Source organism: Microtus oregoni, unplaced genomic scaffold, assembly GCF_018167655.1.
Source record: "Microtus oregoni isolate MIOR12 unplaced genomic scaffold, Mior012 000044F_ref0000062, whole genome shotgun sequence".
Taxonomy (NCBI): Eukaryota; Metazoa; Chordata; class Mammalia; order Rodentia; family Cricetidae; genus Microtus; species Microtus oregoni.
The window spans coordinates 8,753,826-8,825,914 of record NW_024543218.1 but is presented as its reverse complement, the minus strand read 5'-3'; the positions used below and the strand labels follow the sequence as shown (position 1 = coordinate 8,825,914).

The 72,089-nt window shown below is 42.7% G+C and overlaps 1 protein-coding gene across 1 annotated transcript; it reads right to left on the bottom strand.

Annotated features, from left to right (window-relative positions):
• Window positions 1-42,980: 42,980 nt before the first annotated feature.
• LOC121434701 (PTTG1IP family member 2-like) lies at window positions 42,981-61,186 on the bottom strand. Its single transcript, XM_041633611.1, has 4 exons — window positions 61,042-61,186; window positions 54,745-54,791; window positions 44,460-44,553; window positions 42,981-43,141 (listed from the first exon to the last, which is right to left on the bottom strand). The coding sequence occupies exons 1-4, from the start codon at window positions 61,184-61,186 to the stop codon at window positions 42,981-42,983; spliced, it is 447 nt and encodes a 148-aa protein (XP_041489545.1).
• Between the last annotated feature and the right edge of the window lie 10,903 nt (window positions 61,187-72,089).

Sequence of the window (72,089 nt, the reverse complement as noted above, 5' to 3'; positions counted from 1 at the left end):
TTGGCGGAGCCCTGTCTCCAGCCCCTGTAGGCACGTGATTGCGAGCCTGTGGGTTGTTTGCTCTCTCTTCCCTTTGAAGAGGTTCAGTTTACAGGCCCCTTCCCCTTGAGTGGTTAGTGCTGTCTGCTTTTCTCTAGAACGTACTGACCACCGAAGCTACAAAGACCTTCCTATGGTCTCTTTCTGGGGAGGTCTTAACTTTTCTGTCCAGGTCTATCCATGGTCCTTCTCAAATCACCGCCGTGAACAGCGTGAGATCTGAGCAGAGGTCTGTCTATCGTTTTTCTCCATATGAACACTGAATTGCTTCAGCTCGGACTGATGAAAAGGTTTTGTTCTAGTTTCACTTCAGTAAATTGTGTCAAGAGACAGGAAACTTTCGAAATGTTACAAAGGGAAACCGGAGTGAAATGAGTAGGTGACTCATGCCTGAGTCATTCTTGGAACTAAGACAGCAAACGGGCTTGAGCCTTTTTTTTTTTTTTAAGCCAGCCGTTACGCATAGGGATTTCTGACAGGAAGATCAATTTTCTGAATGAACAAAACTATTTGATGTGGGGAGAGAGAGAGAGGGGGGGGGGCTCCATCTGCTGATAATTGGTTTTATGGAGGGGGCTCTATCTGCTGATAATTGGTTTTATGGAGAGGGGGCTCTATCTGCTGATAATTGGTTTTATGGAAGGAGGGCTCTATCTGCTGATAATTGGTTTTATGGGGGGTGGGCTCTATCTGTTGATAATTGGTTTTATGGAGGGAGGGCTCTATCTGCTGATAATTGGTTTTAACTTGCAGCATTTTTCTCTGTAACTGAATCCCTTTAAAGTTAAGAAAGATGTACTTAAAGAGACATGGGCTGGGTGGAAATCTCTAGGGGACGTTCAGTTATGCAAAGATCAAGCCAACTTCGTTTTAGATGGAGAGTTTTGAGCTCTTCAAAGAGTTAAGGACTAACGCTGATGCACGCTGGGCTGGCAGGCTGTGCCCACGGCTCTCAGAGGGAGAGCTAAACATTTTCAGAATTTTTCTGCTGAGATGGTTTGCGTTCTGGGTAGGCAAGAATGTGGCGGGAAGGAATAGGGTCAAAGGTGGACAGATGGGCTGCATTTTTCTAACCCATCAAGGAATAAAGACAAAGGTCAGAACCTTCTTGGAAAGCTATGGCTTTGAACTCTTTTTTTTTTGTCCACATGTCTAGTCCGTGGAACCTAAGCCTTCAGCAAGGCAGAAACAGGACTTGGTTTGCTAATTAAGAGGGACAGGGAACCATACATCTGTTTATGGTGAAACGGGAGGAATGAAGACGGCAACTTTTAAAATTTAGCCTTCAAGGTCCCGACTTCTTTGCTCATGTTCTCCCTCCTTCTGCTCCTCATTGGGACCTTGGGAGCTCAGTCCAGTGCTCCAGTGTGGGTCTCTGTCTCTATCTCCATCCATCACCAGATGAAGGTTCTATGATGATATGCAAGATATTCGTCAGTATTGCTATAGGATAGGGTCATTTCAGGTTCCCTATCCTCAGCTGCCCAAGGAACTAACTGGGGACCTCGGCTTGGGCATCTGGGAGCCACTCTAGGTTCAAGTCTCTTGCCAACTCTAAGGTGGCTCCCTTAACTAAGAATTGTGCTTCCGTGCTCCCCTATCTAACCTTCCTTTATCCCAATCCTCCTTTTTCCCCAAGTTCCCCCCATTCTCCCCTTCTCCCTTTTCTCTCCCCATCTCCTCTTACCCCCATCCCACCCCACCCCCAAGATCTCAATTTTCTCCCCGGCAATTTTGTCTACTTCCCATAGCCAAGAGGATAACTATATGTTTTTCCTTTGGTTCACCTTCTTACTTAACTTCTTTGGGATCACCAATTGTAGACTCCGTGACCCTTGTTTATGGCTAGAAACCAATTATGAGTGAGTACATCCCATATTCATCTTTTTGGGTCTGGGTTACCTCACTCAGGGTAGTGTTTTCTATTTCCATCCACTTGCATGCAAAATTTGAGAAGTCATTGTTTTTTACCGCAGCGTAGTACTCTAATGTGTAGATATTCCACACTTTCTTCATCCATTCTTCCATTTAAGGGCATCTAGGTTGTTTCCAGGTTCTGGCTATTACAAATAATACTGCTATGAACATAGTTGAACAAATGCTCTTGTCATATGATAGGGCATCTCTTGGGTATATTCCCAGGAGTGGTATTGCTGGGTCCAGGGGTAGGTTGATCCCGAATTTCCTGAGAAACCCAAACACTGATTTCCAAAGTGGTTGCACAAGATTGCATTCCCACCAGCAATGGATGAGGGAACCCCTTCCTCCACAGCCTCTCCCACTGAGACAGTGGAGCTGATCTATTGGGAGCTCACCAAGGCCAGCTGGACTGTGATTGAAAAAGCATGGGATAAAACTGGACTCTCTGAGCATGGTGAACAATGAGGGCTGATGAGAAGACAAGGACAATGGCACGGGGTTTTGAACCTACGTAATGTGCTGGCTTTGTGGGAGCCTAGCCAGTTTGGATGTTCACCTTCCTAGAAATGGACGGAGAGGGGAGGACCTAGGACTTACCACAGGGCAGGGAACCCTGACTGCTCTTTGGACTGGAGAGGGAGGGGGAGAGGAGTTGGGGGAGGAGGAGAAGGGTGGGAGGAGGGGGAGGGAAATGGGAGGCTGGGAGGAGGTGGAAACTTGTTTTTTTTTCTCCTTTTCTCAATTAAAAAAAATGGAAAAAAAATTTAAAAAAAAAATTTAGCCTTCAAAAGCTTAAACAATAAACTGGAAAAACTGCAAGCAAAATGCATGACAGAGAATATCAATGTGTTTAAAGGTTATGATCTGATTTATGGGAAGCATTATGTATTTATTAGGATTTCCGTTTCCAAGAAGCTTAGGCTCCAAGACATGATTTGACTCTTTCAAAAACCGTCTTGAAGCACAGAAGCTAAAAATAAATGCACCAATTGTTTTATAGAAGAAAAAAAAAGCTGTATGAATGAGGGGAATATGGGCTTGCCAGACTGCTAAAGAAATCATTTCAGTATTCCTCAGACTTTAATGCTCACCCGAATACACAGAAGAATTTGTTAAAATGTAGATTCTGTTCTGTTAAATGAGGTGGGCCCAAGTTCTCTCTCTCTCTCCATATATATTATATATGGGTACATGTGGTATAGTGAGAGAGAGAGAGAGAGAGAGAGAGAGAGAGAGAGAGAGATATTAACTTGTGCCTATGGAAGCCATAGCTCTCTACTGTATTTGTTTGTTTTTGAGACAGGGCTTCACCATGCAGTCCTGGCTGACTCAGAACTCAGTGTATAGACCAGGCTAGCCTTGAATCCAATGAGATCCACTTGCCTCTGCCTCCGAGTTCTGGGACTCAAGGTGTGTGCTAACATACATGGCTCTCTACCCTTCATTCTTTGAGACAGGATCTTTCACCAAGCCTGAAGCTCATCCATTTGACTCGGCTGGCTGACCCAGGAATTGGAAGGGTTCACTGTCCTCATTCCCCACACTGGAGTTATGGGCACACATCACCACATCGAGCTGTGCAACCGGCTTCTGGGATCCAAACTGAGGTACTCAAGCTTGAGCAGTGAACACTGTACCCCTGGAGTCGTTTCCCCAATCCGTGCTATTAAGTAGACCAGAGCAGTAGCTCTCAGAGTGTGGTCCCTCAACAAGCACCATCTCATCCCACTCGGAACACGTTAGAGCGCAAATCCCGACTCTACTGGAGAAGTGCCATATTGGAAACCCCACAAGGAAAGGGGAAGCCTTAGCAATCTGTGGCTTGGGCCCTTTTGGTCATTCTGATGTAATATGAAAGCCCCTGCTCAAGATCTGTGTGTCAAAGGCCCTAATCACAGGTGTCATTTACTTTAAATCTGTGTAAGTTAACACATATAGAAATCCATTTCTACACTAGTCACATTTATTTTTCCTTCTCAGCTTTTATTGATTCTCTGTGGATTTTACACCAATCATCCTGTATCTCCCCACCCCCTCACTTCTACCCTCTGCCCATGCAACCCCACCAAAACAAAACAAAATATAAAAGAAAAACCAAAAACCAACCCCCCCCCCAAAAAAAAGGATCTCATCGTGGATGCTGTAGTGTGGCCCATTGAGTCACACAGTTTACCCTTTACTCCATTCATCTTTACTTGGAAGAGTTTATTGCCAAGGTCATCGGTCTGGTTCAAGGCCTCTGCTTTCTGCTTAGCCACTGAATGGGCTCTCTTGCATATCCTGCTGTCCTGTGTCACGGAAATCCCGCAGTTTTGGATCTGCAGGTTTGTTCCCTTCACATGCTCCAATAGTTCACAGATGCAGTGGATGTAGGGGCAGGCAAACTCATACCCTGGTCTGGGCCTGGGTGGTAGCTGGGTTGGTCAGCCTGCCAGCTTTCCCTCCTCATCGCTACCTAGACAAGCTCTCCAGCGCCACCTCAGCTAAGTCACTCAGCCTGCAGCAAGGAGCAGGGCCCTCAGATCCAGGTCACCCACATTCACATCGCCAGGGCCAGCTCTACTGTTCTCGTGCCCTCGGGTCTGGCATACCTGTACCCCCAACACACAACAGACTCAGCTCTAGTGTGCTGCCCAGAAGTGGCACAGAGTCCACTCTCCTTTGCACAGCAGCTGGTGAGGGGCGGGGCTGGTTCTCCCACATTTATGACCCCAGGACCAGCTCTACAAGTGGCAGTAGGTGAGCAAGGGAGGGGGCATCTTTCTCTCTCCCATGCCGCCACATGGCAGATGAGGGGACACTGGGTCAGCTCTCTTCTCAGGCCCTCAGAGTGGGCTCACCTGCATCCTGGAACACAGGGTCAGCTCAAATGTGCTGAGTTGCACACCTGCAGAGGTGATGATGGGACCATTTTTTCCCAAGTGCAGGTGGTGGGGCAGGCAGCTCTCTCCCAAGAGGTGGGGCCAGCTCTCCTGCCTCAGTACCCATCCATCCCAGGGCCAGCGAAGGTTGGGACTGGCTCAGTGCAGTTCTCAGATTTCCCAAGGTGGTTCCTATGACCCACTTTGCTAACACCAGATATGAACATCATTGCATACCCCAGCTGCAATAGGGCCACGGACCCACACATGACCTTCAGTGGCAGCCAATAGAAAAGATGGTGGAAGGGAATGGGTGATAAAGGGATAGGGAGGGAAGGTTAACCAAAATGAGGGGTCTATGAAAAAGCCATAAGGAACCCTACTATTTTGCAAGCCAACTGACACATGTTAAGAGGCTGGTTAGATGACTCAGTTGCTGTGGGACAATGCCCTTGTACACTGTAAAGATTTGTCACTTTGTTTAATAAAACACTGATTGACTAGTAGCCAGACAAGAAGTCTAGGCAGGGCAACCAGACTAAGAGATTCCTGGGAAGAAGAAAGGTAGATATGCAGTCATCAGCCAGACATAGAGGAAGCAAGATGAAAATGTCTTAGTGAGAAAAGGTATCAAGCCATGTGGCTAAACGTAGATACAAATTTTGGGTTAATTTAAGTTTTAAGAGCTAGTTAATAATAAGCCTGAGCTAATAGGCCAAACAGTTTATAAGTAATATAAGCCTCTGTGTTTTTCTTTGGAGCTCAATGGTTGTGGGACTGGGCAGGACAGAAACTTCTATCTACAGGATAACATTTATTTAGAGAGATGGGAGTCAAATTTGCTACTTTCATAGTTTTGGCAAAAATGTCTATGTACCAGGGTCTTTGACAATGATAGAAAGAATAAAAAAGACAGAAAGATGAAGAGAGCAACTAATGATGAAATAGGTTCTATATTTTGCTGAAAAGAATGGTTGGATGCTTGTGTCTACAGCTTGGGAAGCGGTTCAAGCTACCAATATGAGATCCATTAGGAAGTGAGTTTATCCAGGTGCAGTGTAGCTTTCCTAAATGGCAAGGTGTCCATGCAGTAGAGCCGAGTCGCTGTGGTGACTAGAGAGCAAGGTGGCTGTGGTAAGGGCAATGAACTAAAGAGCACACTACAGTGGAGTGAGCTGCAGGTGAACGGGATGAAGGAGAGATGTTCGGTGCAGACAACCCAACTGTGGCTCTAGAGACGTGGGGGTGGGGGGAGATGCATAGCAGGAGAATTGATGGAGGAAGGTCATTGGCTAATAAAGGAACTGCCCTGGCCCATTTTATTGGTTAGAAGATAGGTGGGAGGAGTAATCAGAACAGAACGCTGGGAGGAACAGGAAGTGAGGTCAGAGACTCCACAGCGCTCTCGGGAGCAGACGCCTGAGAGAGATGCCATGCCCTGCTCCCGGGATGAAGCTCCGACCCAGGATGGACATAGGCTAGAATCTTCCTGGTAAGCGCACCTTGGGGTGCCATACACAGATGATTAGAGATGGGCTAAATTAATATGTGAAGAGAATGGGCCAAGCAGTATTTAAATGAATACAGTTTGTGTGTTGTTATTTCGGGCATAAGCTAGCCGGGCAGGCGGCTGGGGTGCTGGGAATGCAGCCCCGCTGCTCCTATTACTACAGTTGGCGCCCAATTTCCCCTTTTTCGGTTTAAACAAAAAAAAGGCTTTAACATAGCAAAATTACATATAACAAAACAGTTATCAAGTAAAAGTTACAATAATCTTTATCATAACTAAGGAAAACTATAACTATAACTAACTATTCTTAACTCCATCAAAGACTCCAGAAAGATATAATATTACCTAAGTAAACAAAAACTAAGAAACTTCAAACTCTAGAAATGACAAAGACATCTCGCTGCCTGGACAGTCACCCAAAGTTCCTCTGTACCGTTGGGGCATCCATCTTCAGCCTTCAGGCCCATGGTATCCAGCAGACATTTCCATAAAGCAGTAAAATTCAAAGTCAGTTCAGTCACTATCTGTTGTGTCCTGCAGAATGTCTCGCAGACTCTTTGTGAATCAGGAACCCCAAAAGATCATCTCACCTTAGGCAAGTTCAGTAGTCCTCTCTCTGCAGGTTCTTTGTGTCCAGTTGATGCAACAGTCCAGGCAAGAGCAGTTTCTTGCCCAAATGGCTATCAAACTCCATAAGGATCCTCTTCGATGCCCATCTTCTTCTTGAAGTAGATTGGTGCTGCCAGGAGCAGAGTGTCTCATTGTACATGAAAAGTCCTAAGTTATTAAAACATTAAATGTCCTATTCTGTAATCTTTGAAAAATATGAAGAATGCCTATCTAAAATATATCTACACACATCTAGAAAATATTAACTAACATGACTACAAACTTGACTATTATTTATGATTATCCATCAACAACCTATATTTCCTAATTATACATTACATTTTAATAATGAACTACACAATCACAACACCTTAATCAATATCAGAAATACATATAACAGAATTGACCGTAAATCTCTATCAATAAAGCAAAATCTATACTAATGCAAATTATTCATACCTATATCATGTCCCCCTTTAAATGTAAAAGAACGTTTATAAACCATATTTGGGAACATGGGCGCAGTTTTTTCTCTCCAAACTGCTTCCTGCTGAATGGGGGTGTCGTTAATTAGGTCTTTCATGGTATAACCTGTGTGCTAGTTTCATCTCAGTTGGCAGTTGAGCGAAGCAATTTTCTGAAGGTGTTCACACCAACCCTTCAGGAGGGCGTGGTCCATCATACCAAATCGGAGTAGACGAAATGAACAGCGTCTCATCCTCTGTGAAAACAAAATAAGAAACTCTTTTCCAAAGTATCATATCCTTAGATCCAAATTCAAGATATTTATGTTGGATTAGTTCAGCAGCATTTATAAACAAATATCTTTTAGCATCTGTTGCTCCTTCCTCAGCATTTAAATAATTTAAAGAGAGCATAATAGCATACAGTATCAAAATTCTCTGTGTATTTTCCATCTTTGTGCAGCTTTGTTTTAACCTCTATTTTGTTTATTTTTACTTAACTCTTTGCTTTTTGAGACAGGTTCTCTGTATCTTTGACCTGAAGTAACTCTGTAGACCAGGCTGTCTTTGAACTCTCAGAGATCCGCCTGTCTCTGCCTCCCAGGCATTGGGATTAAAGGTGTAAGCTACTACACCTTGATCTGTTTGTCTCTGCCTTCTAGGCACTGGGATTAAAGGCGTGTGCTACCACACACAACAACTTTCTTCCTTTTTTTTTTGTTACTTTAAGAACTTTAAATTTTAGTCTGCATATATTTTTAACACACTTCAAACCATTTAGAAATTTTCTCTGTCTTTGAATCTCTCTTTACTGTATATCTCTCTTTTTCTGACCACACGAGCCTTTAATTTACCAAGCAATATGGGTAGGATTAAAGGCGTGGCTTTGCCGGCTGGATCCAGCCCATTCCTTAGCTTTCCAGCCTCATGGCTGAGGTACTGGCTATAGCCAGCAAGCGAGCTTCAGCAGCCTGTGCTTGCAAACCGCACAAACCGCCTGCGTAAAAGAGTCAGAGTTTGTCCTGGCAGGACAGCCCAGAAAGCTGGCATTTTTAAACGGCGCAGCTTTTTTCCTGCTATGGCTGAAAACCGAAAAGCATGTGTTCAGCTTTTCGTCAACACCGTTTAAGTGTTTCGTGGCAGGACCTCTTAATGAGCTGCAGGCTTTGCAGCTAAAGCTGAGTCAGGAAGCCTCTCTTTGATGAAAGCGCATGCTTGCCTCTAACAAGCAGAGCAGACCCGAGAACACAGCGAGTCTAGTTGCCATCAAACAAATCGTAGCACTTTACTCCAAATGCTGTATTCTAGAGTTTTAAAAGTTGCTTTTTTCTTGTTTGCTTAGGTAGTATTGTATCTTTCTGGAGTCTTTGATGGAGTTAAGAATAGTTAGTTATAGTTATAGTTTTCCTTAGTTATGATAAAGATTATTGTAACTTTTACTTGATAACTGTTTTGTTATATGTAATTTTGCTATGTTAAAGCCTTTTTTTTTTTTTTGTTTAAACCGAAAAAGGGGAAATGATGGAGGAAGGTCATTGGCTAATAAAGGAACTGCCCTGGCCCATTTTATTGGTTAGAGGATCAGTGGGAGGAGAAAACAGGACAGAACACTGGGAGGAAGAGGAAGTGAGATCAGAGACTCCACAGCTCTCTAAGGAGCAGACGCCTCAGTGAGAGACGCCATGCCCCGCTCCCGGGATGAAGCTCAGACCCAGCATGGACTAGGCTAGAATCTTCCCGGTAAGACCGGTTCTCACAGATTATTAGAGATGGGTTGATCGGGATGTGAGAATTAGCCTGTAAGTGCTAGAGCTAAAGGGCCAAACAGTGCTTAAAAGAATACAGTGTCCGTGTAATTATTTCGGGGCATAGGCTAGCCGAGCAGGCGGCTGGGGTGCTGGGAACTCAGCCCCGCCGCCCCTAATTACTACAGAGAATGAAGGTTTGGAGGAGTCTCCTCTTGTAAGCATTCGCACCCCCATGTTACAAGTGAGTAGAAAAGGACTGGTGGTGTATAAACGAGAAGGGGGTAAAAAGGGTTCAGAGCATGATGAAGTCTGCATTAGCATTTACAGCTTCATAAGAAACAGCCCAACATTTAGCTGCATAAAATGCCAAACGTAGCTGGACATGGCAGTGCATGCCTTTAGACAGGTAGATTCCTGTGGATTCGAGGTCAACCTAGTAGCCAGAGCAAATTAGGGAGACTCTGTCTCAAAAATTAGATAAAATAAATAACACACATTATCTCACATCTTTTAGGGTTCAGAAGTCAGTGTCCAGCTTAGGTAGGTGTGCCTCCCACATGGAAGGCTTTAGACCTCTGCTCTTAGAAAGGAGGGGGGAGAGTTGGGGCTGGTTTCGAGTAGTGTTGTATGACTGCAGTAGAAGGAGGGAATGCCGTTCAGATAGGTTCTCTTCTCTACGTACACTGCAATCCTTCTGAAAGGGAAGGAGGCCTGGAGTTGTATGAGGTTTGATTGGAGAGAATGGACACCTGTGTGAAAAGGGGGACACTGGATAAATCATGGCTGAGGTCGAGAGAAAGCAGTGAGCTGGGAATGGGTCAGTGGGGACTCTGCAGCTACACGTAGACCCACAGTGAGAACCTTCCACACTGCGGTGTGACCCTTTTGCCAGGAGCAGTTAGCAAGGGGGCCTTCCATGGCTACATCTGGATCACTGCCCACCTGCCTTGGGGGACACAGAAAGAATGAAAAGTTGACCCAGCTGAAACCCAGATCCGTGTGATCACAAGAACTGAACAAAATAGCTCTCCCAGGTAAGAGTCTGAAAAGGAGACTTGACATATAATGTTGCATTTGCTGCAAGGATCCCCAGAGAGTCAGGGAAAAGAAGCCGGGTCCACACCCCCAGGTTTTCTCTTTAGTGGCCTTCCCTGGAATTCATGCTTGCTAATGAAATCAACACCAATCAGAAGAACATAAACGTTTTTCATTGATTATACTGGAATATATCTTATGAAACATTCACAACATAGAATTTTAAGAAATAGATACACCTTTCTGTTGCGGGAGGTCCTTCCACTCCTCCAGCCAATAGCCGCTGAGATACCAGCCCATTGGGGCATGGTCTCTCTCTTTAAAAAAGTGGCCACTTCCCTCCTCACTCTCTCTTTGCTTCCTGCTCCGTTTCTGGCGACTAGACTCCTTCCTGATTGCGCAGAGGGCTGTTGTCTGGGTCGGTGATCTGTAAGTTTTTCCCCTTTAAATAAATACCACCCTATTAATCATAATTCCAAACTGGTGTGGGATTGTTTATGACTTACGCCTTCACCTTTCCTCTTCCTCTTGAAAAAGTATAATTAATACCCACTTTGATTGTTTTACATCCCATACATAAATCTTTGTCTCATCTCAGAGGGAATAAGAGCTTGCCCAGACTGGAGGCCTGACTACTGGGAGAATGTTGATAACGTTTTCTGCTGCTCTGTCCTGTGAGCTAATTGCTGCCTCTGGTGCCTGATGATGCTGGCCTCCTGCAGCAGGAAAAGGCCCCATGCATGCACGCAAATGCATACACCTTACCTTGTGTATACTTGTTGTCTTTCCCAGCCGCTGAAACAGGAAAACGTTGTAACCTGCCTTCACTCAGCCTTACCTCCTCAAGGGGCTCTCAATGACTGTAACTAACAGGGGAACAAGGAGATAAAAGTTTCCCATAATCCATATAGTCCCAAACCAGGGCATGCATGTGGAGAAAACAGGCAGATAAATCTCTCTATGGTGTACAGGTTTTCTTAGGCTCTGAAGGACAGAAAACAATTACTCACTGCGAGTAGCTGGCACGTTAGTCACCATGGGATAGGATACGAAGGCAGGAGCAGCTGCAAGATGTGGGAGGGACAGAGCTGTCACCAGGAGTGGTGTGTGTGTGTGTCTCTATGTGTATGTGTGCCTGTGTGTCTATGTGTCTGTGTGTGTCTCTGTGTGTATGTGTATGGCTGTGTGTCTGTCTGTGTATGTGTGCCTGTGTGTGTCTCTATGTGTATGTGTGTGTGTATGGCTGTGTGTCTGTGTATGTGAGTCTGTATGTGTATGTGTATGTGTGCCTGTGTGTCTATGTGTCTGTGTGTCTGTGTGTGTGTTTGTGTATATGTCTGTGTGTGTGTATATATATATATGTGTGTGTGTATGTATCTGTGTCTGTGTGTCTTTATCTCTATGTGTATATGTGTGTCTCTGTGTGTGTATGCGTTTCTCTATTTGTATGTGTGTCTGTGTGTATATCTGTGTATGTGTTTGTGTCTGTGTGTATGCATGTGTTTGTGTGTATGTCTCTGTGTGTCTGTGTATGTGTATCTCTGTGTGTGTCTGACTGTCTCTGTGTGTGTCTCTGTATGCGTAGTGTATGTGTCTGTGTGTGTCTTTATGTGTATGTGTTATATGTGTGTGTGTCTCTGTGTGTGCCTGTGTGTGTTTGTGTATATGTCCGTGTGTGTATATGGCTGTGTGTATGTGTGTCTGTGTGTCTCTATGTGTATGTGTGTATGTCTCTGTGTGTGTATGCGTTTCTCTACTTGTATGTATCTCTGTGTGTATGTCTGTGTATGTGCATGTCTGTATGTCTGTGTGTGTCTGTGTGTGTATGCATGTGTTTGTGTGTATGTCTGTGTATGTCTGTGTCTGTGTATGTGTGTCTGTGTGTGTCTTTATGTGTATGTGTCTGTGTGTGTATGCATGTGTTTGTGTGTATGTCTGTGTGTGTCTGTGTATGTCTCTGTGTATGTGTCTCTGTGTGTGTCTCTGTATGCGTATGTGTGTCTGTGTGTGTCTTTATGTGTATGTGTATATGTGTGTGTCTGTGTGTGTATGTATTATAGACAAGCAGACCAGAAAGCTGAGAGTGCCAGAACAACTAAGGTCAGAGCGGAGGGTTTTTTTTTTTTTTGGACTAAAATGGCTTAATCTCACAGTGCTCCAGTGTTTTAAGGCTTTTCATGGCGCCGCATGCATAACTACTGTACACAGGATGACTAATGAGGGAGCGTTCATTCCAGCTATGGGTCTTCAGTAGTAGAGACCTCGTTAGATAGCGCAAGAGGAGCAAGGCAGTGAAAATAGTCTGCAGTATTGGCTGGGAGATACGACACCAGGAGGCTTGGTTACAACAGCGGGCACAGATTGCTCCTCCAGCGGCACACCCATGCCACACACTTACCCTGATTCTAAGGGGAAGCACTCATTTTAGAAAACTAAAAGATGGGACCCTGTATACACTAAAGGGACACACACACACACACACACATTATGGGAAACAATAAATCAAAAGTCTTGCCTTAGTAGGCCCTGCTTCTTAGAAAGGCTAAGCAAACAGCACAATCACATAAAGAAGGAGACCAGGACCACACAATGGAGAATGACTGCTGGGTAGGGAGGAAGCTGCCACCCTAGATTTGATGCTCAAGTGACCCATAAAGAAAGACAACAGCTGAGGTTGGACAGGTGGCCCAGCCGCTACAAGTGCTTGCTGCTCTTGCAGAAGCCCGAGTCTGGCTCCCAGCACCCACACCTCACAACCACTTGCAGCTCCACCTCCAGAGAATCTGGTGCCCTCTCCTGCTCCATGGGTGCCCTCTCCTTCTTCCATGGGCACTGTACTCATATTTGCATACCACACACACACACACACACGCACGCACACGCACACATACACATACATAATGAATAAAACAAACCTTTAAAAAAACAAAAAGAAAGTGGCAGTTGATGTGTGATTTGAATCACAGCATCTGAAGAGGATTACGGGAGAGACCTGAGCCTGTGCCAGGAACTGACCAAAGCCCAGCAAGGCTGCAGCTGGGCAAGGCAAGCAATGAGCTGAGAGATGGCTAGCGTCAGCAGCAGAAGCGAGTAGTACAGGCTGTGGGAGCGTTTGCACTGCTCCAAGTACAGTAGAAAACTCTACTGGCATTTCTGCCATGTAGCTGATACATGTAACTCGACCCACACTTTTTAAAGGTAGCGCTGGGGAAATGAATAAGGTAAGGCATATGTATAAAAGATACATCTATGGATATTTCCAAAACTGTAATCCTAATGAGTACTGTTTTGTATATACTTTTAAAAAGTCTGTGTTGCAAGGACTGCATGTCCCTGAAGGTCATTTCACAGGATAAACAGGGTGGTGCATATAATCCAGCTACGTGTGAAATGGAGGCAGGAGACTCAACGGAAGGTCACCGAAGGTCACCGTAAGCAAGCTCAAGGCCATCATGGGCTTCTTGAGACCCTGCCTCAAAAACCCTTCACTGTTCTCAAAAAGGAACTTGTTATAGAAAGAGCAAGAAATGTATTCCTTTATGAATCCATTCACTCAGTAAAAACAGAGCAGCCTTGGAGTCCTTGTGAAGTCATCTGGGGTAATTTTTAAGATTCATACCTTGTCTGTATTACCTCAACTTCCCTCACCATTCTTATACTGTTGGGAAATTGGGTTATCTCTAATTTTATCTATTTTAATTATGCCAATTATATAGTTGTATTTTTCAGTGTGTGTGTGTGTGTATGTATGTGTGCATGTGTACTGGCTAGTTTTATGGCAGCTTAACGTAAGCTAGAGTCATCTGAAAGAAGGTAGCTTCAATTGAGAAAATCCTTCTATAAAATCCACCTATAAGGAATTTGCTTATTTAGTATTTGTTGGAGGGGGGGGCAGCCCATTGTGAATGGCGCCATCCTAGGTTCTGTAAGAAAGCAGTCTGAGCAAGCCATGAAGAGCTAGCCAGTTAGTAGCATCCTTCCATGGCCTCTGCACTGGCTTCTGCATCCAGGCTCCTGACCTGTTTGAGTTCCTGTCCAGGCTTTTTTCAATGATGGAGGAAGTGTAAGCCAACTTGCTTATTGGTCATGGTGTTTCCTTGCAGTAATAGACACCCTAAGTGTGTGTGTGTGTGTGTGTGTGTGTGTGTGTGTGTGTGTACACGCGCATATGGGTACAAGAGAAGACCAGAAGAGGGTATCAGATCCCCTAGAGCTGTGATTACAGGTGATTGTGAGCCATCTGATGTGAAAACTGGAAACTGAAGTCTATTTCCCCATTAAAGCTGTATATATTATTACAATCTGTCTGCATTCATTTACGCCGATACAGTCCTGGTTTGATTTGGTTTTGAAATCTTTGGCTACATGTGATGCTTTATCAGACGTCATCCCAGTTATGAAATGAGACCCCAGGATCAAAAGATAAGAGGTCTACATCATTCTATTGCCAGCTTGATAAGTCTGGAGCTCTTTCCCACAATCCTCTCCTTATAGCTTAGAGATGCAGTTGCCCTGGGAGATTAGTCCAGTGGAAGCGGGCAGTGGGCTCCTCATCTCTCTGACGTCCTGACTGCCAGAAGAGAGCAGGATGCATGTTGTCATCCCTTTCTCTTTCTCTGCTGGTAAACAGTGCCCCACATCAGCCTCTGGTTGCCGGTCTCCAGCTCTCTAGCCTTCCAGAGGCTTCACAGTGTCTCCCTGATGGGGAATTCCACAGTGAGCACTCGGATTTCCCTGTCTGCTCACCACAAAGGTCCATGGTTAATGACTCTCTGATTCAAAGTCCTCTGGGCTTTCACTTCTCCAGCTTTCCCCACAATTGTGTGATGTCTACTCATATCCTACATTGCTTCTTTGGTCACACCTCCTCCCTGTTGGTGCAGTGAAGTTTGATGGTCTAGTTACACATTGCCAGGCTGCTTTTCTGAAAACTCATAGCAGCTCCACACTGACCTGAAGTTTACAGAAATGCTCATCTCTCCATCATTGTGCCAGTATCATGTTGTAAGGAACCTCAATTTTATGATGAAAAGTCAACATGTAGTTTTGTGTCTCTTATACCACTGATAAAATTAAACTTTCTTAAGATTCTAATAATTGCTTTTGTTTAAACATAATTTTTAATTCTTTGGGAATGTCACGTTATACACCCAATCCCATTCATTTCCTAGTCTTTCTGCCCTCCATCCTTAGAATCTCCCCCCAAAAGAAATACATAAAAAAAATGAAGATAAAAACCACGTCTCACTGACCCCTGTGCACAATGGCCTGCTCCTCCACCCTTGGCAGCCTTCTTTGTGCTTGTACACTCTGCTCCTCCTCTTTCCTGCCTCTCCATCACATGTTCACCTGTCATAGTAGCCTTGGGTGCCGCATTGTGTCACACAGTATACCTTTTCCAAACAGCTTTCATTGCAATGAGTCATTGGTTTGATTCAGAGCCTCTGGCTTCTGCTACACCATCTATACTGGACCTTCACCAGGAATCCTCTCAGGTATCCTGCTGTTGCCCAGAGTCCTGGAGCTCCTGTGGCTCTGGTTGCGCAGGACCATCCCTTTCACACACTCCAGCAGGTCATAGATAGGGTAGGAATTAGGGTGGGCCAACTCAGGACCCTGGGTCTGGGTTAGCGTAGGGCAGATGGAGGGGGTGGGGCCAGCTCACCAGCGCCCTCACCACTGCACAACAACTTATAAGGGGCTGGGCCAGCTGTCCTGCTTGGATATCCTTGGTGCTTGGATAGCAACATGGCCTCAGGTGGCAACACAGACCGCAGACATCCATGTGGCTTTTGATAGAAACCCAGATTTCAGACATTACAGACTCCGACATGGCACCCAGTGGCAGCCCAAACCAGGACACTCAGACCAGTTTCACCCTTTTCAGCAGGACAACCCAGGACATCAACACAGACTCAGGCAGCAGCCCAGACCATAGACATCTGAATGGTTTTAGGTGGTAACACGAGCTACAGAAAACACAGATCCCAGCTGCCATAGGGTCACGGGCCCAGACGTCCCAGATATCACGACGGCTTCTGGCGGTTGTGCAGGCTCCTCTATCCACCAGGGCCTAGCCACTGTTGTGTCTCCAGATCCACCTCTGTCCATGGTGCGCAAACCCCTCTGCTTCACTTTCTCTCCAGATCGCCACCAAGTACCCATCTTTCCCATCTCTCCATCATGTGTTCATTCACTCACCATGGTAGCGCCCACCATGGGCCCAGGGCGGGCACTTGGGTGACCTCTGGCCTTGCTGCGGGCCAGGGGTCCCACTTTGTCTTTCTTTTGGGGAACAATTACCATACTTATGGGGAGTTTTTTGGAAATTGGGAAACTTTTGTAACAGCTTTTTCCAGGAATCCTTTTTGTAATTTTCATTGGTGGTTCCTGCCTAAATTCCATTGTTGTTATTGTTTAAAATGGTCAAGTTACAAATCAGTTGGTAGACAGTCAATCAGATAGGGCTTTTGGGTTGGAATACAATGGAGACCAAATATTGTGGACTTATGAAAGATGTGGTGGTGGTGGTAGCGATGATGATGATGATGACGACAATAACCACAATGATTTTGAAATAAGCTCAGTGAGAGAGCACCAGAGTAGAAATAAATTCTGACAAACTGTGTTTCTTTTTCACTAAATTTAAATCCTCAGAAGTAAGACTGGTTAATGAGTCCAGCGCTGCCCTTCAGTGTTTGGTCAGAAGTGTCACCTCAGCTCCTTGACACCCCTTTATACAAAAAGTCTGGAATATTAAGCTCCCTCCCCTAGGAGTTGCCTCAGTCCAAACTCCACCTCCGACAAAGCCCACCAAATGGTGACCCCTCCCCAGGGAAGGTCAAGACCACTCCCACAGGCTATTTAAACTGCCCACAGAGAATGAACACGTGGTCTCCGGTTACCCATAGTCTCCCCTTCTCTCTCTCTCTCTCTCTCTCTCTCTCTCTCTCTCTCTCTCTCCATGTTTGAGGTTTCAAAAGCCCACACCATTTCCAGTTGGCTCTTTTTTCTCACACTTGTGGATCAAGATGTGAGTTCCCAGCCACTGCTTCAGTCCCATGTCTGTCTGCCTGCTGCCATGCTCCCCACTGTGATGACCTTGGATTCTAATCCCCAAGAGCCCAAAGTGAAATGCTTCCTTTCATACGTTGCCTTGATCGTGGGGTTTTGTCACAGCAATGGGAAAGTAATGGAGATACAAGTCTAAAGTATTTTTGGGAAAGAAAAAAATATTTTTTTCTCATGCAAAATATTTACACTAGGAATCATTTTCATATGAGTCCATTGAAACGAAGTAAGTTGCTCACTATTGTTATGTGTGCTGATAATTTCTGTCAATGTGGACTTGCACAATTGGTTACAAATCTAATTTTCCTGAGAAACAAAGGAGAACTCAAAAATCTCAAGGTCATTGCAAACTGCACCATTCATGTTACCCACAGTCAAAAGAACTCCTTCAAACAGAACTTTCTTTTATCCTTTTTAAATAGAACTTTCTTGCCGGGTGGTGGTGGCGCATGCCTTTAATCCCAGCACTTGGGAGGTAGAGGCAGGCAGATCTCTGTGAGTTCGAGGCCAGCCTGGTCTACAAGAGCTAGTTCCAGGACAGGAACCAAAAAGCTATGACGGAGAAACCCTGTCTCAAAAAAAAAAAAAAAAAAAAACTTTCTTATGTAGCATAAAAACAAATTCTTGTTCGAGTGATAATAATGGTAGACTCTGGGCATCCTCAGATCACTCCCCCCACCAAATTTTGTTTGTTTGTTTTTCAAGGCAGGGTTTCTCTGTGTAACAGTTCTAACTGTCCTGGAAGTAGCTCTTGTAGACCAGATTGGCCATGAACTCACAGAGATCGGCCTACCTCTGCCTCCCCAGTGCTGGGATTAAAGACGGCAAGCACCACTACCATCACCACCAGATCAAAAGAGTTACTCTTAAGGTTTGTCTTGAAGCTTAATGAGCTAAAATCCATGAATACACAAGTTAGGAGAGTAACTTTTTAAATTAATTATTTCTAGACCAATGACAGTGTCCCCTCCCTCCCTTCCTCCATTCCTCTTCTCCTCCCTGTCCCTGCCCTCAGCCGCCCCTCTTCCCCTCAACCACTCCTCTTCCTTCCTAGAAGAACAACTTTTTAAAAGTCCGTGTTCTTGTTGATAGTTTCCACTGAAGATAGCAAAATTCAGGTTGAGCCTGACAAAAGAGGACAAGCATCATACTGTGCTGGGAAGTCAGTGAAGATACAATAGAGGAAATAGATTCATCAGTCAAAGAAAATGTTAAATCTAAAAAATGTTTAACACAAAATATCCAGGAAATATGGAACACCATGAAAAGACCAAACCTAAGAATAATAGAGATAGAAAAAGGAGAAGTAGTCCAACTCAAAAGCACAGAAAATATATTCAACAAAATCACAGAAGAAAACTTTCCCAACCTAAAAAAAGATATGCCTATAAAGATAAAAGAAGCTTACAGAACACCAAATAGAATGGATTAAAAAAATCCCCTCCACATAATAATCAAAACGCTAAACATACCTAATAAATAAAGAATAATAAGAGCTGCAAAGGAAAAAGGCCAAGTAACATATAAAGGAACAACTATCAGAATTATACCTGATTTCTCAATGGACACAATGAAAGCCAGAAGGTCCTGGTCAAGCATAATGCAGACATTAAGAGATGGATGCCAGCCCAGACTACTATCCTAGCAAGACTTTCAATCACCACGGACACAAAACAAGACATTCCATAACAGTACCAGATTTAAACAATACCTAGCCACAAACCCAACCCTACACAAAGTGCTAGAAGGAAAACTCCAACCCAAGAAGTTAGCAATATCCACAAAAACACAGACAATAGCACCAAATTTCAAATAGGGGGAAAACACAAAACAACATCACCAACAATGAAAACTAAAATAACAGAAACTAGCAACCATTGGTCATTAATATTCCTTAATATAAATGGACTTGGCTCACCTATAAAAAGACACAGGCTAACAGATTGGATACAAAAACAGAATCCATCCTTCTGCTGCATACAAGAAAGATACCTCAACCTCAAAGACAGACTAAAGGGCTGGGAAAAAAATTTCGAATCAAATGGACCTAAGAAACAAACTGGTGTAGCTGTCCTCTTATCTAACCAAATAGAGTTCAAACTAAAATCAATCAAAAGAGACAAAGAAGGACATTTCATATTTGTCACAGGAAAAATACATCAGGAGGAAATCTCAGTATCGAACATATATGACCTAAATACAAGGGCACCCTCATGTGTAAAAGAAATACTACTAAAGCTTAAATCACACATTAAACCACACATACTCTCGCCAATGGACAGGTCAACCAGACAAAAAAATTAACAGAGGAATAAAGGAACTAACAGATGTTGTGGCTCAAATGGACTTAACAGATATCTATAGAACATTCCATCCAAACAAAAAATAATATACTTCTTCTTAGCATTTCACGGAACCTTCTCAAAAATTGATCACATACTAGGTAACAAAGCAAACCTCAACAAATACAAAAAAAGTTAGAATAACCCCATGTATCTTATTGGATCACCATGGTTTAAATTCAACAGCAACACTAATTTCAGAAAGCCATGCACACATGGAAATTAAGCAATACTCACCTGAGTCACCAATGGATCAAGGATAAAGAAATTAAAGACTTCCTAAAATTAAATGAAATGACCACACAATATATCCAAATATATGGGACACAATGAAAGTAGTGTTAAGAGGAAAGTTTATAGCACAAATGCCTACATAAAGAAGCTAAAAACAAAAAACCTTACTAATGAACTAACATAACACCTAAAAACTCTAAGAACAAAACAAAGAAAACTCACTCAGGATGACTAGACAGCAGGAAATGATCAAACTGAGAGCTGAAATCAGTAAAATAGAAACAAAGAAAAGAATACAAAGAATCAATGAGACAAAGAGTTGGTTCTTGAAGAAAATCAAAAAATTATCCAAACTGACCAAAACGCAGAAAAAGAACATCCAAATTAACAAAATCAGAAATGAAAAGGGGGACATAACAACAGACAGGGAGAAAATCTAGAAAACCATCAAGTAACACTTCGAAAACCTGTAGTCCACAAAATTGGAAAACTTAAAGGAAATGGACAACTTTCTCAATAAATATCACTTACCAAAATTAAATCAAGAACAGATAAGCAAATTAAATAGACCTATAACTGAGAAAGAAATATAAACAGTCATCAAAAGTCTTCCAACCAAAAGAAACCCAGGACCAGATGGTTTCAATGCAGAATTCTACAAGATTTTCAAAGAACTAATACCAATACTCCTCAAATTGTTCCACACAATAGAAACAGAAGGAACATTGCCAAACTCCTTTTATGAAGACACAATTACCCTTATACCCAAACCACACAAAGACATTACTAAGAAAGAGGGCTGGAGAGATGGCTCAGAGGTTAAGAGCATTGTCTGCTCTTCCAAAGGTCCTGAGTTCAATTCCCAGCAACCACATGGTGGCTCTCAACCATCTGTAATGAGGTCTGGTGCCCTCTTCTGGCCTGCAGGCATACACACAGACAGAATATTGTATACATAATAAATAAATAAAATAAATTATTTAAAAAAATCTCACTCATCAACATTGATGCAAAAGTACTCAATAAAATGCTGGCAAATCCAAGAACACATCAGAAAAACCATCCACCATGATCAAGTAGGCTTTATCCTAGAGACGCAAGGCAAGGATGGTTCAATGCACAAAAATCTGTCAATGTAACTGAAAAAAAACCCCACATGATCATCTCATCGACAAAATGCAGTATGATAAAAGTTTTAGAGAGAGCAAGGACACAAGGAACATACCTAAACATAATACAGCAAGCCAACAGTCAACATCAAACTAAATGGAGAGACACTCAAGGCAATCCCACTTGAAATCAGGAACAAGACAAGGTTGTCATTCTCTCCATATCTATTCAATATAGTACTTGAGGTTCTAGCTAGAGCAATAAGACAACAAAAGGAGATCCCAAGTACTGGGATTAAAGGCTTGTGCCCCATGTCTGGCTCCATTTCCTATTCTTTATGGCAATTTGAAATGTTACAGTATATCTTTACCAACATTTTTGCCACATCCCTACCAACAATTGATACAGTCAGTGTTTTCAGTATTCGCTTTCTGGTGAATATAGTAGTTTGGCTATGGGTTCCATTTCCTAATGAGTAATAGTGGTGAAGATGCATTGACTTGTAACTGTGGCTTTACCTATCAACAAGCATAAACTGAGATATTCTTGGGCAAAGCAGAATAAAAGAGAGTGAAGGGAGGGTAAGGGATGGGGACAGGGAAGAGCTTGTCTTACTGGGTTAGAATGCTGTGTGTGACATTTTGTTAACATGAGGTTACATAATATCTTTTCCTTGCTACTGTATAAACTAAAAACTCTAATGTAAATTGACTTGTTTTACCCTCAGAAGGAAAAAAAAAATAGCAAAAGGATCTGAGGGTAAACATTTTTGTAAAAGGTGGCAGAATACATTTAAAATTAATATATGTGAGATACATTTGTCTTTAAAATGGTGTATACTACAAAGCTTCAAAAAGTATACGTGAAAGAGTACAACGCTGTAACTGTTTGATAACGTATTCAATATGTCTCAGTTTTAGAGAAATTGAAAGTGGTTCCACTCTCTAGGCAACCCCAGCCTTCATTTTTCTCTCACTGCACAGATGAGAACCATATAAGGTCACAGACTGCTGTGGGCTCTTTTGGAGACGCTCTGCCAGGCCTGTGAGGAGACAGAGGATGAGACACCTGACTGAGCATTGGGAACCACAGATGTTTGTCCTTCTGCTCTGTTTTCATAAAAGGAGACCCTGTCAATCAGAGATGTTTATAGGGAGCCCGTGGGTCCTTTTCTATCTTCACTGTCTTTTAAAGTCAGACAGCGCCAGTCTGCTTCCTGCAGGCTAGAGCAGCAGCAACTCTGCCTTTTCTGAGTCAGTCTCAGTATCCACAGAGCATGATGTCCACTGGAACGTTATAACATTTTATATGCAATATATATTGCAATTGATCTCATTAGCACAACGTTTTATACACAATTTAGTCGTTTTTAGGATTAAACATCAGACACAAAGTCTCCTACAAGCGGAACTGGCATTTCCAGGGCTTCAGCACCTGACTAGATAACCTTTAAAATAATCAACTAGGCTCACTGGGTTTTCTGTGATGAACAATATAAACATTTGCTCTGCAGACCACTGGAAGAATTTGAGATCAACAAAAGACTGATATCAGATAAAAAGTCTCCTTAACTTTCATAACAAGCATAGATTTTTTTCCTGTTAACCAGACACAGTTGTGGAAGCAAATGGTTTTGTTTTTTTTTCCACTTTTTTTCAGTTTTGTTTCACTGACATGGGAGCCTTTTCTATCAGGATAACCTTTTCTAGAATGATTCTTTTTCAAATTTAAAAGAAATTTTGGGCACTTATCTCACAAAGTAACAGGGGAAAAGAAAACTGTGTGTTTCAGATCCTTGCTCCGCATCTTACTATATGACCTTGGGCAATTCATATTGTCTTCACCGGCTTGAGTCTTTAAAATTCTGTGCAGAACGGAAGCTCTGAATGATTCATTTAGGAAATGAGAAAGCCACCATTTTCTCAAAGTCGTTTGTCAAGATCACCAATAAATTTGTCATTGCTGAACCAGGGTGAAGCCTAATATGTCAGCCCCTTGATTTTCTATTCCAAGAACAGCAGTCAGCCTCTTGGGTTGAGCCATGAAACGTGGAGTTGGTATGTAGCTTCAGCCAGCAGCCGGGATTAAATGGGCAGTTTTGATCCCTCACCAGACTGTATCTTCCTACCATGAGAACTGTCCAGACTTCCAGTTGATCTGAAGCTGATCGCCATCTTGGTGGAGTATTATCTATGTAGCACAGGAATACACAACAGGTCAACAAAGCCATGCTGCCTCCCCTCACAGAATCAGCAAATTGAGGCCGACCCTTTGGGAGAAACCGGAGCTAGGCGGATGGCAGGGGCTTAGGAAGAACTAATCAGATTCAGGTTTAATTTACCCTAAGTCCCAATGTGGATTCGTTTACTGGACGTGGAAACAGAATGAACGTTTATAAAATCTCAGTGTTTGGTGGGCTGTCAGGAGATAACTGCCTCTGTAAAATCCTCACATTTCCCACAGTTGCTGAGGCCATTCGGATTTCTTTTTGCCAGTTGCTGTCATAGAACTCTCTTCCGTTTCCTCCTCACCACTCATTCCAATTTTCTTCTCACAAACACGTGACTTAGCCCAACTCAACCAAAAATGGATTATCTGAAACCACAGGTTTACCTGTTCATGTTTTATGTTCTAAATGCCTTTCCACACGCTTCAAAAACAAACCCTTCGCCCTTGTTTCTCAGCCATGCATGCGATTGATGACCCACACTGCGGAATAGTTATAGACTGTGAATGTCCCACAGGTTGCTAAGGGCATTCCAAAGGGAGCTAGCTGAAGACATTTCAAAGATCAGTAGCAATGAAATAAGTGGAGAATTCCCAACAGTGAGTGCTCTCAGGGGAGAACATCACTTGGATACTTCCTCTTACAATGTGTGTTAAATGGTGAGTCAGGTTAAGCTAGATAGCTGTCTTTCGGATGTGCAGATGCTCAGTGTATATGCTTGGGCGTTTACAGTCTCAAGGTCTCTTGTACATCTTAAAAGGAAAACTCAAATTAAAAGAGAAAGGCAGATAAAAATAGCATGTAAAATGCTATTGGAAGAAGCACTTGCTGGGAAAATATAGAGAAATTTGACAGGTTTCCTAACACAGAAACATCAATTTCCAGTAAAGAAAATGTTGTGAAAAGGTGGTTATATTTCAGTGTTTCTAAAGCATGAAAAGGCACAGCGAGAAGTCACATGTCAGGAATCTGATCACTTTAAAAGGTCTTTTGTCTTATAATCTCAAAAGATATTTTATAATAATTTTAGTTTGCAGAATATTTAGGGTTCAGTTTCAACTTTATCAACTTTAAGCTTTATGTCTTGTGAAATAGGCCTAAAACTACACTTATGCCTCATCTGGACGCTTTATATGGCACTAAAAATTCAGGAATCATAAATGCACCAGCCTTTTGTCCTGCAGCGTAAGTGCAGGACTCTTTAATAATTCAGTGGCCTTCTGGAATGATGAAGTCATACTGATGAGCTCAACAGAAAACATTCAAACACCAAGCAAAACCTAAAGAGACTAGTAAGCATAATAGAGCAATAAAAATAAATTCTAACTGCTCAAAATGTTTTGCTTTTTCTTACATTTATGCATATTTCTTAAATCATAGTGACAGCTTTTCGTTTCTTTGTTGCAATACATGACAGCTAGTCATATTCTGGAGCAGGTGCAAGACATAAATGCTTTCGTATTCAAGTCAAGACTATCAGTATTCCGTGTACGGTGATGGGCAGGCCTCCATCATTTTGCATAAGTTATCTCCTGTGACAGCTATCACCATATCCTGTTACTGCACTATCAATTTATCCTCACCTCAAGCAGTTACTCTTCAAAGGCCATGGTAAAAGGCACTTTACTCTTTAGATAAGGAATAAAAGAAAAAGGTCCAACATAACAGAGAACAAAGTCACTAGTAAGCTTAACGTAAAAAATAAAATCTAATACTTTTGAAATGGTATTTTGTACTTTTGAATAATGATAAATTGATAAATATGACTATGTAGAATAACTCATTTGAAAGCTGGAGAGAGAGAGTAACAAGTGCTTTTCACAAATTAATAGGTATGGCAGATTATAAACTGAATTACGATGAGGCATAAAGAGGTTCATTCAAAAACCTATACTATAATCAGAATAAAATAAAAGTTCCCACTGTGGTTTCATATCATTTATTTCTTTTGCTGTTTTGTTTCTCAGATAATAATGAATCAAAGTCATGTTCATGATGCATAATTAGAGAATAATTTTGACAGTTTATTGACAGTGGCATGAATTACAGCACAGTGGTTTTGAACTGAGATACTTGGAATTTTTTTTTTAAATGAAAGGACAAAAACCATTAAATTTCTCCAAAGACATCAATTGCTGAGATTTTCAAAGGAATGGGAAATGGCCATTATGTAGAGAATCACTTAGCAATTGACTGTTAGCATTCTCACCGCTAACAGAGTTTGTGATAAGAGTTCTTTAAAAACAACATATTTAAACCTGGCAATTACAATCGTATAAGTGGTCAAAGCCGAATATCCTTTCAGTTATTCTTAAGTTTTCTACATTAAATAATCTTGCCATTGCCTAGAATTTTGAGAATAAAGCATTCATTTGTGGCAAATTGTATGATTTACTGGATTCCAGTTATGATATTTCCTAATGAGGAATGAGGCCAATTGATTTATACAGCTGGTGTAAACCCCCAAGAGAATTCCTACTAAGAGAATCCCCCCACCGAAACTAAAAAAGACTAACCAAGAACCCTCTAACATCCTTCTCTGCTGGTGGGGTTTGGGACTCACTCTGTGACTTCAGACACCAGAACACGACTCAAGTCTGAGAAAATGAGGCAATAGAGAAATGGCTTCAGCTGACTAGATAGATGGCTTCCTCCTCAAAAGGACAGAGAAAGTCCCAGGATTCTGGTTGAACAAACAAGATGACTAATTTCCAAATGACTGTTTCAGTCCATCAACTAATGTTCAAGTTTCTGCCTGTGAGCACTATAATTTGGATCTTGAATATTTCCCAAAGGCACTTGTTGTGTAAAATTATTTAAAGATGTGTTACATTCCCTTTATGCTGTAGAATATTTGTTCAATGATGCAAAGATGTGTTGTGTTCTTTTATGTTGTGTTTATTTAACTCTGTGAAGCTTTGATTCTCTGCCTATCTAAAACACCTGATTGGTCTAATAAAGAGTTGAACGGCCAATAGCTAGTTAGGAAAGGGAATAGGCAGGGCTGCCAGGCAGAAACAATAAATAGAAGGAGAAAAAGAGAAGAGGAAAGAGAGAGATAAGGAAGATGCCAGAGGCCAGTCACCCAGTCACACAGTCAGACATGGAGTAAGAGGGAAAGAAGAGACATTTATAAAAAGAGAAAGGTAAAAAGCCCAGAGGATAATATAAGAAAAGCTGGCTAGAAACAAGCCAAGCTAAGGCCGAGTAAGAATAAGTCTCCGTGTATTTATCTGGGAACTAGGTGGCAGGCCCCCAAAGAGCAAGAGTTAAAAACAACCAACTCCGGACATTAGTGTGTTCAAAGGTGAGGGTCACCAGACTGTATAGCAACTGGGAGGCGGTGGAATCTGCAGAAGGTGGTCTTTATAGGACTCTGTAGAAGTATCTTCTGAGCTATTGGGACATCGCACCTTATCCAGTGGGATGTGAGCAGCTTTCCTCTGACACAAATTTCCACCTTGATGTCCCAAAAGCAAAAGAGTCAAGTGACCATTGGCTAATGGCTTCAAACTGTGCACTAAAATAAACCCTTTCTACATTTAAGTCAGTTTGTATTTGAGGTAACTCGCGACAGCAACAGAATGTTGATGATGCAAAAGGAAGTTGGTAAAGCCATGCTGGTGGCACACACCTTTATTCCCAGCCCCTGGGAGGCAGAGACAGGTGGATCTCTGAGTTCAAGACCAGTCTGGTCTACGCAGTGAGTTCCAGGACAGCCAGGGCTACTTAGAAAAACCCTGCTTCTAAAAAACAAACAGACAAACAAAAACCAACCAAACAAGCAAAAAAAAAAAAAGACAAAAGGAAAAGAAATTCCTAAAAGAATGACGCATGATAAAAAGATCAGTTTTGATCCAATGCGAGACACGTCCTGTTTCGCACGCACATATCCAGGTTTCCCTAGCTTAAAAGGTCTGGCTTTGTCACGTTGGATAAAACTTTAAATATATACAGAATCAAGCTTCATTTAGTTTTTCAATTCTTGATACTGCATTCTCTTGATCCTGGAGCTGAAGACTGTAAATTTTATATTGAAACAATACTGCCAGCAGAAAGAATTTTAAATCTTTGCACATTTTGCCTAACAAGTGGAAAATTTTAAAAACCACAAGAACAGTTGTTGCTTTTAGTCACAGATTTGCTCTTCTTGTCACAGGCATCCAGGGCCCGAAGGATAATCTGTCATAGGGGCCATGGAAATTTTGGCAGCAGAATGTTGGCTATCAGGGTATGAGTATATGGGGTGCTGTGAAGACTGGAAGCTACACTTTCCTCAGTAATGTCCGTGTCATTGTTACCTTGCACTTTTGCTGACAATATGGTGTGTGTCAGCATCTATCTGCCAAGAGGAAGGCCCTGAGGACAACGAGAGGACCTCCGGAAGCAGCTTATCAAGACATGAGAGCTTCATGTAGATAACAGGGCCTCCATGACTAGCGGTAGTTGTGGGAACAGCTGTGTTCTTTGAGGGACTCACTGCCCAGCTGGGATCCGGGAGGCTCGAGCCACACACAGTGACAAAGGGTGGGTGGCCATGCAGATGAAAGGGATGTACCATGTGGTCAGCTACATCTCAGATTCTCTGCCCAGAGGGATTCAGGGGAGGATTCAGGGAAGTTGCTCAATCAACCGTTACTTCACAAAACTCAGTGCATTTCCTGGAAACCATCATGTCAAATATCACCAGCCAATGGGGAACAGTTCATAAAACAACTGTGAATAGATTTAACCGATTATTATCAAATGTTAATGAAGAAACTATTTAGCATTGACACTAATGTGGTTTGTTTTTATTATATTAAAATCATCTAATATGCTGAACTGTAAGAGCCTTCATATTTTGTATTTTGGAAAAAGAAATATGTACATGTATTTTAAACCTATCATTGATTTGATCAAAATTTCATCAAATTCTAATAATATTAATCATTTCAAATTTAATACTGGAGCAAAACTTTGAATAATAGAGCTCTTTTATAAAAATGAATGTGAACAAAATTATGAATAAAATATTTATTGTCATTGCCACAATGAGAAAATAGTATCTGACATGATCATAAGGTAAGCCAATAAAGCTGAGTATGGAAATTGATGTGTCAGATGCATCAATATGTAATATCTATAACACTTTGTGCCCAAAAGCAAGAGTAAAAAGGTTATCAAAGTAGTTAGGATGAATATTACTCAAAATTTAAAAACAAATGAAAAAGAAAACCCAAATCTTAACTAATAACAAAATCTTTTTCAACCCCTACAATCTCAAATTAGTAGACAAGGCTAAGTAATAAAATACTCTACAAAAATGTTCAATAGAATTAAAAACTTTTAACTTAAAGGAATTTTGATGTTCAATCAATCTCAAAGAGTCCGTAGACATCAATAAAATCCCAATGGAAGCCTGAAAGAAAAAGGATATGATAATTACTGGATGTTAACTCTTACACTGCATGTTCTGACTAGAAGTCTTAAAAGTTCAAGGCAACACATCACTCGTAGTGTTTGTAGAAAGGCAATATTTTCCAAGCCAGAGGTCATTACTTGAAAACCTTGTATATGGTCACGATGATTATAAACTCAAATAGTCCTTCACCCTGGAGTGAACTGAATGGAAGGTTCTACAACTACCCAAGTGAACATCAGTGATTTGTCTTCCTTCTGCTGACAGGAAAGGGAACAAGCTGAGCGATCCTGAGGATGGCGTTTCCCAAGCCCGCACTGAAGTCTGAGTGCACACCCACTATAAAGAATCTGGAGAAAAGCTGAACATGGCAGAAGAGAAACCTTGTACTCTGAGTGGATGCGATGAGAAAATTCAGGAATGGGCAGGCAACAGTGAAGCAGCCATGGTGGCCACTGAGCACAGAGTCTCCCTTTCCTGGTGCAGCTCCTCAGCCTCATCAACCCATTCCTCAGCTCCCTGGCACTGCTCTAAACCACAACCCTCTGACTTTGCTTTTCCACCCGAAATGTCTGCTTCCAAATAGTCCTCAGTGCAAGTCCAGCTGAAAAAAATCACTCCCCCTGTAATGTGTAGGGCAACCTTTGTTTTTTTATTATTATTTAATTAATGCTTTTTCATTTATTTTATATACTGGCCACATTTTCCCCTCCCTCCTCTCCTCCAGTTCCCTCCCCTTCACTTCCCCCCTTCCAGCCTCCCATCTACCCACTTCCCCATCCACCACCCTCAGTCTCCACTCAGAAAGAGACAGGCCTCCCATGGACTTGAACAAAGCCAGGCACATCAAGTTGCGGGAGGAACAAGACCCGGCAAGGTAATCCAGATGAAGAACACACCTTTGTTTATCATAGTGACCTGTAAACCCCTACACATTCAGATGGCTGTCTGTCCGGGGTACACACCCTCTAGGCATCCTCTCTTGAGAACCTCATCGTCTTCCCAACTCCTCTCCTGGATGACTCTCATATCACAGTTAGGGGTATTTTTATTGTTGTTATACATAACAATACATTTAGTTATGAGATTTTCATACACATATCCAACACCCTTGGATCACATTTTCCCCATTCTTTGTCCTCTCCTGTCTTCCACTGTTCCCCAAGCAGTCCCATTTCTACTCTGATACCTTTCTAAAAGTCTAGACTCTGCACCTGTGAGGAAATGCAAGGGGTGTGGTATTTTGGGCTCTGATTAAGTTTCACCCCTTTAGGGATGCCTTTCTACTTATCCCAACCAGGCCACCTTCCCGGAGCCCCTGCTTTCTGTTCCCTTTGATCTTCCAGTGGGGCTGCAGTTCTCAGGTATATCTCTTTGCACCTTCCTCTTTTTGTAGCCACGCTAGAAAATATCTGCTCCCTACGGGTAGAGAGCTCTGCCTGTCTTGTCTAAGTTGCATTCCCAGTGCTTGGCATACAGAAAAAAAATCAATAAAATATTCAATCAATTCCCTCCCACTCTGATCTAGCCCACTCCAGCTCCCTTTAGTCTTATCAATTCCACAGTGATAGAAACTCACTATCTACTCAGTGTTCTCATTGTCAATCCAATCGATACGCAGAGCCCACAGGGCAGGGTTTGTGAGGTGCTGTGTCATGGCTACTGTGTGCTCTGAGCCTCTGGTGTGCGCGGTAGTTATCAGACTACCGCCTCAACCATGTGGGCATGGAACTATCCTAATCCTGATCTCACAGGCAAGGTTAATACTGTCTCCAAGACATCACAAGCGGTGAGGATTCCACACTCCACAGGGTAAAGTGAAGTATCTGCCCTACGGTAAGTACGAGGAGAGAGAAGACAATAACATGAGCTGGGTATTCAAGAGGGAAAAAATACATACATACATACTTACATACATATGTACATGGGTTAGGTCAGGGGTTAAGGTTAGGATTAGGGTGTGTATGTATGCATGTATGTTTGTTTGTATGTATGTATGTTTCAGGGAGGCCAGGATCATCGTATGAAGATGAAAATTGAGTAAAACTTTGAGGGTAAAAAGATTGGGGTTTTTAATGAATGAACACCAAGAACCAGTGTAAGGGCCCTTATCAGAAAGTGAATAGCGAGAATGAACCTACAGAGGAAGAAATACTAAAAGAGAACAAGAAATTTAAAAAAAAAAGAAAGAAAATTGAATAAAAATTGAATTAAGATTTGAAGATTATTGTGATGGTTACTGTAGGCCCTTTTTCTAGTAATACTATTGGCTTTATTATCTGCTTCTGGTGACTACTTCAGCGATTTTAGATCTTCTGATGATAGGCATGACCAAAGTCTTACACTGTCATTGGCAACACTGTGAAAGAGAACTCTGACTATGTCAGCAGGCAGGAAAAAAGAGCAGCCAAGGAGACACAGAGAGGCCAGGCGGGGACCAGTCCAAGCCAATGGAGATAGAACACGACCCCTTGCCCTGCAAGGGGCTTATAACCAGACACAGAGATGATGGCCACTGTACACTCCTGCAGTGGAGTAAATACAAAAGCTTACAGCTCCCAAATTCTACAAAACAGAGTTATTTTAAAAAGATATTACTGGGGCTACAAAGATGGTTCGGCTGGCTATATTGCTTGCTGTTCATGAATGAAGAACGGGTGCTGGTGGTGGAGGGGCATGGAGATAGATCTCAAGGCTCCAAAGGCCAACACTCCAGCTGAAATGGTGAGCTCCAGGGTCACTGGGAATCCCTGTGCAAAGCTAATGTAGTAAACAACAGAAGAAGTCACCCAGCTGATGTGGGAGTCCCCTCTGTATGCCGTGGTTACCATTAATGAATAAAGACACTGCTTTGGACCTATAGCAGGACAGAACTTAATTAGGTGGGGAAAACTAAACTGAATGCTGGGAGAAAGGAGGCAGAGTCAGGGAGAAGCCATGGAGCCGCCACCGGAGACAGATGTGCTGAAACTTTGCTGGTAGGCCACGACCTCGTGATTAATGAAGCTGGGTTAAATTAAGATGTAAGAGTTAGCCAATAAGAAGCTAGAGCTAATGGGCCAAGCAGTGATTTAAATAATATAGTTTCCGTGTGATTATTTTGGGAGTCTGGGCAGCCGGGAAACAAGCAAGTGGCCTCCTTACTACAACACCCAACATTGACCTCTACATATGACAACAGGCAAGTACACACATGTTCACACAGCACACACAAGCACACGCAAACACACATACACAGAGTGTTTAAAATAAAAATTAATTCCAGGACTGGAAAGATGGCTCAGCCATTAAAGGGTAGACTCAATTAGTTTCAATAGTTATTTAATTCACAAGTATTTATGCAGAAATGTCGATACTAAAACAGGTACATTCTATGATAGATGAAAATAAAATAAAAAATAAAAGCTGCACATACTTATTTATAACATCTCCTTCTGAACCTGTTCCCTCAGCAAATCTTCTAACTCTGCTTTCACTTTCTCTGGCCCCTGCCTGCGGTTGATTAATGAATTTTCTTGAGCTGAAACACTTCTCCTCCTCTTTCAGTAGGAAGCAATTACCTTAATTCTCCTTCCACATCCCTACCATCTTCCCGTAGAGTATTTCCCTCACTTCTGAAATAACTAAAGCCGCGCAGAGAGAGGAGAGAGAGAGAGAGAGATTCAGAAAAGACCTCAGTGTGCACCGTTTTCCTGTGTTTACCCAGCCAGACACAACGGTTTTCCCCGGTACTTTAGGGAGCTTGCCATCACCCTGTTTATGGGAAATGAGACCTGGAAAACTTCGCTCCTGTGAAATTAGGGAGACTTGTCTGCTGTTCTCCCTCTGTCTCCCTGTGTGGCTGTCTGTCCCCCCCTCTCTAATAATCATACAACTGTGGAGAGCTAACAGTGCCGTGGGAAACATCAAAGGGTGGAGCGGGCGTGATTTGGTGGAGGGTTCCCCTTTCTACCACCCTTGGGCAGAAGGTGCCAGATCACAGTATTCTTTCCCGTAGAGCCTAGGCATTGCTTAGAATCCCTCACTCTCTGCCCGATGCTCACATAGCCAATGTCTTTTTAGATAAAACATTTATTGTGTATGACTGACCATTCTCTTAGTACACAGAATGCATCCTGTAACGCAAGACACTCCAGGAGAAACTACAGTCTATTTTCCGCTGCCGTAGAACCTATTATTTGGCAAAGTGCTTCTTAGTAGCTTGAAACACTAATAGTTTAAAAGCATTATTGTAGTTTACAGAAAAGAGTGTATAAACAGCTTTCACCTGTGCCATCCACTCCCTTGCTCTTCAGGGCTGTGCTCACTCACTCTAGGATCCCCCCTCCCAAGCCCTCAGAGAACTTCACAGCCTCTCTCTGCGCTTGTAGATTGGGGACCCTGAACCATGCGCTCCCATCCTCTGTTCTCTCTGTAGCCCGCAAGCATCCCTACCTCCATCCAGGGCTTCATGCACTGTTTCCTCACTTTGGGCCACAGACCAAACATCACCGGTTCCAGCCCCACCCCTCTAGCTCCTCATTGGTGCTCTTCGTTCTGTTACCACAACTTCAATGTAAGAATTTTATTCTTTTGTCTTTTTCACCGGGACCGCCAACACGGGCGGGGGACTGTGAAGAAAACAGTTTGGGCCACTCTCCAGAAGTAGTACAGTCGCGCGGAGGGGGACAGAGGGGTGTGCCGGGGTAGCAGGCTACATCACGACTGAGGACACAGACCTAGGGAGATCCTGCCGCTGGTATTTCTTTCAGATTGCAGAAAGAGGAAAGAGGAGAGGTAATTATGTCCCTGAGGTCTGAGTCCCAGCTCCCTGAGGTAGACCCGACGCAGCATAGGAAATGCTGAGGCCTCTGGACTAACACAGTCTCTCCAACCTACATGTCACTCAGCTGGGATGGATTTCAAACCACCAGCTGCAGCCTTTTGAATCTGTCCTATTGTATTTTTAATAAACCTGGGGACAATTCAGAAAATTCTTTCTTTTCATGGAAACGTCCTCATCGTCCCTGACTTTTCTTCATACCCACAGCATCCTCATCTTCCAGCAGGCAAGCTAGAAACGTTTCTCCATAGCTCCCTTCAACCCTTGCTACTTCATGACTGATCAGTGTGCTTGCCTCTTCTGACCTCAAACGTGATCACATCTTTCTTATTTGGGCTTTATTTCTTATTCACACCCTTATTTGGGCTTTCTCTGGTGCTCATTTTAACATGTGGCAGGCTCCTTTTAATAATTCTTTCTGCCTCGACCTCTCCTCTTTACTCACAACCTAAAACCCCTAGCCCTTCAGTACCACCCTCAAAGTGCACTCACTTACAAATGTGGTTGCTTCCTCTTACTCATTGAGACTTCACATTCCTTCACATTCAAGATTGTGTATGGCCATCACCTATGAAACAATGCTTAAGTCCCTAGGTGAAGATTTTGAGGTTTATTGCAGATCAGGACCAAGTGCCTTTCTCAAAGCACAGTACCGTGAATGACAGCTCAGGTCCCGGAAGCAATGCGTGTGGCAATGAGCAGGGCCCCGTGCCCACAGGTATTGGCTGAGGTGTCCTTTCTGCCTGAGAGGTAGGCATCTAGAAGCAGGTCCCTGAACCATGCCCATGCTGAATCCCGATTAGCTGGGTTGCCATGGTTACCTGCTCTAAGCGGTACCCAACCCCACTTGCGTACTTTCTCTACCCTTTAACTTAACCCCTGGGCACCTATAAACCTCGTCATGGAACTTTGCCAGAATGCAGTTCGTTTTGTATGAGCTTGTCTTAAAGTTTTATGTTCCTTGAGGATTTTAAGTGTCTTTTAATGTTTCTTCTAAATGTTCTTACAGAATTACAGTGGCATAATAGGCTCAAATAGCTAAAATAGCGTCATTTATAGAGTACCCGACGTATCAGTTCCAAACGGTAGTTTACATATAGTATTTATTTCTCAGACAACTTTCTCAACATTTTCTCCTCTAATTCAGGGAGAATTCAGTGGTGTGCTAAATTCTCCTAAACTGCAAAACAGAGGGGAAAAAGCCAACTGAAGCAAAGAGTTCTTCCCGAGTTCTTCCCAGCTCAGACCACGTCCTTCCCCTGACCAGAGCCACCCTTTACTGCTTGTGAGTTACAGTCGAGGGCTGTTTCCTTTAACGTTACTCCCCACTTTCCTAGCGAAGTTGTTCTTCTACCTTCCCTGCAGGTAAGAACTCAAGATCCAGCAATCGGAACAATCGCTTTAGATGTCTCAGAATTAGCGAATTCCACGTAACACTAAGAAACCTGATTCTAGAGCTGCGCCATCCACCCCTCACCCCTCCCTCCTCAGACAGCACTTGTCACTCATAGTTATTCGTAAGTTCTGCCTATGTGATTTCATTTCATTCACTTAAGAGCTGTTTCTACAGGACTAATATTTACATTTATATAAAAATTTATTCCTATCCAATATTTGATTAACTTTGGTCTTTATATGGAATAAGATAAGGTCTTTATATGGAATAAAATAAGGATTCCAATTACTTCAATATAAATAATGTGGCCAGTTGCTGTTTCTCACAAGAATTTGATGCGGGCTTGGAGAGATGGCTCAGAGGTTAAGAATGCTTATTGCTCTTGCAGAGAACCAAGTGGTTTCCAACACCAGCACACACACACACACACACACACACACACACACTAAATATATAAATAAATAAAAATAAATCCAAAATATGCATCTCTTTCAGGAAAGAAAAAAATTTGAAGGACTTTTACATGAAAATAAGCTAACATTAATGTTTATATAAATAAGTTATTATATAAACAATTGATCAAGAACATATGAGGGATTTGTAGTTAATGTTTATCATTATTAACTTCATTAAATCATTAAGTTTTATTTTATACTCTATTGTATTCAAATGACTTGGAAGAGTCAGGACAAAATGCAACCCACAGAAATAAGTAGGCACCAGTCTGATCCCCAAAAAGAATTTTGAACTAAACATTATTCACAAAGAACAGAGGGGAGAAAGGAAGCTACAGAGTCAGAACTAACCACCAGGTTTTAATTTAGTATAAGAATATAATTTCAGGGACTGGAGAGATGGCTCAGAGGTTAAGATCATCGCCTGCTTTTCCAAAGGTCCTGAGTTCAATTCCCAGCAATCACATGGTTGCTCACAACCATCTGTAATGGAGTCTGGTGCCCTCTTCTGGCCTATAGACATACACACAGACAGAATATTGTGTACATAATAAATACATAAATATTAAAAAGGTTTTTTTAAAAAAAAAAGAATATAATTTCAGAAAAGTGAAAAACGGGGGAAAGTTTTAACAAAAATGAGTATGGCTAACATATATGCACCTAACTGAGACGTAAGGAGCTACGGGGGCAATGAAGAAGTCCTTAAAATACACATCATTTTACCTGACCTGACTTGAACAAAACTGCTATTCAGTTTTGCCAGTGTCTATTACTTGATTAGATAAGTTCTACTGCTTTTTAAGATTGTGTGTGTGTGTGTATACAAAAGAATTCCAAATAAATTACCCCAAAAATCGCACTGCTGGTTATGACAGTGCTAGTTTCCAGAGCTCCCCAGTGAGGAGAGCCAGCCTGCGATGCATCATAAATGGGTAACTAACATCCACGTGGAGGAAGAACGCTGGGGAGAGAAGGAAGGGCAAACCATTTCATCACAGCTACCATAATGCCAGCATTTCAGACAATAATAATCGAATTTACAGAGTCCTGTTAACGAAACTATTGTCATTCTGCCATTCACCCCGTGTCTTTAACTGGTACCAACTAGCAGAGAAAACAATAGCTTGGGTCTCTCTTCGTGATTTCCAATCACAGTGTGTTCATTAGGCTTAGGCATACTCAGTGTACAATTTCATAGCATCCGTTTATCTACAGACAGCCAAGGCCGGGACAAGTTTCTCTTTAATTCTACTTTTAAGTGAAAATATTGTTATAAGATTACATTTAAATGATCATTTTTGATCATCTGAACAATGTGTCCACAAATTATGGCTCATGTACCAAAAGCATGCACTTGTTAGTTTGGAACACAGACACGTATCTCCATCTCTGGTTGTGTGGGGGTGCTTTCTCAGTACGAGAGCGCTGCAGACATGTGGGAGATCAGAAAGCTCCCACAGGCTGATGCAAAGTTTGCCGATTCTCTCTTATTTTTCTAGGTGAAAACTTCACCTTCTGGGCTTCGTCTTCTCTTCCCCATTCCGAGCCACCACATCCACTTTCAATCTTTTCCCAAAATATCCCAGCTGAAAATTTTTGCTTCTTGGTAAATCTCCCACCTTATATTGCTGCATAGTTACCTTTCAGTAACTATAACTCCGTTCTAAAATTTATTAAACTTCAATATTACAAAGGCCAAATGTGGCCCAGCTTTTGAATGGAATCAATTCAAAGAAAAATCAACTTAATAATGACAAAAAAATAATTGGAAGAAATTTAAAGCTTTACTTAGTATCTTAGCTAGGGTTTCTATACTGGGATGAAACACCATGACCAAAGCAACTTGGGAAGAAAGGGTTTATTCAGCTCACACTGCCACAGCAGTGTTCTTCACTGAAGGATGTCTGGGCAGGAACTTGGGGCACACGCTTAGCCACAGGTAATGGAGGAGTACTGCTCATTGGCTTGCTCCCCTTGCCTTGCTCAGCATGCTTTCTTAAAAAATCCGGGATCACCAGCCCAGGGTGGCCCACCCACAATGCACTGGGCCCTCCCCCATCAATCACCAAGTAAGTGATTTATGGGATATTTTCTCAATTGAGAGTCCCTCCTCTCAAGTGACTTCAGCTTGCGCCAAGCTGATAAAAAACTAGTCAGCACACTTAGGCTTTAAAGAAAATACTAAAAGGGGAAGGAAGAGTATGCTTTCATGGATGGCACAAAAGCAATACCATCACCCAGAGTCATTGTCCTCCACATTCTCCTAGACCAGTGGTCCTCACCCTTCCTAATGCTGTGACCCTTCAATACAGTTCCTTATGTGGTGGTGACCCCCAACCACAAAATTATTTTTGTTGCTACTTCATAACTCTAATTTTGCTATTGTTGTGAATCGTAATGTAAATCTCTGTGTTTTCTGATGGTCCTTGGCCACCCTGGAAAGGGGTAGCGACCTACAGGATGAGGACCACTGGCCTAGTTCAATGCCAGCTGCTGTGGTGTGGACCCCGGCACACCACTCCTGTGTCTTCCTTCTCCAGGGACAAGGCATTCATTCTTCCAGACGCCAGGTCCTTTTTGCAAACTGACCTCATTTGTGGTTTGCATCCTGCATCTAATGATTGACACCACTGTCCCTCCATGGGTCAGGTCAGTCCCCGAAGGCCTGGCTGGTTCCAGAGCTCCTTCTACGATTTGCAGTGTTCTCTCTCCGGCGTCCCTATGTCAGTTCGACTCTTCCCTCCGCCCAAGACTGTTTCTGTCTGCCCCTTACACGCGGGACTCCTGCCAACACCCCTGCTGAAATCCAGCAGGCCTGTGGGCCTCTTTCAGGGAGCGGCACCCCACGTGGCTGTTTTCCTTCTGTTTTCCTGTTCCTCTGGGCCTGGACTCTTTACCTCCCTGCTTCCTCTTTCCAATCCTGTTTCTGCCATTGCTAGATCAATGCTTTGTTTTTCCTCAATAGAGTTTATTGTCTTTCTTTTAAATTTATCAACAAATATAAAAAGAGACTCGCACAGCCCCATCTTTCCCTTGCCTTCGGGTTTAACGCCCTTCAATTCGGGGATTGAAATTCGTCTATGGAATTCACAGATTCAGTGTTCCTTTCTCAATAATTCTAATGATGTATTCCTGAAAAGCTGTTTCCTACAAATGGGCCAGGGTAAAGAAATTCTCTGCAGTGTTTCTAAGAAGCTTACCTTTGAAGAACGTTCGCCTTCTCTCTCCGAAAGAGCTGTCTGTTCAGTTATTTATTCATAATATGCTATGGAAAAGGAAATAAATTTACCTTCTCAAAGACTTTTAACAAAATCCAGTAACAGCATTACAGTTTTAATCTTTAAATACATCAGTCATAAAATGTCCACGGATGCCATAAATACACTACTGTGATCATAATACTCCTGCTATTGAATATTTAGGAGTCAAGGAACACAGGGTAGCATTAGCCTGGTGAGAATCTGACAAAGGGGAAAAGGCCAAGTCTTTGAGGAAACCACCAGACTCGTTGTCCTCAGTGACAGAAAATCAGCTGCCATCAGTGACTCCCTAAGCCAGGAAATCATCCAGATACATTTTCCAAGAACTCAGTGTGGGCCAGCACTGCTCTTTCTCCCCCACGCTTTGTTAAATAACAATGTATAAACCCCATGTTTTCCTACTCCTCATACCTGAAGCCTGTTTATTCTCTGCCTTGTGTAGAGATGAAGGTGACCAGCCAGAGGAAGCCACAAGTGAGGGGGGAACTAAGGGAAGTTTGAAGAACTCAGAAAAGAGTTGCACAATGGGTAACCTGGAGGGCTGGGTGAGACGAAGGGGGAAATCCCCAAGAATTCCTGAAGACAAAGGTCTCCTTCAGTTTCCTCAGTTAAGTGGTAAAAGAAGGGAAAGGGGAAGTAATTAAATCCCCAAACAGTTTAAAATTTTTAGCACTCCCCTGCCAGTACTCCGATGATCATTTCTGTTACTATTTTGCAAATCCTAGTCTAACTATTGAATTATTAATGTGTTTTGCAAAATGAGGATAATGACATCTGTTGTCACGTTTCCCACATGGACCTTAGCTCTGTGGGTCTACAAAGAGCCTGACTTCTGGCTGTCAGCCACTGAAAAAGTCTGGGGTAGCCTGTCAAATGGAAGAAAGCACTTGCCGGTAGCATTCCAGTCGCGGTAACCAGGAACTGGTCCATTTCTTGCATAATAAAAGGCCTGCCGCCTGTTCAAAATGGTGGTGAATTTAAAGTTTAAGATTGGTTACAGTTGAAATTATCTTAATTCTTGGTATAGAGTATAGTAGAGTTGCTTTCTTAACATGAAATATTGTCTTATCTACTCATCAGGAGAGCCAGTGCATTTTAAGAAAAATACAAGAAAATCAATTGACAATAAAACCAACAATTGCTTCTTTCCACCTCTCTGTCCCACATGCAGGCAAGGTATTAATCTTTCCCTCTCAATATCTCTAGTGACATGGATACTGAGTGCGTATCACATCATAACTACTTTGATAAAGAACAAGCATTTGAGAAAACGAGTATATCAAATATCTATGTGTTATTAACATTTAAAACTTTAATTTTTTGTTTTATTTTTTGAGAGAGGGTTTTTCTGTAGCTTTGGAGCCTGTCCTGGAACTCGCTTTGTAAGCCAAGCTGGCCTTGAACTCACAGAGAGGCAACGGTCTCTGCCACCCTAGTGTTGGGATTAAAGGCGTGAGCCACCACCACCCAGCATTTTTTTATTTTTTTTTAATTCAAAACAAGGTTTCTCTGTGTAACAGTCCTAACTGTCCTGGAACTCACTTTGTAGACCAGGCTGGCCTCGAACTCACTGAGATCAGCCTTACTCTGCCTTTTAAGTGATGAGAGGAAGGGTGTGACTTGAACCCAGGGCCCTCTGCATGCTAGCCAAGCGCTCTGCTGCTGAGCCGCATCGCCTCTAGAATCCAGCTGGGGATGACTAGATGATCAAGAACAACTTCTTTATAGAACACTCTCATGAATGCTGTGCCCACTCAATTAGCAAAGGTAGAGAATGTCTGTAAAAGAAATTTAAACTGGGGATGGACAGCAAAGCTAAACCAGAACCAAATCGGTTGTCAGATTGCATTTCCAAATCATCTTTTAAAAGGGAAATAGAAGAAGCTTCAGCAATGGGCGCTTGCTATGGCCTCTGTTCCTATGCTTGTCGTCTGTTATTGTGTTCGTAAGCACTACAAAAAGGTAATGATATAATACACCATAATCTTTGTTTGTTTGTTTGTTTGTTTTTGTTTTTTTTTTTGAGACAGGGTTTCTCTGTAGCTTTGGTGCCTGTCCTGGAACTAGGTCTTGTAGACCAGGCTGGCCTCGAACTCCCAGAGATCCGCCTGCCTCTGCCTCCCGAGTGCTGGGATTAAAGGCGTGCGCCACCACCGCCCGGCACACCATAATCTTTTAAAGAAAATACAAAAAAAGAGCCTCTTGCCACGCATGTACTGTGTCCCATCAGTTCTCTGCACAATTATTGTTTTGCTTTTGAGAGGAAAGGGATATGGCCATCTTACTTTGTCTTCTACTGACAAAGTGTTATATGTTAATAAGGGAAGGACACAAACCCCGACATCAGGAAAATATAATTTCCTAGACAAAATGAGGGTGCTGAACAAACAAACTGTATTTTGGGCAACCTTTTATATGTGTGTGTGTGTGTACACAGATAGACACATAAATCGCTTTACATGCAGATAAGCCTATTTGTATGCATCTATTTTTAGTTGTTTCTACCTGTCTTATCTTCCTATCTTATCTTATAAAAGGCATATAATCTGACAAAAAAAAAACATGTCAAGCTATAAAAGAGTGGAAAAAGAGAAATTGGGAAAGAACTATGAGCTGTATGAATATTTTCCAGCTCTGCAAAGCCACTTTGGAAAAAGACACTCTATTCTCCAGGAGAAGAAACAAAGGAAAAGACTCGAAACAGAGGAAGACAGGGAACCAAAATATTCTACTTTAGTTGTGAAAAGAAAGTAGTTTTTGTGAATTAGAACAGAATGTTCTTGCAAACACAGTGGAGGTCTATTGGATGGGTGGGGGAGGGGGAGAAAGAGCCAGGTAAGGGAAATAGAGGAAGACACTGGGGGAGAGTAAGGACAAAGTATAATAACATATACTTATGAAAAATGTCATAGGAACATTATTATTGTGTATGCCAACTTAATTAAAAACTCACTCAGGAGAGCTTCAGAAGAATAACTATAGGAAAAATATTTTGTCAAATGTAAAGATAAGTGATTATTATTAGAATAAATATTATTATTATTATTATTATTATTAGACTAAGGATATTTTCTTGTTTGTTAGTTGATTCCTTGAGATAGAGTCAGTCTCTCTCCTGGCTATCCTGGAGCTTGCTCTGCAGATCAGGCCGACCCTAATACACTAATACGCCTGCACCTCCCGAGTGCCAGGATCAAAGGCATGTTGGCACCAGGCCTGGCTTCATGTTTGATCACAAGAAATAGTGAAGCTATCTCAAAACTCCACGGGAAAAAAGTAAAACTCCTAGAAAAACAGGGGCAAACTAAGAAAGATACAGAACATATATGAAGTGAGGTGTGGTTTTAAGATGGAGTGTAATTTTAAGAAAGAAAATTTAAGAAAGAGAATTCCATCGGCTTGGACATTGTTGCTTCTCCCTCAAGCGATGTGGATTGGTGGTATAGAACTGTACTTGCTCTTCTGTTTTGAGTTTGCACTCTATGTTTACTCACTCGAGTGTGAATTATCCAATCGCTTGAACAGTTTAAATTTCAGACTTGAAATGTGAGCCTTCTGAGGGGGAATTACAGTCGCAAAATGGAAAGTAACTTCTCCATAAAGTCAAAAGAGTGTGAAGGCTTACAGAACCGGGGCTCAAGGGAAGAGAGGATAAACGATAAGGAAAATGGGGAATCCAAAAATACGTTTTTGAGACAAGGTCTAACAATGTAGGCCAGGCTGGATTCTAATTCAGAGAAGCAAGCCCTGCCTGTCTTCCTCAGTACTAAGAATAAAGGAGAATTGCAGGACACGGTAACGCACACTTTTAATCCCAGCACTTGGGAGGTAGAGGCCAGCCTGGTCTACAGAGCTAGTTCCAGGACAGCCAGGGCTACAGAGAAACTAAACTCTTCCTTGGCAAACAACAATAAAAGATTAAAGGAGAACATTACCACTCCTGGCCCTCAAATTTTCTAATCTTAATATAAAATTTTCTTATCTTATTATAAAAACAGAGGATTAAATGGACTAAGTAAATTCTAAAAGATAAGCAATATATAAACACTGGTAACCTTTAGGTTACTAAAAACAAGAAAAAATGGCTAAAAATCTCAAAATAACACATAAAATAGCAAAATAATAACAGTGATTATCAGGACAGCACAAGATGAAATATTCAGTTTTCCGGATGGGGCGCTAAGTGTAATAGTATGTGACGTTAGTGCAGTATGAAACATTCAGCCATGTAATTCAGCTGCATGAAGGTAATCAGCAGGACCACAAACAGCCAAGCTGCAGCATGGCTTCAGCAGAGGCATGCTGGCTTCAGCAGAGGCATGCTGGCTTCAGCAGAGGCATGCTGGCTTCAGCAGAGGCATGCTGGAGGTGGAGGTGGGACAGGAAACTTGGTTAGTCTTTCTTTTTACCTTATAACAGTGTATGTACCTTTCAGTATTTTCATTAAGCATTTAGCTAAACACTTCCTGTTAACTATCTTAGTATTTTTTTCAGTGCTACCATCCCAAAGCGGACTCTTAGGAAGGGTAAAATGACATACTCCTGCATGTATAAGTGGTAGGCGAGGCAATACCACAAGAATCCTACTGCTAGTAATGCAACCAGTATCAGCATCGTGATTCCAAACAGGTCAACTGAAATTGATGAAAAGAGACATATTTTAAAAACAGATCAAAAAATTCTTATGTTTTTAACTCTTCTAGTATCATGCAATCTGAATTCCTGACATACATTCTCAGATCTCTGTTGGAATGAGGCTACAAGAGCATGCACTGCCCTGCGTGTTCTAAGGCCACCATTAATACGACAGTCACTGCTGAACCCCGCATTGGAAAGAGCTTAGCAGCCTACTGCACCAGTTCCCCTGTATTTGGCCTCTGTTTCATTTCTGGTATTTTCTCAGCAGGTAAGACAGTAAATGCCCAGACTGCCATTTCTGGGAAGGTGCCTGTAGACACCAGAGGCTGGGCTGTTGCCGAAGCACCAGTGTTCTGTTATCAGAGACAGCCCACACTGGCTGGAGGAGCAGATGTCTACTCTGGTGAACTTTCCCCTCCTTCAGACCACACAGCTTATTAGCCTGAGAGGCAGTGAGATGAACTAGAAGGGAAAACACAAAATAGGAGACCAGAGTTTCTCTTCCTAGTGAATGCAAGGTGTTTGTCTTTATAAGGTCCAAATACAGTTGATTTAAAATACCCATAGAACCTGAAGCAAGCAGAGATTTAGGCAGAATTATATATTTTCATTTCAGTTAAGAAAAACATCAGACAACTTGTTGATAGATGGGCTTTTCTTACCAAAGTCGTGCTCACTTGGAAAATCACCTGTTTTAGCTTTTCTAGAAATTTCATTGAAAAATATTAGTACTTTTTTTTCCTGCTTTGGTAACTACCATATAGCATGTCCAAATTTGACATTACAAATAGAAAGATACTTTTTTGGTAAATGAGATTTGCTATCTGAAGGAGTCACCATTCTTAATAGTAATTCTCCAGACAGACTCCATTTGCCGAGGAAGTGTGTTACAGTAAAACCACTCGGCTCAGAACATCTGCAGAACTAACATGTACATATGTACATACATACACATACATACAATCACATGTGCACACCACACACTCACACACACACACACACACACACACACAGTCAAGAGTTTCTACAGCATCACAACACAAACATCCCTTAACTAGGTTATGAACATCCCACAATAGAGATTTTTACAAATGAAATCTAACTGCTGAGTATTACGGCAAGGGTCCCATCTGACTCACTTTGAATCAATTCCACCCAGAACAACCCACGAGGGCAGCACTGAAGAGAAGCCCTGGACTAGAAAATTTTGCTAATGCAAATGCAATAATTTTGAATCCCTCAAATGCAGCAAATCTCTCCTATGCGCAAGTCAGATGCAATGAAGTCACAAAAATTGAAATGAGGACCACTTACCTCTACAGTTCGCCCAGAAGATGGAGTTGAATTTGCAGTCGGAATATGGGAAACAGTACTTTTTGCAGACTTTTTCTTCTCGGCACCAAATGCACTGTGTGGGGAAGGGGGAGATAAAGCGGTGTCAGAGTAGGTAACATTGGCAGCAGGTTTGCAGAACTAGTACAAGGGAGTGGTGGCACACACCTTTAATCTCAGGATCTTTGTGAGTTCAAGGCTACCCTGGGCCCCACGAGGTCGATCAAGAAACAGATCCAGGGTGGTGGTGGCTCACACCTTTAACCCCTGTGTTTAGGAGCTACACATCTTTAATACCAGCACTAGGGAGGTGCAGACAGGAGTGATGTGACTGGGTGGAGAGAGGAATATAAAGAGGAAGAGACTGAGTGTGGAGTCTGAGGATTTGTGGAGAGAGGATCTTGCCCTTTCGGTAGAGGTAAAAGGTCTCCGTAGTGGTGGCTGGTTTGTTTTTCTGATCTTCATTTTTTGAATCCCAACATATTTTTTTAAAATAAATCCGAACCGTTCTCAACACTGTTAAGGTATTAGTAGTAGAAATCATTGGAGGCCGTGAAGGGCTTTTTTTTCTTTTTCTTTTTTCTTTTTTTTCTTCCAGACCTGAGTTCTCAAACAACAGAAGCAGTGCATATGGCTGCCTGGGGTTCACAAGTTCCCTTTGGGAATATCTACCCTTGGGGACCACCTTGCCTTTGAGATTCCTATCCGCATTGACTGACTGATACAGAGCTCCAAACAGTGTCCCAGTGAACATCTTTGCTTTTAGCTAAACGACTACTCTGCTATGTGCTTTTCTTTTCGTTTTTTAAACCACAGGTGATCCATAGGTCGGAGCAAATGCACATGCTGAGCTCTTCTCTTTTCTTGACTCTCGTCCCTTCTCTTAGGATCCTGGGAATCCTTCGTGGAATTTTCACTACTACTCAGTCACACAGATGTCACGCACACTTAAATCCCTTTCTCAGATGCTGCATTTTTGAGGATTCAACCCAAAACCTGTGTCAGGAAGCGGTGTTGAGAAGCGCAAGAGGTAGTGTTTGAAATGTCCTGAAGTCCCTATTCTGCGGCATCTACTCTCCTGGGGGGGGGGGGGGGGGGGGAGGGGGGAGAGCCTGTCTCTCTTACGATGGTATTGGTCATGCTGGCTGTCAATCAGCCTCGCGTCAGTTCCCGCCACCGTCTGCTCAGTGATGATCAGACGGTCCCATGGAAACAGGAAGTCTGAACGCAAACCCTTGTCAGCATCAGGTGCAGAAAAGGCCAGTGATGTGAGCAAAGACCAGACCCTGGAAGAAGACAAAAATGCCAGGAGTGGAGCTGAAGAGATTGCTCGACCGTTAAAGGGACTTGCTACTCTTTCAGAAGATCTGGGTTTCAGTTCCCAGTACTCAGCTGGCTTACAACAACCTGTAACTGCAGGTCTAGGGGATCTAACTCCCTCTTCTGGCCTATGAGGGCTTCAGGCAAGCATGTGGTACATACGCGTGAGCAGACGAACACAGAAGATAAACATAAATCCTTTCTGCAGATGTTCAGACTGATAAACGGCTGCCACGCAGGACTTAGCCCGTGACGGGCACTGTTCTAAGTCTTCCATATGAACTAATTCATTTCACTCTCATAACACTCCTGTAAGCTAGCTTCTACACAGACGGGGACAATAAAGCACAGAACGGGCCAATGACTTGCATAATAGGACTGCACAGCCAGTAAAAATGGCAGCCCGGTTCTGAACTTGTAAACCGTTGTGAGAGACTGAGTCTAGATATACTCACATCACTCCTTGCTGCAGAACCCCAAAACTATGGAGGTGAAGAATCACAGAGAAGCTTTACTTCCATACTTGCCAAGATCAAAGGTCAGATCAAGTTGTTAAAGGAAACCCGAGAATGGGGTCACTTGGGTAGACAGACCTGTTACCTTAGGCTATGGCACTGCAAAGGCACTCAATGCTAAGGGCCTGCAGCTAGCCTTAGCTCTTAGTTCTCAGAGCTCCTAAGAGTCAAGCTCATGGCGTACGGCAGTTTGAGGAGAAATTGCCTCATGAATGTGAACCTAACAGAGATGAACTTGTTATTTAAGTGCTATGCTGGTTGACAGGACCCAGTAGCCATCACAAGTCCACAGTATCCTCTAAAGTATCTCCCTCTGGAAAATGGAGATCTTTAGGATGCGTTACTTGGATGTACCTGTTGGCCAAAGAGCTCACTGCTCGGCCTGGGAAACTCAAGATGAGCACATAGCACAGACTCTGGTACAATACCACTAACGACTGTCCTCTTTTCTGAATGGCCACTTTTACTATTGTTACCTTGATTTTCCTTTCCTGTTGATTCTGGGGAGTTGTTTAATTCATTGTGTAGCTGACGTGATGGAGCGTGGCCCATGGTTACTCATTTCCAAACACAGGATTTGTTTGTGTCTGTGTGAGACTCTAGACTCAACTGGGAGCAGAACTCACAGTGACTGTGATTAAATGTCACTTTTAATGAGGACGGAGAGCATTATTTTGCCTGAGGCATTTTTAAAATGACATGTATGTCCTCAACAGGCAGAGGCTGAAATGGGGCAAAGGGAAGCAGTTCGATTTGTCTAGTGTTGACCCATCTTGTGTTTCCACTTCTGATAATTATATCCTCTGTCCTTGTGGGTGTCTTCACTCAATGCTGTGTGGCTCTGAAGCTGTCAATCAGCTCTTCTCTGTTCCTTTCTTGCATATAGAGCAGTTGCAGTTATTTGACCCGGGCAGTGACACTCAAGGTAGTTCATCCCTCTGGCCAGTCTATTGTGCTGGTTTGACCTGAAGAAGAGCAATTAGAACTCTCTTTGGATCCACAGACGTTGTGCGAGCTGTAGCAGTGATCATTCTTCTTGCTGGTTTGGAGAAGACCCAGATTGTGTGGGAGAAAGTGAGGTCACTCTACAGGGCAGAAGAGAAACGGGAGTGTGACAGCCTTTGAGAGTGTGACAGCTGAACATGAGGCCACGCCCACTCGGTTTTATGAAGGCGTGAATTCTCTCTTCTATTAAATCAGCTTGAGATGAGTTTCTACCACTTAACCACAAAAAGATACCTTAACTACTGTAACTATGTCCAAAAAGTCTTCAAAGCACAGAACTTCATATTCATTGCCCAGGGTAACAGTATAATATATTGAGTGTCCCAAATTGGTAATGTATAATTTAAAACTAATATAACATGAGATTTTCCTTGTAGCTAAGGAGGGTGAACCGTGTAACTAGGAGAGCTTTACAACCTCAACTTCTTATATGACAGCTAAGAGTCTAGCTAAGGGCTTTGGAGTGATGGTTACTATTGCTCCATGGGACAGCTGGAATATTCATTTTGGAGTAGAACCTATTCTAACAACTTTATGCACATATAGAAATTGCTATTTTATATGGAAACATTATTAAAATGTAAAATACAGGAAGGGCAAAGGTACATAATGATGATAAGTGGTGGGTTGATATTGTGCTTAAAAGGGTGTAATATTATACTACAAACAGAAAATGAGTGTTAGGATGCAAAGAACAAAAGAAAGTTTACAGCCAGGTGCAGCAGAGATTGGACAGATGAACAAAGCATTGTTTCTGCTTCCTGGAAGGTGGAGTGTGCACACTTTAGAGAAACAAAGTCACATCTCTGAATACAAGAATATTATAATTTCAAGATAGTCAACATTTAAAATGTGATAACAGGAAAAAGTATCCCTTCTATTCAGAATGACCAGACAAGGTTTCTTTCGAGCAATATGAGGAATGTAGCACAAGTCTTGAGGAACAAGCAGATGTGTACAGGGAAGGGGAGAGATGCAGGAGACACGGCAGAACACTAATAAAAGGACTGTGATGGCAAAGTGAAAATCTGTACTGGTGAGTCTTTGTAAAGTCATTCAGAAAGATAGATGTCTCTTGCATTGTGATGGGCTTTGACTGTCCAACTAAGGGGTTCATATATTGTGTTTTACTTAACAATAGAGACTGAATTGGATTATTTGGGAGGTAAAGGTGACTTAATTCAAAATCTAATTATAATGACTAAGGCTTGAGAAGAGACTGGAAGGTCAGGGGTATGCAAATGAGGGATTGAGTAGCAGTTTACAATGTCTAGGATTGCTCCATTGGAAAGAAAAGAATAGACACTTTTTCTGGAAGGCAGAGAAGTCAAAGATTTTTAAAATTAGAATTCTTGAGGGATGATGCCAGGAATAAAGAAGACAAAATGATCAACTTAGTTAAAGGCATTTTAAGTTTGAAGTGAGAAAAACAAATACCAAGAAAGAAATGTTAATCTAGCAGCCGTGAGCATCGCTCTTAGAGATCTGGTAGGCGTAAGGGTCTCCGGTAAGAGAGCACAGGATGAGCATCCATCGTAACAATGTTCTCCTTGCAGTGGATGGTAATAAACACAGAGACTCACAACAGGACAATGGGGGGGGGGCCCTTTAGAGTGCTCAGTCCTGAATGGGATGTAATTACCAAATCCCTCCCTCAAGCCTCAGAGGTCTATGCAGAAAAGGAAGCCGAGAGTGTAAGGTCCAGAGGTGCTGGGTGATGCCAAGGAGACAGTGCTTTCCAGCTCCACCAAGACTGATGTGCATACGAACTCATAGCAGGACAGCAAGCACAGGACCTGCACAGGTGCAAACCAGATAGCATTCTGGGAAGTTATTTGCCATTGATGGATGCTGGGAGAGGGAAAAAAAAATCAGTTTTCTTCAGTTAAACACATTCTTCAATATCACCCATATTCAAGGGCAAGCCTCAGGGGTTCAGGAAGAGTTGGTCCACACAAAATGGACTCCAAGTTTTATTTTCATTCTTTTAGCTTTTATTTTTAAATGTGTTTTTTGTTTGTTTGTTTTGCTCTGTTTGGGTGGGTCTTTTTTGTTTTTTAAGAGAGAGAGAGAGAGCATTAAGTTGCGTGGGAAGGGGAGGATCTATACAGAATTGAGGGAGGGGAAAGAATGATCAAAGTATGTTGTATAAAAAAGTTTCAGTGAAAATACATTCAAAATACTTCATGTTACAAAACCAAAGACGAGTATATTAACTTAGGGATGCTCTCATGAGAAAGATGAAACGAGATAAGGGAAGGAGAGGTGGGTGAGTGAAGAGGCCCCTGGAAAGGGCAAGATGACCAAAGAAAGAGCTAACATCTGGAAGAGCAAGTGGATGGTTTGAGATGCCATGGCATTTGGTTACGGGGAGGCTTTAGCAACCTGTAAGTAAGTTTGCTAAAGACGACATGACACTATGTGGCAAGCAGTAGTAAAATACATACATTGCCTACGAAAAAGAACAAAAAGGATTTTTCATTTTATCTGAACCAAAGGAAGACGACAAGGCAGAGAAACAGACGGCAGCTCTAAGCAATCAATGAGATGACAGCACCTCTGAGTCTTTAAAGGTGTGCATATACTTATGTGCTTTTTAAAACTGTGTTTATTTCCTTATCATGTATGTGTGCACACGTGTACAATACACAGCTGTGGCGTGCACGAAGACACGCTTACAGGAACCAGTTCTCTCCTTCCGTCTTGTGGGTTCTAGGAATCAACCTTGGGCCAACAGACTCTGCGGTAAGAACTTCTACCCACCGAGCCCTCTCACTGGCCTGCTTCTGAGGCTGACGCAAGAACAGAGGCATGACTACAGAGACGCACCTTGAAGGTTTCTAAAAGAACGTGTAAGAGAGAAAGCTCTGACATCATTCAGCAGAAAAGAGAGAACACAAGGCCTACCAGATGGCCTTAAACACGTCAAAGAAAAGCATCCTCCACAAGAAGGGTCATGCCAAGAGCATGCACTGTGTCAGGAATACTTGCCCTGGAAAATAATGCATATTTCTGGCTCTTGTTTGTTTTCAGTTGGAGGACTTTACAAAGGTGATACATAGAAGTTCAATGCCATGTCTGGATCTGAACCCATCATCTCCTAGTATATACGCCCTACACACTTTTGTATGTGTTCACTATCCGAAAAACAAGTGTTAAAATGGATCTCTTGGTGCAATTTGGTTTCCAGCATTTATAAATGCATCTGATAATCACATAACAAACAGCCTTCCCACGTGAACTAGTCAACACATAAGTTAGGCCATGAGAGGTTTACAAGTCTTATAGCTTTCTATATGTCATTCCTTTCCATCCTGAACAGTAATCCATATCAGGAAGGGATGAATGGGAAAGACTTGTTTGTAGAGACAACCCAGGATCGACTCTGAGGCACTGCTTTAACTCACTGGAGAATTCAGCCTTGTTACTCCTATTAGTCAAGAACAAAACTTACCGAAGACAATCTCACCACTGTGACCTCAGGACTGAGAACCATCATTTCAGAGACTCAACATGGATACACAAAACTCTAAACAGCAGCAAAAGACCCGCAAAAATTGCTTAGCCTATTTTAGTTGGCATGGTCTTCTTAAAGGTTTACTTTTAATGGAACAAATACATCAACGTTTTGGTGGTGCGTGAGGGCATGAGTGTGTGTGTTCAAAGTATGAGTGTGTGTATGCGTGTGAAAGCCAGGAATCAACTTTAGGTGTTGATCTCAGGAGGCACCCTCTTTATTTTCCACACAGGGTCTCTCCCAGGCCCCAGGTTGGCCAGTTTGGCTAGGTTAGCTGGCCAGAAAGTTCCAGGGATTTGTCTGACTTGGCTTCCCCAGCCCTGGCTTTTCTCATGGGTCCCAGGGATCCTAACTCAGTTCCGTGTGCTCATAGCGAGCTTTTCACTCACTTAGCCAGCTCCCCAGCCCCCACATTTTCTTTCTCATATGCTGTGTTTATGAGCAAGTTAAGGATGGGGTTTTAAATAAGTTTTTTTTATGGATTTTTTTTTTTGGCCAGAACATTTTCTAATTCTAGAAAGGATGGCCTTTGCTATCAGACTACAAGGAAAATATTCAAACAGAATCTAAAGATTCTCTTTCACCTAAGAACATACATTATATGAACTCAAACTATAATGTTTGGGGGAAATTAGGTGCTGGTGTGATAATTCTCTTGAGTTAAGTGAAACAATGAACACAAAGTAGGGCTTTCCAAGATACGCCAAACATCTGTCCCTCCTGTGTAGCTCCAAGGAGAACGCAAATACTTGGTTGCTGTAGGAATTGCTGCCTGTAAAACAGATCTTTGGAGCAGTGTGGGAAATAATAAAATCTGCGAGTGGAAGTCACTGTCCCATTTCCAGATGTGTCATAATGGCTTGTGTGTAGAAATGTTTCAAGATAAAACTCTCTACCTTGTTACATTAGCGAGTGTACTGAATGCAGTGTAGGCTTCTTCGAATAGCTCAATAGTTATTGAATGCTTTCCACTCGATCACTGCAAGTGTGTGCTGGGAAATGTGTGAGGTGTGTTGACGCAAAGGTGGTGAAAACCCTGCCTTTGTCCTAGGGAACTGAGAACAGGAAATATGACAGCAAAAGACCAACACAATATATATCGTATGAAAGAAAATGGAACGATGCATAGGTGTAAGTCCTACGAAGTATAGCAGGACTGCAGGAGGTATTAATCCTTTAAGGAAAAATGATAAGGATATGTAAATCTGAATAAAAATGACAGTCATCCTAAAATTCAGTGATTGAAGCTAATACCCAGAGTCTCTGTTTTTGTCTTTAAAATTAAAAGATCAAGTCACCTTTTGAGATTGAGATGTGAGGGGTGTGAATGATATTGGCATTCTAAGGATGGTTACAATGTTCTAGAACATTCTTAGGAAATGTTGCTAACCAAAAGAGCAAAGAATAATTAGCACCTGGGATCAGGTGGCCTTAGCAGCTGTACTAACGAGGGCTGTGTTGTAGTGTGTCTGTGCAGTAATTCGCTAATAATGCCTCGCACTGGAGCATAGGAGGATCAGAGACCAACCAGAGCTGGGCAATGTGAGTGGCCAACAGGAAGGCAAGTTTGTTAACACTATAGGAGAACATCATTTACTGCTGGCATCACTAAAGGCTAGACCACAGTCCTATCTGTCTTCTAATGTGTCTTCAGCATTGGTGTTACCACTAAAAGCCCCTACAGAATGTGTTCAGTCCTTTCTGTCTAGTTACTAACCTTATAAAAACAGGGAAAGGGAAATAATAACAATAAAGTCATCTTAGTAATGTGGATGTGATCAGCAAAATCCAGCCTAGAGGAAGCTCAGCAGGACAACAATCTGTTCTGTAATGAATAATTTGCAATAAAAGAAAAGGAGAATAGAAAGAATACATAGACTCAGAGAGACTTAAGGTATGTCTCAACCAATTACAGCATGTGGATCTGATTAAAGAATGCATAGACTCAGAGAGACTTAAAGTATGTCTCCACCAATTACAGCATGTGGATCTGATTTAAACAAACAAATATGAAACAAAAAAAGTAACTGGGTACTTAGTTGTTAATTTTTAGATATGATTATATATGTAATACTTCAATTTTTGTTGAAGACATATATAGAGGGTCAAATATTTACAAATAAGATGATATTCGTGTCATTATTGACTTCAAAATAATCTACTTGGAAAGAGGGACGTTCATGAGATAAAGTTACCCAAGATGACCCTTAGTGCTATAAAGTTTTATTATACTGTCTCCTATATTATTTTTTAAATACGGGGTTTCTTTTAGTTGCCTAGGCTAGCCTTCAACTCCTGGACTCAAGTGATGCACCTACCTCAGTTTCCTAGCGAAGGACAAGGAGCTCATGCCATAGTTCACAGGTATGCTTCCTCTACTTTTATATGCTTGAAATTTTGCATGGCAAAACAATGAAAAACAAAAAGGTGGGGGGATTAATCTACGTGAATGATTAAAATTCACAAGGGAGCCTGGTGAGGTCAGGGGCAAGCACCTGAAGGAAACTGAGGGGACTAAAGGGCTGAGTGGGAGGGTGGGTAGATAGACTTATCTTGTTGAGGCATAAGCATAGGTACAGTGCCAGGAAAGGAGAAAATGACGGGCACCATAGGCAGTTCAGGGCTCAGAGAGTTTTCCCTGTTATCCGAACCACAGAGTTAAGGAAGTGGACATGGAGACAGCGTGTGTCTGAGCCAGGGTTATCTGAGGAACATGGAGACAGTGTGTGTCTGAGCCAGGGTTATCTGAGGAACATGGAGACAGCGTGTGTCTGAGCCAGGGTTATCTAAGGAAAGCTGGTAACGTGGTGGGAACAGAGTGGAGAATTCAATGAGCCAGAAACTCATGTCCTCACTAAAGCACAAGAGTGACCTGGAAGAAGAGCAGAGGCCAATGATACTTATCTAGATCACGATGGCAGAAACCCTCACCAGAGTGTGTGGTCAGTTCTCCAAGAGAGTAGACCTGAATGACTTTTCAAGAGTTACGACACAGCTGTGTGGTGTGGGACGTCCTTCTGTCTACATATTGTTGCCTTTATTGGTTAATGAATGAAGAATTTGTCTTGGCCTGTGGTAGGGTAGAATAGAGCTAGACAGTGGAACTAAACTGAATGCTTGGAGAAAGAAGGCAGAGTCAAGGAGATGCCATGGAGCCAGCAGAGGAGAAAGACACAAGTCACCAGTTAGAACATTGCCGGTAGGCCACCAGTCTTGTGGTAAAATATAAAATAATGGAAATGGGTTAAATTAAGATATAAGAGCTAGCCAATAAGAAGCTAGACCTAAGAGGCCAAGCAGTGATTTAATTAATACAGTTTCTGTGTGATTATTTCTGGAGTCTGGGCAGCTGGGACATGAACAATCATCTCCTATTGGACACTATCTGTACACTATTGGACACTATCTGCTTCATCGTTGTTGGGATTTTGTTTTTTACTTATTTGTTGTTTTCTTCAAAGCTGGAAATAAAAAATAATTATACAAAAAAAGACATTTAATCATCTGAGAAGGGGACCTTAGTTACGCTGAGGTTATGGATCATGTGCCATTCTTTCTAGCCTTTAGAGGTTATAATGAAAATATTGCCATATTTCAAAAGCTATAGCTTTGTTTACAAAAATTCTTCCAACATTTTGGTGTGATTTCATTTTTCAAGCAAAAACTTGCTTTCTTTTTGATGTATTATTTTCCAGATGGAAGTACAAGTCTATACTGAAGTATTTCCATTATTTTTTTAGACCCACAAAGGATGGTTTACAGTAAAGGGACATATATTCATAGCTGTCATTATTTGTTTCAGCTGTCAAAGTGTAGGAAACAAAACTTAGCACATCTTCCAGGTGACAACTGTAAGCATGTAAATTCATAACATTCCCAGGACAATTTATTCATAAGAAAATTAACTTACTCTCTTGTCTCGGGTACACGATGGACAAGTTTGCTTTTGAGCACAGTCTACAAAAAAATAAAAAGCATAAAAATTAAAACCAAAGCCAATTTATTGCTCAATTTATTCCTGTTTCAAGCTCTATTCATCCATATTCAAACAGCCTGCTTTTTTATTTACATACACCTAGACGCAGTCCTCACATGGTGGTTTGCATACTATCGGCCCTACAGGCTCATATGTTTGGAGGCTTGGTCCCTAGTTAGCAGAACTGTTTTGGGGAAGGATTAAGAGTGGTGGCCTTGTTGGAGCAGGTGTGGCTTTGAAGTTTAGAAGCCCACACCAGGCCCATTGTTTCTCTTTCTATAAGCCTCCTGCTTGTAGATCAGCTGCTTGGAGAGCCTCCCCTACTGCTCCAGCGCCATGTCTGCCTGCCTGTTGTCATGCTTGTCACCATGACGGTCATAGACTCGCCCTCTGAAACCATAAGCAAGGCCCCTAACTAAATATTTTCTTGTATAAGTTGCCTTGGTCATGTTGTCTCTTTACAGCAATAGAAAACTAATGAAGACACACTACCATTACAATTTAATCCCCAACTCATTTCCCCTAGTTTCTGGGGAAAAAAAAATATGAGATGGCATTATTGAGTGTTGATTAGCCAACTTCTACAAAACAACTGACAAGATAATCAAAATTAGCAAATTGTCAATTGCACCACACAGTTTTAATATATCATATCATACCTTAGAAATAGTTTAGTAACTCCTTTGTTGTCAGAACAGTTTTACAAAGACATTCCTGGCTAATTAATTAATCCCTTATTTAAAAAAGAAACCTGAGCCATGCAGTGGTGGCACACACCTTTAATCCCAGCACTTGGGAGGCAGAGGCAGACAGATCCCTGTGAGTTCAAGACCAGCCTGGTCTACAAGAGCTAGTTCCAGGACAGCCAGGGCTATTACACAGAAAAACCATGTTTTGAAAAAACAAAATAATAATAATAATAATAATAATATAAATAAAAATTAAAAAGAAACTTGCAATTCTCCAACCTGCTTTGCCACAAAACTTAAAAAGCTCCTTCCAGATGAAGATATTTTTCCTTTGTAGAAAAGTGATAGCATAATAACTTTCACTTATCTGTGAAAGTTCTATAATGAAAACTGAGTTCAAATTCAAAAACCCATTTTGACGGCTCATGTTATTACTCTGAAGGCTTCTGAAAAAACGAAGTTTATATCTGATATCTGGTGCTCATGTTTTATAACACAAGAATAATCAAGTTATTCTACCCATTATTTGGTGGCAGAACTCACAGGCTTTGTAAGAACAGTCTATTTAGTTTCAGATTGTTTAATTAGATGCAGAGCTCACCCGGCTGGGAAAAAAAAATACAGTTCAGTTCTTGAATTAAATCTTATTGATCATTAGTTCTTTTCCTACCCTTGAAGAATGTTAAAATTCCTACAGTAACATTAGACAATGAAAAGACAAAGTAAATAGAAAAGATTCTAAGGCTTCGAGAGTGTCCAAGATGCTGCTCCAGGTTTATTTCAGGAGAAATGACCTGGTCACCATTATCTGAACTCTAAAACCAGGGCCAGCAAGCTGGGCTCAGCCAGCAAATGCAAAGGTCTTGCAAGCCTAAATGCCTGAGTTCAGGGCCACAAAAAGGGGGAGGAGAGAGCAGACTGCACAGAGTTGATCTCCAACTTCCACAGGCATGTGTGGATCTGAGATACACGCCACCTTCAAAATAATAATGAATAAAGTTCAGCTTCAAAAAGAAGAAACCAAAAATGTATTGCTTTGCACTAAACTCCAGATTTTCTCAGGATTTCATTCGATTTTTACACCAGTGTCTTGTTTGTGTTTCAAGGTCTTGTGGGATTCCATATTGCCTTCAGACATCTTGTATCCTCCATCTGCAACAGATGTCTGTCCTGGTTTGTCATGACCTGGGAGTTTCTGATAAATGTGGATCAGCATTTTATGGGATGCCTCTCAGTTTGTATTTGTATTTGTAACTGTGTGTGCACGCATGTGTGTGCACATATGTGTATGCATGCATGTGTGTGTGCATGCGTGCAGGTTTACATACACCAAGGACATGTGTGCATGTCAGAGTATAGCCTCCAGTATTGGGTCTCACCTTCTACATTGTTTTGAAGCAAGTCTCTTGTTTATCATTGCATATCCAAGTTAAGCTGGTCATGAACTTCTAGGAAAAAACATGTCTGTCTTCCCTCTTGCCGCAGATGGGGATCACGGATCTGACTTTATATCATTTCTGGGGGTATGATCCTAGTCTTCACGCTTAGGCTCAGCTTTAACCACTGCACTATCTTCCAAGCCCCAGCCTGGTTTTTTTGTTTTTTTGTTTTTCGAGACAGGGTTTCTCTGTGGTTTTGGAGCCTGTCCTGGAACTAGCTCTTGTAGACCAGGCTGGTCTCGAACTCATAGAGATCCGCCTGCATCTGCCTCCCAAGTGCTGGGATTAAAGGCGTGCGCCACCACCGCCCGGCCCCAGCCTGGTTTTTATGTTTGTCTCCAGTGTTTATTTCCTTCCATGCAATCACCTTTTTCATGACTGCTAGAACATGGCTCTTTGCTAGTTTTTGTGGAATTATTGCTAGTCACTCTCTCTATAATATCCAGAATGTTGCTGATCCAGAGAATCACATCTTCTTCCTTGAGGAATATAATTACAAATGTCTAGCTGGTGGCATCAATATTTATAGCCAACTTGTCTTAGGGTTTCTATTGCTGTGAAGATACACCATGACCACAACAACTCTTTGTTTGTTTTAGTTTTGTTTTGTTTTTTGAGACAGGATTTCTGTATGTTGCTTTGGAACCTGTCCTGGAACTAGCTCTTGTAGACCACGCTGGCCTCAAACTCACAGAGATCCGCCTGCCTCTGCCTCCCAAGTGCTGAGATTAAAGGCATGTGTCACCACTGCCCGGCCACAGCAACTCTTATAAAGGGAAATATTTAACTGGGTGGCTCACTCACAGTTCAGAGGTTCAGTCCATTAGCATCATGGTGGGACATGGTGGCATGCCTTCAGACCTGGTGTTGGAGAAATAGCTGAGATTCTTACATCTTGCAGCAGGAAGTGGTATGGCTCACTGGGTGGCATCTTGAGCATATATGAAACATCAAAGCCTGCCCCTACAGTGACACACTTGCTCCAATAAGCCACACCGACTCCAACAAAGCCACACCTCCTAATACTGCCACTCCCATTGAACTTATGGGGGCCACTTACATTCAAACTACCACAAACTTCCTTTTATTGCCATTATAGTAAATAAATTAACAAAGATACTTAGGGAAGAATTCTTTTTTCAAGGACAGCTAAGAGAAAAAAGATAAACGAGATTCTATTTACTGAATTTTTAGTTGCTAAGAACCTAAGCTGACATCCTCACTTAGAAGCTCAGCAGCTTTCCTGATGTACAGCTCCTTTGGCTGCCACTCTGGAACTCGTGAGCATCTAGAATGCTTCTGAGCAGCAGCGCCTGTCACAGTGCTGATAGGTGAGCCTTATCTAGACTATAAACATCTTCAATTGTCTGGTAACACCTTCTCAGGATAGAGAAAGGCCTTTCCTGCCCAGACCTAAGAGACTCAAGAAGTTTCTGTCTATAATAATCCCTTATCCTCTCTCCAGATCTTGAAGACAAGGCTGCTTAGACTTGTGAACTATTAAGACTTAAATTTTTCTTCAATGATTATGGTCATAACTTACAACCTCATATTGTTCTGCTTTTAATATATTCCAAGAATGAATTCCTTCATAGAAACCTTTTATATTTTCCCCCTTACTGTTTTTTATAACACGATGTGGGATCTTATTCCTAAAACTGGACAACTGTATCATAACACCTGATGGCTCCAGACATGCAGACAGCAGCCCAAGGAACTTGCCAAAGGCTCACAGAAAGAAAAAAAAAAACTTGTATTTTCTAGATCACAGAAGTTTCAGACTAAGATTTTTGAAATGCAGAGATTCTAGTTAACCACCGGATATACAGAGTATTCTGAGGGGATGCTATTGATGAACTAGCCTGCCTCCATTCTAGGCTTAAAAGCCATCTTATAGTAAAGACAAACTGTGTTCATTCATATTTACGATTAAATCTTTGTTTCTCAAGGATTGGACTGTGTCCTACCTTGTAACCTTAACTACAAATGGTTCTGTACTGCCTTTTCCAGGATGGCAACCATACTTTTGTTTCTAAAGGTTATTATGACCACCAGTTGTTATGACAACCTTGTTATGCCCACCTTGCAACCATGTCTTTCAGTAGGTTGTTATGACTAACTTGTTATTCTTATGTTCTGCTTCTATAGCCCCCCTATTTGGCCACTAAACTATCCATTTGGGAACCCCCCCACCCCTGAGCTCCAACCTTATCTTCCTCACATCCAATGCTGACCTCTTGAACCCCACCTTAGAGGGAAGCCATCCACATACACCAATAAAAGGCTTGCTTTAATTAATTGCTTGCTTTAATTAATTTGGCCTTGATGATTTGAGTCGGTGATCTTTCTCCTCGCATCTTTGGAAGCAACAGTTCTGTCCTGCATAGGCAGGGATCATGTAGAATATATAGAAATAATTTAAAACACAAGTCATTTTCTGCTCCCCCAAAAAGAACTTTGAGACCCTGGCCCTGAGGGCACATTTGAGGCAAGAGAATGGGGCAGGCAATGAGATTGGGAGGCCTCCACAGAGGCTGCAAAATTAGCCTATGAAAAGAGCAAGTTGGCAAAAATGAAGGCCAGAACAGCCTCCCACTGGCACTCAACCTCACCCACACCCCAGAGACTAGGGCCAACTAGAGCGCAGAGGTGGCCCTCCAGGGCGTCTTAGTTCCTCACAACAGAGAACCTAGTCCCTGGGTGGGACTTAAGAAGCCAATGCGACAGGAAGCACAAGAGGTGGGGCCCAGAGCTGCATCATGCCATGCGCCTGACACCCAAACATGTGCAGGCTGGCATAAACACCAGCTGTTTGGAGCTCTAAGTGCATCTTGCCTTAATAAACTAACTGTCCCTGCTTCTGCTGGAGAAAACTCTCCTCAACTCCAATTCTCTCTACTTTACCTGTTGATTTCTCACACAAACATAATTTGTTGAATATTCTTTTTTTTAGAAATATATCTTTTACTGTACAGTTTAAAATATATATTTTAGGCAAATAAAAATTTATTAAGATGTCATCGTTGTTTATTTACTGTGTGTAAAAATAAAACGGCACCAGCTCCTCTGTTTGATTTTTAATTTGAAATTTCTCTTATTTAATATTAATACTGGTACATTTGCCTTCTTTAATAACATTTGCAAAGAATTTTTGTTTAGGCTCAAGAACTATTTTATTCATGTTTAAAAGGAAAAGAGAAAATAAAGCGAAATTCAAGGCAGGCAAGCTATAAATTTCAGTAGTTATCAAAAGGGCAATGAAGAACAGAACAACAACAACAAAGGAAAAAATAACCCATGCTGTGTGAGGCAGCCTGGAGGTCAGATACACGGAGAATAAACAGCTTCACGGTGAGAAAGAGCCCGAGATGTTGGAGGGAACCCACAGTGTTAGAGCAAGCGTGTTCAGAAAAGAGAAAACGGAGACCAAGTTAAATAGGTGCTCAGACTTGAGCTTCATGGTCGCAGCTGGGTGAGCTCCTGCGCTGGGGGCACGGATTCTGGAGGGGCGAACACATCATCAACTCCGGAAAAGACTAAGCAATCCACCTGTCTCTAGCTCATCTTCCTAGGGCTGGCCCCTTGGCATGGTGGTTGATCCCTTCAGATGGACTGCTAGCCCCGCACCCAAGCCCGGAATTCCAGTCTCTTGACCAGAAGGAGTTTTATCTTAGCTCGTCATCCCTGCTTCTCTGACATGTCTCCCTCGGAAGAGCTAACCCTAAAATCATGTAAGAGCCAGATCAGGCATGAGAGCCCCCACGAGAGTCTGCTTCCGGCCTCTCTGGCCCCTGGCAATGAGGGGACTGCCAAGAAACAGAAACTGGCCACTTTTCTTTGGCGTCTTTCTACACTAAACTGCATAGCCGGTTTCTCCTGGTTCTCATCAATAGAATTTAGGCAGTGGGGACAATCGGAGTTCAGTTTTCACTAGATTCCCTCACAACATAAAGAACCTTCTTAAAAAAATGTCTCCCCACCACCCCACCACCACCACCACATGACCAGTATTGAAATGAACAATTGAGGCAGCTAGGATGCCCCAACCGAGAAGCCCGTGGGGTACCGCCACAGCACCCCGCCTGGAGTCACAGGTCACTCACCCATTTCTACGTGCTTTGCTTCTAACTGCCGGTTCCAGAATTGGAGGGTTTTCGTACTTTTATGGTCGGAGATAAACAGCTGGATGAGAGCTAGCGAGAGGAACAAGGGCAGGAGAACGTGGCTCCAGACCCTCAGCCAGCGCATGGCTTGGGTCGGCCTCTGCACACAGGACACTGGACTCTATAGGAAGATCCTGCGCAGGGACCCCACTCAGGGGCCCCACCCAGCCCTAGGCCCCAGGCCGTCCTGTTCTGACCCCTGCACGCCAGCATAATCAGCAGAACCTTGGAATGTTAAGGCTGGAATGAGAACGTTGAGACCGCCCTCCTGGTGCGCACAGGACTCAAGCCCTGAGAGCCGCAGGCCGGCTGTGCGCTGGACCTGAGGAAAGGCTCCTTCTCTGCCCCAGAAGCCTTTTCCGCCATGCTGCTGATTTTTGATGAGAGGAGTAAGTTTTAATTTCCAGTGTCCGTCGCATATAAAGTAATTGGCCCTTCTGGAGAGACGTAAATGAATCCCCATTCTCTCATATCTCTCAGGAGGGTACACGGCTGGCCACGAAACACATTGTCTGAAAATTTCCAGTCCGAGACTTGACTCTGCTGGGAACAGGTGATTACTCCGATACAGTTGCTCAAGGCGTGTGTTTTACATAATACAAGGATGAACCTCTCTTATTTTCATAATCATTTGTTTAGTAGTCATAATATAGAATGGCAACAATGTAAACTTACCTTTTAAAGCAAATCTCTTTAAAAACTCAACTTTCAGAAATACAATAGCTGTACACAAAGGGTATGGGCAAGAGTTGGGCGGGTGGGACCAGAATGCTGAACCCAGAGCGCTACTGACCTGAGCGACTGCAGAGAACCGGAGGTGGATGCCAGAGAGATAGAAAAAATGCCCTTAAGTAAAGACCATTTTGGTTTGGTTTTAAAGATCGTTTCCATGTCCCTAGCATACTGATCTATACTGTGACTTGCCAGTGAAGTATCCAATACTGGCCATAAATACGGAAGACGGAAAGACGCTCGACAGCCTGTTGGTTAGGGTGACAGCAAACAGAGGAGTATTTGTTGTAACATGAAAAGTGCTTTTACAAACAAGGGAAGCACAAAGCTAAATGGGAAAATGAGCAGAGATAGGAGGAGCCCATTTACAGAAAAGAAAATCTAAGAAAAAAAAAAGATGGTTGCTAATACGCGACAAGTGTGAGTCACTGTAATAAACCACACGAGCGCTCATGGCGGACCAATGAAGCAGCCAGCGTTCATAAAGGAAACTAACCCAGCTGCTGAGGATGTGGGGAGAGTTACCTTTGGCACAGCTCTGAATTGCTCCTGCCTTTGGAAAGCACCCTGGGAAGCTACAGGAGATAAAAATACTTAAATATAAGTATGTTCTGGGGACATAGAATATATATTCTCAGTAAATGTGCTTCCTGATGCCCATTAGTTCTTATGATACAACTCAGCATCGAAGGGAAGCCTGAAATATTAAACCGGAGAAAAGCAAGGCATGGAATTTTTCCTGGCTCGGGGGTAGGCAAATGGTTTAAGTGTATCCGTTCCAAGACCCTCTTGGAGCTTTTACAGAGGCTTGGGGCAAGGATGCACGTTTCCTCTGGTTTCAGACTTGGAAGGATTTGGTCTCCATGGCTGCTAACGCCAGCTTGAGGTAGAGTATGGCTGAGAAAAGCCCGGATCAGAGCTTGAGTGACGGATGGTTCCAGCTGTTGAGGCCCAGATTCCTCAACATTTTCATCCCAGCGCTATGATTCCTGAGAATCATTCAGTCAACACTAAACATGGTGAGTTACCAATATGGAAAGCCTTCGGCGGGAAATTTTGGATAACAGACTCCCCGTAAACCTAGCTGAAATGTTCTTGGAACTGTGCGGTCTCTGAACCACAGTCAACCAACACTTCTTTCTCCTCCCTTCACAGGTCAGAACTGTATGAGTACTCAGAGAGTCTCGCCTTCTGTCCCACATTTCCCCAACGAATATCTTGTACATATAATCCATATGTACTCTCTCAGATGAATCTCAAAAGACCCAAACCAGCGCAAACACTAAAGGAAAGTTCTGGGAAATGGTGTTGGGTCAGCCAACATGTTTAGCCTCACTCTGGATGCTGGTTGCCTGGAGACTGGAGGCCTCGAGGAGAACTATAGGAGAATACCACAGATCGTTGACTTGAACGACAGACTTTGTTGCCCTTCTGGAGGGGCTGGCCAGGACGGCCTCTAGGGAGGCTTCTCTTTAAACCATGTGCGCAGCGCCTTCTGGCTTTGGTCTCACATCACGTGTGCGTCTCTCTGTGCACACAAAGCCCTAGCATCTCTTCTCCCGTGAGGACTGAGAACTCAAAGCTCAGCACCCTGCTTTATGACTTCATTTATCCTTAATTAGCTCCTCGGAGTCCCTGTTTCTAAACTGTCATCCTGGAGGGAACACAATTCACACCGTAATAGTGGCAAACTAATTTGAAGGATTTCTCTGTTATCATTCAGCTTTCTATTTTGTTTCCTGTACTCTTTGTCTTTCAAAATTATTCCTGGTCCCCATCCCGCAATGTACAAATCCTATCTTCTCTCTTTCCCTGCTTCTTACATAATCTCTGTTCTCGCCTTAGTCATAAGCAAATGTGTGTTCATTAAAATAGTTTCCAAGCACTTTCTTAGACATTTGCATTTAACAGGTACAGAGTTGATATCTAAACAATTCCAAAAGAAGGAACTAGTCAACAAACTGAAGAAATCCTGTCCATTAAATGTCTAGGTGTGACTATTAGCGCCACCTGTTGGTGGCCACAATAACGGCATGATTTCTAGTTTAAACAGTTCGTTCTGGTCCACGGAGTTGATGCGCTCAAAGTGTAAAGGTGAAGCGTCTCTGTTACTCTTCGCTCTTTCTTACCCCCCCTGCATCAGTGAAAACACAGAGGTTTGGCAGGAGTTACAAGAACAGGCGGGTGACACACTTACAGGTAACAAACAGTGAAGGAAGATGCCGCCAGAGACCATCAGCAGGGACTGCACGGGAGGCTGCTCCTAAAGCTGCAGAGATTAGCGTGTCTGATAGAATAGGGGAATCGCATATCATGACTTCTCTGTCTCTCTCTCCTCCCGTTGTCTTTCCAAACGCGGAGGGGCGGAGAAACTCGGGCAGCACAGCTGGCAAAGGCTAAGGCGGAGCAGAGAGAATGAAGGGTGGACTTGGCCGCTTCACCAGGGATTCACCAGCATAGCCAGAGCGGTATCCCCTCCTACGCATGCACAAAACCACTTTGCATTTTATTATGTGCGTTTACTTTACATGCTTGGTACCTATATTAACCGAAGATTAAGTTATCAATGTCTCTCTATGATGATAAAACTCCCATACCCCATTATAGGAGCAACTCATAAATAAGCACTTTTAAGGAAATAAAACATGAATGCATACTGATTTTCTACCTTCACAGTTTAATACCTTGCTGGAGGAAAGGGGTTGATGTGACCCATTTCATAATGTGTCTTAATGCTCAGTGAGCTGCTATCTCAAGTTCAACGTGTTGAATTCCAGTTTTGAACAATACTTACATCAGCAAAGTGAATAAGATAGATTCTCTGGGTCTCTGATTGTTAATGTGTAATGAGCAAATGTGAACACCATTTTCTAGGACTGCTTCCCTAGCTGTTTGACTTTTAAACAAAATATAAGCATATTTTAAAAAATAAGCCTACTATATTGATCTCTGGTTTGGCTAAATGTCCATAGGAAGGCTTTCAATGGAAGTGGAGAGGCACCTTTATCTCTAAAAGCAGCGCTAAGGTCAACCCTAAAGGCATTCAAATGTAGCCTGACAACTGAACTCGTAGATAAACAGCCTGGGAAAGGTCAACAGATAGTTCCCCTCCGCTGCAGGTTAACAGGGGAGTACTGCTCCAGTCAGTGCCTCCGTCCCTTCTGAAGACACACGGAAACCATGCTTGCAGTAACTGATGCCCTTCCCTCCACTCTGACCATTCTGAAAGGACTCAGCACACTGCAGAAGGTGCCCGATGAGACATTTAAGACAAACAGACAAGTGTTCTCATCGTGGCGGTCTAATTACTGCGTTGACGGAATGACAGTGTCACATCAATATTTTAGTAGCGCTATCAATCTCTAGGCCTCGGAGCAGCTAGTTCTTCAAACGTCACAGTCCCTGTACATTCCTAACAAGGGAGCGGGAGCATAATGGAAATTGTTGGTATTCCGTTGTTCCAGAACAAGGAATGTTTATAATCTACATGACATTTCTGAGGGCACACGCAGAGCATGAAAAGGCATCTCAATGGAAAACACATACATTCTGGCTGGTGAGTGTTGCTAAGTGCGCCATTCAGCAAATGTTCCACTGTATTGGGTTTCAGGCATCGGCTGAATTATATTATGGCGAGCGTTGTGATTAAGGTATGCTAACTCAAAACGACAGGCCAAGGGCATTTAAAGCCTGCGTGGCAATGAGAGCTGGCAGCCCAGAGACAGCTGCCTTAAGCCCGCTCCTCTAATATTTCAAAGGAGAGTATCAATGGGTTTCTGATACCATATGTGCCAACTGCAGAAATTCTAGAACAGCGTGAGAGACTGCGGGTGAAAGGTCACACTGCCTTCTACAGATGGCCTGTTTAATTATTAAAGAACAATTTCCAACATCTAATCGTGTCAGGCTTGAAATAAAAGGTCTTCTTGGATATCCCGAAGTTTGTGACAACCTAAACTCTACTACCCAACTTGTATGAAGCCAGTAAGTAGCATATGTTATTTCAATCCCTAACTTGATTTGCATTCTCACGTGAGTTGGATTTGTTTTTCAGGCAAGCTCTAAAAGACCTCTCATGGGAAAAAAATGAAGGTCATATCTTTGGCAGGGGATTTTTAAATTAAATCAAAATCTTTGCTTTAGTCTTAAATCTGGCTCAAATTCTCCAGGAGAATGGAATCTCCTTCCATCGGTACTGCTTGTACTTCTGCTAGACAGTTTCTCATCTAGCTTCAAAAATGTTCTGAAAAATATTTTTAAAAAGTGTGATGAAAAAAAATATACCCTGACAAAAGCAACTTCAAAAGGGAAAGTCAATGCTGGTTCCCAGTTCTACATTAGAGTCCATCACACTGGGGGAGTCACAGCAGGGATGTGAGGCAGTGCCAGACATCCCCAGGAAGCAGAGAATAAAGGAAGCTCATGGTCACCTCCTCTCCTCTTCTTACACAGTGCAGGACAGGGAATGGTGTCACCCACAGTGGGCAGCTCTTTCCCCCTCGGTTAACCCAATGAAGATAATCTAGCCCAGGCTAGCCCAGAGGTCCATCGCCCAAGTGATCCTAGATCTCATCACCTTGACAACAGAGATTATCTCACATCCAGCAAGTGCTAGGTTCTCTTCTCATCAATGCATTCACACGTTTGCATGCATGTGTTGGGTTTCACACCGATGCAACTTAAGAAGGAACAGGTAGAATAATTTGTGTGTGTGTGTGTGTGTGTGTGTGTGTGTGTGTGTGTGTAATCAAAATCCAACAGGCAATGTCTGCCATGTAAGACAGGTCCAGAAAACATCCTAAAAGACAATGGCAGCTCCTCCTGGAAGACTGAGCAGCACTGAACTTACAGAGCTAACCCCCACCCCTGCCCCATGAAATGAAAGATCAGTCAGAAAATCTGACTGACATCCTATTTCCAGTAAGGTGTAGGAACAGTGACTGTACAGTCACTCACATTTAAAGCCCAGAATTGTTACCAGTACTCTTGGGCCAAAGGCCACCAGGGTCTGAGCTGTCGTTGAACCGTGGAGTTTGTTCCTTGCTACAGAGAGAAAGAATTCGTAGCATGGGAAAATGGAGGCTGTCTCAGTAAGAAGGTGTTGGAAGAGTCTATTACAGAATTTAGACGTGCATTAGAGATGAGAGAGAAGTCTTAAGGGACCAGGACTTTCTCCTGAATTGATTTCTAACAGGGAATTGATTGGTTCATCTTACCTAGGAGGAAGCCTAGAGAGTGTCTGACCTTGTATGTAACAAGCAGCTGTCACTCTTACTAGCTGGAATAGGACAGATACTATCAACCAGAAACAAGGTAGACGAGGTAGAATTTGAACTGGGAGCCTAACCATTTACCTTGCCCATTTACCTGTTTTCCAGACACTGGCCACAGAAGCAGAAAAGAAGCAAAATAGTAGGAAAGGTTCCAAGAAGCCCCAGTTTTACAGTCAAGCACAGGAGGAAAGTTGGATCTCAGTGAATAGATTCCCATCAAGTCTGCAAAGTCCTGGCTATGGAATACACGCCTAAGACAAGGTGATTTAGCCGGGACCGACATCTGCCATGCTAGCCAGATTCCTCCTCCGAGTTTGCTTTTACTTTGGCCATCTCCTAGGGCTCTTAGATCCTTTTGGTACTCTGTGGGAAGGCTCTGGCAGGAGAGGATTGCATTAATTCCTGATAAAAAGCACTCCACGAGGGGTGAACACAGGTCGTGCCCTCAACAGTGGGTCTCTCTGCTCCTGAACATGAAAGCCCTGGGCTCTCCTGGACTAGCTTGCCTTTCTCCTCTACACACAGTCCTGGAGGATGCGAAAGTGAAGGTGTCTTCCCAGTTTCCTTCCTGGCACAAATCGGCAAGCCAAGTGGGGTGTGGTGTCAAAACATTGAGGAGGTGGAGACAAGAGGGTCAATTCAAAGTCATGGTTACAGACTAAGTTCAAGGCCCACTACACCACGTGAGAATCTGTCTCAAAGAGTCACATACACTTCTCTTGGGGAAGAAAGTGTCGTCCTACCCGGAGCCTGTGTGAAGTGACAGACAGGTGTTAGAGTGACAGAGGCTGTTCTCTGAGGAGACTCTGCCTTCCCTTCACCAAGAGCCCTAGAGCTTGCTATCTTGAGGTTTAATTGCTCAGTGTGTTTTCTGAGTCTTTGGTTTGCATCCAAAGAACCCTACTTGACACAGATTTGTTTGGCAATGTTTTTTATTCCGCAGAGTTTGGGGGCAATGTCCTTTATGTCACCTCATCATAATGAGAAAGGACACACTGGAAGCTATGACTTTCCAGCTCTTAGGGAAACTGGACAACATTCTCTCAGGGTCTCCTGACTTATGACATTATGGGGCTGCTTCCTGAGCACTGAGAGGTGGTCAGAATGAGCACCACAGAGACAATGGGTCTTTGACCTTGATGTTTTTCTGTTACTCTTTTCAATGGGAGCAAATGCAGTTGAACTCACCAGAGTTCTGATCCAGCTTGTGTCTCTGACGAACGAGGAGAAGGCCTCTATTTCCATCTATTTATTCAGAAATCTGAAGAAAAGCCTTCTCATTCTGAAAAGCTCTCTCCAAAAGCTCACTGGTATATGAAACTAGAGCTATTCCCATGTGCTGCAACATGTTTTTCTTTTTAAAAAAATATTTATTTTAATGTGCATTTGTGTGTAGTAGGTGCTGTGGGCTGCTTTCCTGCCACCTGACTCTAGGCTGCCTGGCTAGCTTATGCCCCGAAATAATTACATGGAAACTGTATTCTTTTAAATACTGCCTGGCCCATTAGTTCCAGCCTCTTTTTGGCTAATTCTCACATCTTGCTCTAACCCATATTTAATGAGTGTAGCACCACGAGGTGGTGGCTTACAGGGAGGGATCTTAACCTGTGTCCAGCTTGGAGAAGAGAGCTATTGCGTCTGTCCCACTGCCTTCTTCCTCCCAACATTCTGTTCTGTCTTCCCCGCCTACCTATGTTCTGACCTATCAGGCCAAGCAGTTTTCTTTATTAATTAACCAATGAAACAACAGATTGATAGAAGACCCACCTACATCATTTGCATTTTGCCATGAGTGCCAGGTCCCCTGGAACTAGAATTATAGACAGTTCTGAGCTCCCATATGGGTGCTGGGAATTGAACCCAGATCCTCTGGAAGAGCAGTCAGTGTTCTTAACCACTGAGCCATCTCTCCAGCCCCCCAGGATGTTTTTCTGAAAACAAGGTCAAGCATGTGCTCCCAGTTCTGTGGCTTTATGATGGGCATTTGAAGCTGCACCAAGCAACCCGTGGGAAATGAACGTTTGGATGACAGGCACCGGTGGGGAAAGACACACTCCAGCTATATCCCTTAAAAACTCCAGGCTAGGAGAGAAAGAATCTGCGTTGGAACATAAACACCAGAGAGCAGTTTTAGCTTAGAAATCAGGGGTTCAGGAGCTTTTCATCCTGCAAAGCCAAAGTCGTGATGAGAGAGACGGCCATTCCAAGAACACTCGCCTGATGCTTCCAGATGGTTGCCCACATAGCAAATCAAGGAAAGCGGCCAGCACTTCAGACTAATCAGAGAGCTCAGAAAGAGTCCTTGAGTACAAGCTTTAGGGACTCCTGTGTGTTAGCCATGATGATCAGAAATGTGGTTGGGACAGAATCCTATTTGTAGTATCACAGAAGCCTGTTGTTTACAACACAAATCTCAAAACAAGTGGACGGAACATAGATGCAGAAATGATACATTTGTCGTTTAAAATAAGTGCGAGTTATTTCCTTTATGTGCACGTGCAGGTGTGTGTGTGTGTGTGTGTGTGTGTGTGTGTGTATGTGTGTGTGTGTATGTGTGTGTATGTGTGTATGTGTGTGTGTATGTGTGTGTGTATGTGTGTGTATGTGTGTGTATGTGTGTATGTGTGTGTGTATGTGTGCATGTGTGTGTGTATGTGTGTATGTGTGTGTGTATGTGTGTGTATGTGTGTGTGTGTATGTGTGCATGTGTGTGTGTATGTGTGTATGTGTGTGTATGTGTGCATGTGTATGTGTATGTGTGTATGTGTGTGTGTGTGAGTGTGTGTGTGTGTGTGTGTGTGTGTGTGTGTGTGTGTAGCACATACATAGAGATGAGACAATTTGCTGGATTTAGTTCTATCCTTCCACCATGTGGGTTACAGGGACCAAACTCAGGTGCCAGATCTGGTGGCAACTGCCTTTACTCTCTGAGCCATCTTACATCCCAGTGCAAAAACAAACTGTATTTTTAAAAATGCTAAATTCAAAGGTGTTGTGTAAATATTTATGGATTAACTTACAAAATGCAGATTGTTATGTATCTCTGGCCAATGCAATAGGATTTGAGACCCAAATGTAGGAATTTTATTGCTTAGAAAAAATTAAATAAAAATTTATGGGACCATGTTAAGGTGTATTGTATAATAACAGGGCGGAAGCATTACTATCCTTTTCCTTATTTTCTATAGTTGTACTTATATTTCATTATAAAATGTTTTTAAGTCCTATTTATAAGGAGCAGGAAGATGTTCCTATGGTCTCTTATTTAAACTAGAGAATCACAACATGAAATAGGGTCAGCTTAAACACGCGCATGCGTTCAGTGTTTGGTGGAAACTCTTCCGCATTTGGCCGGTAGATTAAGCCATGCTTGAAATAAGCTGGAGCCACACGCCTAGGGTCGGTGCTCTTTGTGCAAATACTTCCTCTTATGGAGAAAATTGTCGTTCACGTCTCTACTCCATGTAGTGCCTGTGGGCTCGGGAGGAAAATGTCACAAGTCCAGGCTCCAATTTTGCCCGCTACTTACCAGCCCTGCAGAAGTTACGCCCACATTTGGGCAGGCTGGATACATACACAGGTGAGGGGAGTGTTAGACTGCTCTCTGTGTAGCGATGCTGCAGGAGGCTCCTCACAGCCTTCGATTTCCAGGCGGAAGTCCATGAAAAGTCAAACATGATTTAGATGCCAGGGGGTGAAAGCAGGCATATTTTGGGGGAAAGTGGGAGTATCCATGTAATAATGAAGGCACCCAACCTGTTCATGTGAATGGCGTTTAACCCCAGGGTAGGCCAGGTGTAGTGGTGTGCACTCTTAATTCTCGTACTTGGGAGGCAGAAGCAGAAGATGTCTGTGAGTTCTGAGTTCCAGATTACCTAGTCTACACAGCAAGTTCTAAGACACCTAGGGCCATAGAGAGAGAGCCTGTCTCAAAAACCAAACCAAAGCACCATGTACACACGGATAAACTTGGATTTCTGATCTTGTCTCCACTCTTAAGGGCTAGGACTATAGGATGTGCCACCAAGCCCAATTCCATGCTGTGCAGAGGACAGAACCAGAGCTGCATGCTTGCTCTGGAACACTCTGCTGCTTAAACACATCCTCAGCCTTCAAATCTAATCTCATAGGAAAAAAATCTGTGAATTATCATTCTTGTTGTCATTGTATCTGCTTTTGTTTTTTTGTTGTTTTTTTTTTTTTGAGACAGGGTTTCTCCGTAGCTTTTTTGGTTCCTGTCCTGGAACTAGCTCTTGTAGACCAGGCTGGCCTCGAACTCACAGAGATCCGCCTGCCTCTGCCTCCCGAGTGCTGGGATTAAAGGCGTGCGCCACCACCGCCCGGCTGCTTTTGTTTTTTTAAATGCTATCACCATTTACATAGCTCAAATAGGCCTTAAACTTGTCCTCCCCTTCAACTCCAGAGTGCTGGGGTTGCAGGTGTGGGCCACCACCCTCCGGGGGCCACTGTGTAAGGATACAATAGTTAGCTGGGTGGGGAAGAGAGAGAGTGGTGTGCTGTATTTGGGAAAACGCTATCTGAAGCTAAAGCACCCCACAGAGATCTGTGCACACATCTTAGTAAGTAGTGACTTCTTTTCCTGTTTTCTGCTCCCAGCTGTCACACACATTTACTGTAAAGTATTAGAAAATAGGGGCTAGTGCAGCAGAAAACAAATTCATTCAGAGCCTTCCACTCCGAAGTCACGGATAGCATTTGTTGGTGTAGATCCACTCTGCACTTTTTTTTTTTTTACATAGGGATCCTTTTGTTTTCTAGATCAGGGTACTTTATTCATTGCGTTGTAACTTGTTTTGCAGGTAAGTAAAGTTCCTGACTATTTCCTGTGTTGAGATGACCCACATCAAAGAGGGAAGGCTTTGCTTGGCTCACTGTCTTGGAGGCTCCAGTCCTGGGGTCAGGTAGCACACTGCTCTGGCGTCTGCTGCAAGCTAGGGGATCATGGCAGGGGCCGATACTAGG

Bases quoted from the DNA above. Each gene is read 5' to 3' on its own strand.
- LOC121434701 (XM_041633611.1), bottom strand. From the start codon at position 61,186: ATGCGCTGGCTGAGGGTCTGGAGCCACGTTCTCCTGCCCTTGTTCCTC. The intron at 54,792-61,041 runs GTGAGTGACCTG...ATTTTTTTGTAG, and splicing joins AGCAAAGCACGTAGAAATGG to ACTGTGCTCAAAAGCAAACT. The intron at 44,554-54,744 runs GTAAGTTAATTT...TTCCCCACACAG, and splicing joins CGTGTACCCGAGACAAGAGA to TGCATTTGGTGCCGAGAAGA.